The sequence below is a fragment of the Podarcis melisellensis genome (genome assembly GCF_964234715.1).
Source record: "Podarcis melisellensis genome assembly, chromosome: 2".
Taxonomy (NCBI): Eukaryota; Metazoa; Chordata; class Lepidosauria; order Squamata; family Lacertidae; genus Podarcis; species Podarcis melisellensis.
Window position 1 is genome coordinate 109,877,475 of NC_138529.1, and position 70,140 is coordinate 109,947,614.

At 47.2% G+C, this 70,140-nt stretch overlaps 4 protein-coding genes across 6 annotated transcripts in view; 3 read left to right on the forward strand and 1 right to left on the reverse strand.

The window, feature by feature from the left end:
- Nucleotides 1-6,786, reverse strand: part of LOC309364729 (uncharacterized protein) — a 7,934-nt gene extending 1,148 nt beyond the window's left edge. The window contains exons 1-3 of the mRNA XM_081902542.1: nt 6,633-6,786; nt 4,759-4,925; nt 1-220 (exon numbers count right to left, since the gene is read on the reverse strand). The exon at nt 1-220 is cut by the window's left edge and continues 1,148 nt beyond it. Coding sequence (XP_081758668.1) covers nt 1-220; nt 4,759-4,925; nt 6,633-6,783 — 538 coding nt within the window. The 5' untranslated portion in view covers nt 6,784-6,786. The remainder of the gene's footprint in view (nt 221-4,758; nt 4,926-6,632) is intronic.
- A 6,502-nt stretch (nt 6,787-13,288) lies between these two features.
- LOC309364845 (zinc finger protein RFP-like) lies at nt 13,289-27,415 on the forward strand. Its single transcript, XM_081902797.1, has 8 exons — nt 13,289-13,980; nt 14,860-14,955; nt 16,379-16,609; nt 17,563-17,585; nt 19,145-19,260; nt 21,688-21,714; nt 22,774-22,800; nt 25,972-27,415. The coding sequence occupies exons 1-8, from the start codon at nt 13,588-13,590 to the stop codon at nt 26,505-26,507; spliced, it is 1,449 nt and encodes a 482-aa protein (XP_081758923.1). The 5' UTR covers nt 13,289-13,587; the 3' UTR covers nt 26,508-27,415.
- Nucleotides 27,416-30,058: 2,643 nt separating this feature from the next.
- LOC309361113 (uncharacterized protein) lies at nt 30,059-59,156 on the forward strand. The gene is made up of 15 exons (XM_081896065.1): nt 30,059-30,532; nt 35,152-35,247; nt 36,319-36,549; nt 36,718-36,740; nt 37,709-37,824; nt 38,380-38,406; nt 39,395-39,922; nt 46,120-46,565; nt 49,137-49,232; nt 50,323-50,553; nt 51,784-51,806; nt 53,853-53,968; nt 55,255-55,281; nt 56,220-56,246; nt 57,340-59,156. The coding sequence occupies exons 1-15, from the start codon at nt 30,104-30,106 to the stop codon at nt 57,867-57,869; spliced, it is 2,946 nt and encodes a 981-aa protein (XP_081752191.1). The 5' UTR covers nt 30,059-30,103; the 3' UTR covers nt 57,870-59,156.
- Nucleotides 59,157-63,476: 4,320 nt separating this feature from the next.
- The window catches only part of LOC309364749 (zinc finger protein RFP-like), a 12,250-nt gene continuing 5,586 nt past the window's right edge, over nt 63,477-70,140 (forward strand). The window contains exons 1-4 of one of the 3 annotated variants that reach the window (XM_081902606.1): nt 63,479-63,712; nt 65,846-66,265; nt 69,535-69,786; nt 69,966-69,988. In XM_081902606.1, the coding sequence (XP_081758732.1) occupies nt 65,858-66,265; nt 69,535-69,786; nt 69,966-69,988 (683 nt within the window). In that variant the 5' untranslated portion in view covers nt 63,479-63,712; nt 65,846-65,857. Of the gene's footprint in view, nt 63,713-64,259; nt 64,317-65,845; nt 66,266-69,534; nt 69,810-69,965; nt 69,989-70,140 lie in introns of those variants that run through there. The other 2 variants (XM_081902607.1, XM_081902608.1) reach the window with 2 other exon arrangements.

Below are 70,140 nucleotides of genomic sequence, written 5' to 3' on the forward strand. Positions count from 1 at the left end.
AGGCCAAGTGGAGGAGGCACTCTGGAGACAGCCTGCTGCAATCGACGATGTCCAGTTCGAGAAGCTGCCGGCAGTGGGAGCCCACAGCAGCAAGCACCTGGGCGTTGCACTGGGTGTCCGACAGGTTGAGTTGGGCGAGGTTCGGCAAAGCTTTCACCAGGTCGACGAGGGACTCTGCGGGGATCCGGCAGCAGCCTCTGATATCCAGGGAAGACAGGTTCTGCCGTGTCAGGGAAAGAGAAAGGGAAAGGTTTGTTTTTGCTCACGTACAACGGCATTTGCCGACCTCCAGATTCGCCGGACTACAAATCCCATCAGCCGCAGCCAGCGCAGAAGGCGTATGGGGCAGCACCAAGTTGGCAGAAGTCATTGTAAATACAGTGGTACCTCAGGTTACATACGCTTCAGGTTACATACACTTCAGGTTACAGACTCCGCTAACCCAGAAATATTACCTCAGGTTAAGTACTTTCTTCAGGGTGAGAACAGAAATTGTGCTCCGGCCAGCGTGGCGGCAGCGTGAGGCCCCATTAGCTAAAGTGGTACCTCAGTTTAAGAACAGTTTCAGGTTAAGTACGGACCTCCGGAACGAATTCAGTACTTAACCTGAGGTACCACTGTAAATGGCATGCTGTGTATTAATGTGTTGGGTTCCACGGAGCCTGTGTGTGTGTGTGTCCGTGTCCCTTAATGTCTGCCCTACAGGAACACCTACCAAAACATGGCACCCTTTGCCTGTTGTCATATGTGCACAAAATGCACAGAAGACAGAAATTGCTGGTCCAGCGTTCCACTGTTAATGGTCCCCCTCTGCTAACAAAGCATCGTACTAAGAGCACAGTGGCCCATAGTACCAATGCAGTAAGTAAGAAACACATACAAGAAACCTCACCCATTTATTGTCAAATTAGCTTTTGCGAACAGGAAAACAAAGGGCGTCGACTTGAGCACAACTCTCTATGCATCTACACTAGCCCACGAAATGTGCCACCATCAGTTCCATCTGGGGGTTAGGGCCTTAGGGCCACATTCCTCCCTGGGCAATCTTTCCAGGGCCGGATGTCAGTGGTGGTTGTGGCGAGAGGCAAAACTGCCAAGCACAATGCATGCGGAAGTTGTGCTTGTGTGGTAGGCTAGATTCTATGCATGCTCTCTGCAGGACTGGAATGTTTTGCTGCTGGAGGCAAAAAATAAAGTAAAAAATCCACAGCTGCTAGCTGCTATCACTGTAAAGTGGTACTTCTGGATGCAAACGGGATCCATTCCGGAGCCCCGTTCGCATCTTGAGTAGAACGCAACCCGCAACTGCGCATTGCAAATTCGCCGCTTCTGCGCATGACGTCATTTTGAGCGTCTGTGCATGCGCGAGCGGCGAAACCCGGAGGTAACGTGTTCCGTTACTTCTGGGTCGCTGCGGAGCAAAGCCTGAAAACGCTCAACCTGAAGAATATTTAACCTGAGGTATGACTGTTCTTCGTCACTGCTGCCATGCTCCAGCCTTCCTCCGTGAGCACATTATGCTGTGCCCCCTACTGCTACCACAGAGGGAAAGGGCTTAGCGGGGGGGGCAGCGGGGGGAGGCGGGGCGCAGCCACGGAGAGGCTGAACCACGCTATTTTCCCTCTGCACTTTCTAGACACAGGTACACACTTTTCCAGACCGAGTCAAAGCACTCCTTGCCGCCGCCGCACTCCCTGTGAAAACACACACTTCAATGCTTTCTCGAATCAAGGGAGAACCCAAATTGCCATTTGTTCCGATTCAACGTTACAGAGCGGGGTTTCCCCGGGGAAAGCAATTGGAGGTGTTTGGACACGCAAGACCTTTCCCAGAATGCGTGGAGCGAAGGTTAAGTGTGGGAGAGCCCTTTGGTTCACGCAGCAATCATTTTATTAAATGGAGGCTTTCCTTAACTGATCTCCAGTCTCTCTCTCTCCTGTGGATCGTGCGCCCAGACTGTCCTGCGATAATCAGATGGCCCGACATCAATAGCAATAATAATAAATAATAATAATATATTATATATACCCTTGCCCATCTGGCTGGGTTTCCCCAGCCACTCTGGCTGGTCCCAACAGAATATTAAAAACACGATAAAAGATCAAACATAAAAAACTTCCCTAAACAGGGCTGCCTTCAGATGTCTTCTAAAAGTCAGATAGTTGTTTATTTCCTTGACATCTGATGGGAGGGTGTTCCACAGACAGTGGTGGAGGAACATGCTACAGCCCCCGGAGTGGAGAACAAGCGGTGGCGTGGCTGGCACACAGCACAGGGACATGGCACGTCGCCCGTGGGGACGTGGCGCATTGCCGCGGGGACATGGCATGTGGCACCCATCCCGGGAAGGGGTTGTGTACGTATCGGGGGGGCGGCCACTATGGAACCCTTTCCCCAAATGCTACCCGGTGCAGCCCACTCCCTCATTCCCCCTTCATACACAGGTGTCCACAGGGTGGGCGCCACTACCAAGAAGGCCCTCTGCCTGGTCTCCTGTAACCTCACTTCTCGCAGGGAGGGAACGGCCAGAAGGCCCTCAGCACTGGACCTCAACATCCGGGCAGACCGATGGGGGTGGAGACGCTCCTTCAGGTATACTGGACCGAGGCCGTTTAGGGCTTTAAAGGTCAGCGCCAACACTTTGAATTGTGCTCGGAAACGTACTGGAAGCCATGTAGGTCTTTCAAGACTGGTGTAATGTGGTCTTGGCAGCCGCTTCCAGTCACCAGTCTAGCTGCCGCATTCTGGGTTGGTTGTCATTTCTGGGTCACCTTCAAAGGTAGTCCCACATAGAGCGCATTGCAGTATCCAGCATGCACCACTCTGGCGAGACAGTCAGTGGGCAGATAGCGTCTCAGCCTGCGTACCAGAATTGACCTGCGCCTCCATGGACAGCTGCAAGTCCAAAATGACTCCCAGGCTGTGCACCTGGTCCTTCAGAAGCATAGTTGCCCCATTCAGGACCAGAGTCTCCCCCTCACCTACCCGTCCCATCCCCCCCAAAACAGTACAGTGGTACCTCGGGTTACAGACGCTTCAGGTTACAGACTCAGCTAACCCAGAAATATTACCTCAGGTTAAGAATTCTGCTTCAGGATGAGAACAGAAATCGTGCTCCGGCAGCACGACAGCAGCAGAAGGTCCCATTAGCTAAAGTGGTACCTCAGGTTAAGAACAGTGTCAGCTTAAGAACGGACCTCCGGAACGAATTAAGTACTTAACCCAAGGTACCACTGTACTTCTGTCTTGTCTGGATTCACCCTCAATCTGTTAAACCACCACCCATCCTCACACCTCCAAACACTCACACAAAATAGAGAGAACTACCGGTAATTAAATAGTGGAAACCAGGCCGCTTGAAAAGGGTGCTTCATCCTTCGGCAAGAACTTTAACTGAGTCAAATTGCTGTGTTGTTACCTGTTTTGACTTTCTTAAGAAGGAGTGAAGTTGAGACCAGGCCAACCATGGAAACGGGACACCCCCAAATTTCTCATTCACTGCAGAGACCAGTAAGGAACTCTGCACATAAAGCTTCCAAAACCATTGTTTCTTCGAGTGCCATTCCTCCACGCTAAGAGCCATGTGCGGACGGTGTGGGCGAGAGTCTCTCTCCCTCCCTCCCTCGCTCTCAGGCGGGGAAGGGCCGATGGAACTCCTCGCGCCAGGACGACGGCAGCCCCGACGTGCTGCTTAGCATCCCCTCCAACCAGTGCAGCATCTTAATGTCGTGATTTCCCCCTCTGCATCCCTTTCATAACTATTTTTATAAAACATTTGTCCACCCATAGTTCAAATTTTTACTACAAGTTTTCTGTCAATCCTACCAATATATGTAACCCTTTACAATAGCTTTTCAACTAAATTATAAACTTTCCCCATTCTTTATTAAAGAGGTCCTCTTCCTGGTTTCTAATTCTGCCTGTAAGCTTTGCCATCTCAACGTTGTTCATCAGTTTTGTCTGCCACTCTTGCTTGGTGGAAGTTGTAGACCCTTAGGATAATCTAGACCAACCCCCTGCAAAACACAGTCAGTGGCAGCCAAAGCATCATGGCTCCATCAGTGCCGGATTTCTGTATAAGCTAAGCAAAATCCCTTATTTTGGCTGCTGATCCCTTATTTTCGAGGCTGCTGGTCCCTTATTTTCAAATCTGTAAGTTGACAGCTATGGCCAGGAGGCAGCAAGAGTGGAGCCCCCATTTTAGAGGAAGGAGCTCCCCCCAGGAACCAAGTCAGAGCACAGAGTACTGTGTCCAGTTCTGGGCACCACAGTTCAAGAAGGACACTGACAAACTGGAACGTGTCCAGAGGAGGGCAACCAAAATGGTCAAAGGCCTGGAAACGATGCCTTATGAGGAACGGCTAAGGGAGCTGGGCATGTTTAGCCTGGAGAAGAGGAGGCTAAGGGGTGATATGATAGCCATGTTCAAATATATAGAAGGATGTCACATAGAGGAGGGAGAAAGGTTGTTTTCTGCTGCTCCAGAGAAGCGGACACGGAGCAATGGATCCAAACTACAGGAAAGAAGATTCCACCTAAACACTAGGAAGAACTTCCTGACAGTAAGAGCTGTTCGACAGTGGAATTTGCTGCCAAGGAGTGTGGTGGAGTCTCCTTCTTTGGAGGTCTTTAAGCAGAGGCTTGACAACCATATGTCAGGAGTGCTCTGATGGTGTTTCCTGCTTGGCAGGGGGTTGGACTCGATGGCCCTTGTGGTCTCTTCCAACTCTATGATTCTACAAAGCATCTTCTCCTTACCTTGCAACGTACTGCGATGATGTCGGCAACGGCCTTGATGACCAGCCTCGGGCACATGTTCAAGCTCAGCACCGTCAGCTGTGGCACCAGGAGGAAGCGCAGGACCGGTCGGTTCAAGCGATTGCCTTCCTCCATTAACTTGAACAGCTTCTGGACAAGGGAGTCAGCTGGGTGGGGAAGAAATACCCAGATATAAACACAAAGCTATGCACAACAATTAGACACATGCTTTACTCAGGTGATTAGGAGCTAGAAGCAAACCAGAAGGTGCAGAGGGTGACAGCAGGACATTACAGGGAAAGTTCCCCTGGCTACAGGGAAGCAGGCAGAGGGCCTTCTCGGTAGTGGCGCCTGCCCTGTGGAACACCCTCCCGTCAGATGTCAAGGAAACAAACAACTATCTGCTTTTTAGAAGACATCTGAAAGCAGTCCTGTTTAGGGAAGTTTTTAATGACTAATGTTTTAATGTACTTTTAATATTTTGTTGGAAGCCGCCCAGAGTAGCTGGAGAAACCCAGCCAGATGGGCAGGGTATAAATAATTAATAAAAATTATTATTATTATTATTATTATTATTAGCCAGCCAGTCACTGACATGCTCCCTGGCAAAGACTTTGCCAGATTTTGCTTAGCTTTTAAAATCTGGGTAGCCGAGTGATCTACCAGAACAGGAAACTGCATAGGAAAAGTTGCTGCTAAGAGCAGGACAAAAATAATAATAACAACTTATCATTTAAACCCCGCCCATCTGGCTGGGTTTCCCCCGCCACTCTGGGCGGCTTCCAACAAAATGTTAAACTACAATAGTCTGTCAAACATTAAAAGCTTCCCTAAACAGGGCTGCCTTCAGATGTCTTTAAAAAAATAAGATAGCTGCTTATTTCCTTCACATCTGATGGGAGGGCGTTCCACAGGGCGGGTGCCACTACCGAGAAGGCCCTCTGCCTGGTTCCCTGTAACCTCACTTCTCGCAATGAGGGAACCACCAGAAGGCCCTTGGCACTGGACCTCAGTGTCCCGGCAGAACGATGGGGGTGGAGACGATCCTTCAGGTATAATGGGCCAAGGCCATTTAGGGCGTTAAAGGTCAGCACCAACACTTTGAATTGTGCTCGGAAACGTACTGGGAGCCAATGTAGGTCTTTCAAGACTGGTGTTATGTCGTATTGGCAGCCGCTCCCAGTCACCAATCTAACTGCCACATTCTGGATTAGTTGTAGTTTCTGGGTCACCTTCAAAGATAGCCCCACATTGAGTGCATTGCAGTAGTCCAAGCGGGAGATAACTAGAGCATGCACCACTCTGGCGAGACAGTCTGTGGGCAGGTAGGGTCTCAGCCTGCGTACCAGATGGAGCTGGTAGACAGCTGCCCTGGACACAGAATTGACCTGTGCCTCCGTGGACAGCTGCGAGTCCAAAATGACTCCCAGCCTGCGCACCTGGTCCTTCAGGGGCACAGTTACCCCATTCAGGACCAGGAAGTCCTCCACACCTGCCCGTCTCCTGGGGAACTTTGCTCTGGACCACAACTCCCATCATCTCTGACTACAGGCCGTGCTGGCTGGGGCTCATGGGAATTGGAGTCCAACAGCATCTGGACGGCCACCTCCTCCCCAGCTCTGCCTTAAGAGATGGAGCTTTCCTACCTAGGCAGCTTTTCTAGCCAGGTGTGCTTGAGAACCAATTTTTACAGGACCACCTGCATAGGATACTACAAGGCTCAGAGATGCAAATTGCAGGAGGCTACAGGGCCAAGACGCCCCCCCCCCCAATGCTTTGCCAGACTGCCTTTTTGAAATGCAATCTGTGGCTTGGCCATGGGGTCTTTGTGGCCGGTCTCTCCTCTGCCTCCCCATCTGCCGTGCCCCTCTTACGCAGGCAGATGTAGGGCTCTGAAACAGAGCGAACGCGGTGTCCGTCCTGGTGGTTTTCCGCACAAGCTTTGGCCCAGATGCGCTGGATATTTTTAGCCACATTCTCCAGGCACAGCCATTCCAGCGAGCGGACCGTTCTCCTCTTGGGCATGGAGCTGCTGGAGACAGAAGCATGAGAGAAAGGTGAGGGGAAAAACTAGGCCTTTGCAAGGTAGTTTTTCACGTCAAAACTGTAAACACCACAACTGATCTGTTAAGATCCTGCCAAGGACTCTTCACTTTGATTACAGTGGTACCTCGGGTTACATACGCTTCAGGTTACAGACTCCGCTAACCCAGAAATAGTACCTCGGGTTAAGAACTTTACCTCAGGATGAGAACAGAAATCACACGGCAGCGGCGCGGTGGCAGTGGGAAGCCCCATTAGCTAAAGTTCTCAGGTTAAGAACAGTTTCAGGTTAAGAATAATAATATAATAATAATTTATTATTTATACCCCGCCCATCTGGCTGAGTTTCCCCAGCCACTCTGGGCGGCTCCCAATCAGTGTTAAAAACAGTACAGCATTACATATTAAAAACTTCCCCGAACAGGGCTGCCTTAAGATGTCTTCTGAATGTCAGGTAATTCTTTATCTGTTTGACATCTGATGGGAGGGCGTTCCACAGGGCGGGCACCACTACCGAGAAGGCCCTCTGTCTGGTTCCCTGTAGCCTCACTTCTCGCAATGAGGGAACCGCCAGAAGGCCCTCGGCACTGGATCTCAGTGTCCGGGCTGAACAATGGGGGTGGAGACGCTCCTTCAGGTATACAGGACTGAGGCCGTTTAGGGCTTTAAAGGTCAGCACCAACACTTTGAATCGTGCTCGGAAACGTACTGGGAGCCAGTGCAGATCTCTCAGAACTGGTGTTATGTGGTCCCGGCGGCCACTCCCAGTCACCAGTCTAGCTGCCGCATTCTGGATTAATTGCAGTTTCCGGGTCACCTTCAAAGGTAGCCCAACGTAGAGCGCGTTGCAGTAGTCCAAGCATGAGATAACTAGAGCATGCACCACTCTGGCGAGACAGTCCGCGGGGAGGTAGGGTCTCAGCCTGCGTACCAGGTGGAGCTGGTAGACAGCTGCCCTGGACACAGAGTTAACCTGCGCCTCCATGGACAGCTGTGAGTCCAAAATGACTCCCAAGCTGCACACCTGGTCCTTCAGGGGCACAGTTACCCCAGTCAGGACCAGGGAATCCTCCGCACCTGCCCGCCTCCTGTCCCCCAAAAACAGTACTTCTGTCTTGTCAGGATTCAACCGCAACAGACCTCCAGAATGAATTAAGTTCTTAACCTGAGGTACCACTGTATTGTGTCAGGTATGCACACGCTGTTTCCTGGCACCCCACAAATCCCAGGTAGGCCCCCCTGGTACTGATGTCCTTTCAGAGGCAGCTGAACTGGTGTATCTAATTTTAACCGCATGATTTTCAATGAAAACAAAACCAGAAGTTGTTTTCGTTCAGTTTCAGAAAGTTTCCCTGTTAGGAGAAGGTACAAATTTATACAATGATTTCTAACTCAACTTTGTATTTCATATTCTTTGGTGCTGAATCCTCATCAGCCTTGCTAAAATCTGTGTCAGCCAGCCCAAAATTAGCCAAGTATTTCAAAGGTTGGCAAAATCGTTAAGCCTTGACTTGCTGGCTGGTCACTGGGTGTAATGAAGTAGATCAGCTAATGCAAGGGTCAGCAAACCTGTTCAGCAGGGAGCTGGTCCACTGTCCCTCAGACCTTGTGGGGGGGGCAGACTATATTTTGGGGGGGAAATAATGGACAAATTCCTATGCCCCACAAATAACCCAGAGATGCATTTTAAATAAAAGGACACATTCTACTCATGTAAAAACACGCTAATTCCTGGACCATCTGCAGGCCAGATTGAGAAGGCAGTTGGGCTGGATCCGGCCCCCGGGCCTTAGTTTGCCTACCCATTAGCAAATGCTTCTGACTTCCAAATGTTTAAACACTAGCAACTATATATGGCTGCTGAAACAAAACTGTGGGTGGGCAAGAAGCGATTAGGACTAATTCTTTGTGTGAAAAGACACTTTCTAATTTTGTTTTCAAGTGCTTTAAGGCTGTTATGCACCAACTTGGGAGGGCAGTGCCCCCTTATTAGGTACTTCACAACGGTAAAGAGTCCTAGACTGAAGTTATGTTCACCCGTCTTTAATTTCAATCTTGCATGGTTAAGCTTTGTAACCCACTCTTTACCAGGCGGTGCCAGAAACGGGTTCGTCCACACAGAATCAATTTAGCAAGCTATAAGCAATAGGAAAGGGATCTGAGTGGCGCTGTGGGTTAAACCACAGAGCCTAGGACTTGTCGATCAGAAGGTCGGCAGTTCGAATCCCTGCGACGGGTGAGCTCCCATTGCTCGGTCCCTGCTCCTGCCAACCTAGCAGTTTGAAAGCACGTCAAAGTGCAGGTAGATAAATAGGTACTGCTCCGGCGGGAAGGTAAACGGCGTTTCCATGCGCTGCTCTGGTTCGCCAGAAGCGGCTTAGTCATGCTGGCCACATGACCCGGAAGCTGTATGCCGGCTCCCTCAGCCAATAAAGCGAGATGAGCGCTACAACCCCAGAGTCGGTCACGACTGGACCTAATGGTCAGAGGTCCCTTTACCTTTGCCTAAGCAATAGGGCACCATTCTAAACGTATTCCTGAGTTACAGAGCCACTATGGGGAATGCAACACCCGGAGTTGGTGCATATCGGAAGTCTAAGGGGGGGGGGGAGCGAAAAAAGTAATGGGATTTTGCAAGGCTTCCCTGTGCATGCTGGCTACAGACCCGTCGAGAACACACTCCGGAACAGAGACGCGGAGGGCAGGTCGGAAGAAACAGCCCGCGGCTGTTGGGACAGGCCACCTCGCGTTTGCGTTTTGGAAATCAAACAGAATTCCTGGCCCAAACTAAGACGCGCCCCGGGGTCAGGAAACCCACAAGGTGGTCGCGGGGGGCTCACGAGCTGGGGCCAAGACCGGCGGAACAGGGGAAGCCCCCGAGCCCGTGCTGCCTCCCAGGAAGGCACGGCAGGCGCCTCCGCCCCAGAATAACGGCAAAAAGGGCACTTGGGAGAGGCGCCCGAGAGACGCGCCCCGTCCCGGGCCACCTGGTACTCTACTGAAGGGGGGGGAGAAACGGGCGCGGAAGGCACCCGTTCACCCCCCAAAAATGCACCCTGGCCGCCCCCCTTTGACAACCGTCTGGGGGCAGGAGTGGATCTGCCCACCAGAAAGCTCCGATGGTTCCCACATTTCCTCTCCCGTCTCCAGGCTTCGCTTGCAGGCAGCAGACGCCCACCTGAGCAGATACCGCCCACTTCTCCTGCGCTTATTGCAGCGCCCAGGACGCCCACCGCCCTCTCCTCCCCACTGCCTTGGCGGGGTGGGGGGTGGGAAGGCAAAGAAGCCCCGTCCCGCTCCTTTCTTCCCTTCCACCGCGGAGCTCTTGCCTTGCCTCTGCGGACGCGCCGTCGAAAAAACAGGAGCGAAGACGCACGTGGCGAGCAGGAACCAAACTAACACTCGCGGCGGGGGCGGGGCCTCTTCAAGGTTCGGCCCGGGTAAGCCACGCCCCCTCACCGAATTCGACGTTTTCCTAGGCAGGGTTGGGTTCCAGCTGTGTGTTGCACCTGCGCAGTGCCGTCGGAGCCCGGCAGGTGTAAGCGCGCCCTTGATGGGCAAAGGCGGCCTTGGGAGCGTCTGGCAGCTTAGAGACCGGGCTGGTGCCTGGCGGGGCGCGCTGCGATTGGTTGGCTCCGGGAGCGAGGCTTGAGCGTGGGGGAAATTCTGCGGGCAAAGTTGCCTTGAGGGAGACCTTGAAAAGGCTGCAGCCCAAGAGTTGTTACTGTACAGGGTTGTTTTTCATGCCAGGGATGCTTCTAGGATTTTTATTTCTAAATACATCAGTGCTTCCCAGACTTAGCTCTCCAGCTGATTTTGGTGGATGCAGGGACATCCAAAAGGAGTGCCCAGCCAGTACTCTGCTCCCTGCCAGGCTGAGGCATAGCTGTCAACTTTCAGATTTGAAAATAAGGGATCAGCAGCCTTGAAAATAAGGGATCAGCAGCCTCACCTGTCGTGGGGACAGACTACGGGATATCTAACAATCTGGGAAGAAGGGACGTGGGTGCAGAAGGGATGCGGGTGGTGCTGTGGTGTAAACCACTGAGCCTAGGACTTGCTGATCGGAAGGTCGGTGGTTCGAATCCCCACGACGAGGTGAGCTCCTGTTGCTCGGTCCCTGCTCCTGCCCACCTAGCAGTTTGAAAGCACATCAAAGTGCAAGTAGATAAATGGGTACCACTCCAGCGGGAAGGTAAACGATGTTTCTGTGCACTGCTCTGGATCGCCAGAAGCAGCTTAGTCATGCTGGCCACATGACCCGGAAGCGGGACGCCGGCTCCCTCGGCCAGTAAAGCGAGATGAGCGCTGCAACCCCAGAGTCTGGACCTAATGGTCAGGGGTCCCTTTATCTTTACCTTAAGGGCTTCCTCAAGCCTCATTCATTTAGGTTCAAAACTCCATTCATAAAGTGCCTCTCTGCCCAGATCCCTGAGAGCCACGCAACAGCAGCCCGTAGGGTCAAGAGGAAAATGACAGCAACATATCTATCTGCAAAAGCATTGTATCTGTCTAGGGAGGCCAGCTCAGTTTGCAGAAGGAGCCTGCGACTCCAGGACAACACAGGAAATCAATGAATATGGCAAACCTAGTGATTCACTGAATCTACATGTTGGCTCAATGTTATTCTATGAGAAAACTTTAGAAGTGCATAAGAAATCACTCGTTTCAATTTTCTCTGTTCCAATGGCATTTAGGACCCAGGGAAGTGAGGTTTCAGGAGAGGGGTTAGTAAGCCCCACTCCAGTTTTCCATAGTCCCTGAGATGTACAATCAGATCCGCAGAACCTTTCCAAGGAGTCATAACCGGTGATATCCTGCCAGACGGGTAACGATCTCATTCACAATACTTACTCACCCCATAGTGGAATTAAACCCTAACAGGACAACGGGGTGTATCTGACAGGACTCAGGAAGTAAGGAATTGTACTTTCTATTGTACTGTAATGGAGTAAGCAAAAAAACCAAAACACCTTGATTGACAGGGGTGTGCCTGGATCTCAGATTTCTGCCTGACACCACACCTTTTCTGTGACATATCTACGATGTTTTGAGGATGCATCTAGAAATGTATTACGCCAGTGTTTCTCAAACTTGGGCCTCCAGCTGTTTTGGGACTACAACTCCCATCATCCCTAGCTAGTGGGACCAGTGGTCAAGGATGGTGGGAGTTGTAGTCCAAAAACAGATGGGCATAGCCAGGGTTTTTATTGGGGGGGCAGGACTTGATGGGGGGGAAGAACTGACGTGATTGGTCAGTTAGTTCAGTATTTCTATTGTTTTACTTGATCTGGGGAGGGGCAGCTGCCTCCTCCTCCCCCCTTGGCTAAGTTCATGCTGGAGGTCCAAGGCTGAGAAACAGTATACAGTATTATGGGAAACTCTAAAAACTTTCAAAACCTGATGTAACCATTTTTCTGGTTTCTGGCTGCTTCATCTTTGGAGTTGGAAGTCTTATTGCAACAATAAAGATCTGGCCTCCTGGCTGCTGTTTTACTTCTGAAGCCTTTCGCTTGTGAGCCCCAATCAGAACAAAATGAGATTTGGGACTAAAGTGGTACCTCGGGTTACAGACGCTTCAGGTTACAGATGCTTCAGGTTACAGTCTTTGCTAACCCAGAAATAGTACCTCGGGTTAAGAATTTTACCTCAGGATGAGAACAGAAATCATGTGGCGGCAGTGGGAGGCCCCATTAGCTAAAGTGGTACCTCAGGTTAGGAACAGTTTCAGGTTAAGAACGGACCTCCGGAACGATTTAAGTTCTTAACCCGAGGTACCACTGTGATGACAATCATGTTCATTTGCTCTCTGTGGCCAGCCCTCAGTGCCTTCCATGGCCAATGTTCATTTTCCCTCCATAACCAGTTACATCCATAAGCAGTACATCCAGTTTTTTCCCCTTTAATTTTTTTTTGGGCCCCCAAGTGAGTGGGGCCCTATGCCATAGCTTGTTTAGCTTATACAGTGGTACCTCGGGTTACAGATGCTTCAGGTTACAGACTCCGCTAACCCAGAAGCAGTACCTCAGGTTAAGAACTTTACCTCAGGATAAGATCAGAAATCGCAGTGCGGCGGCAGCGGGAGGCCCCACCAGCTCAAGTGGTGCTTCAGGTTAAGAACAGTTTCAGGTTAAGAACGGACCTCCAGAACAAATTAAGTTCTTAACCTGAGGTACCACTGTAGTTGGCTCCAAAGAGGGCCCCTTCCCCACTGGTTCCCTACAACGAAAGGACCTCAAGGCTCATCTCTAGCCCAACCTCCTGCCATGCAAAATCTCAACTAAAGCATCCATGGCAGATGGCCGTCCAACAACGTCTGCTTAAAAACCTCCAAGGAAGGAGAGGCCAAGAACTCCCCCCTACCACTATTGCCCCCACCTATTCTTTATTCAGAGAAAGGGAACGCCACTTCCCTCTTTCTTGAGACAGGGGTCTGACGCTTTTGTTAAGGAAGTAAGAAAGGGATTGTGAGAAACCTTAGTTCACTCTCTCAACTCCTCAGCAGGGGCGGGGAAGGACAGAGTTGTTTGTCCGTTAAAAGGAGGGAGGAGAAGGAACATAACAGAAACCAAAAGGAGCTATTGCCTCTCCCCAATTCATTATTAAAAATAGATGTGGCGAGCACAATAAAGGCAAGGCTTAATCCATTGTTATCCTCAGTGGGGCTCTTGTATGCCCCAGAGCTTGCCCTCCCTTGTAGTAGAAGCAGGAGAGTAAACATCTTGGCAGTAACAGGAATCAGAAAAACGAAACCAAGGCTGTCTTTTCACCCAGGGAGAGGCAGCCATGGCAGCAGGAACCCCTGAGAAGCAGCTTCGCGAAGAAGTGACTTGCTCCATCTGCCTGGACTACTTCGAAAATCCAGTGACTACCAACTGCGGGCACAATTTCTGCCAAGCCTGCCTGAGAGACGGGCGGGAGAAGAACCCTTTTTGCCCTCAGTGCAGAGCAGCCTTGAAGCCACGGCAATTCAAGCCCAACAGGAAATTGGCAAACTTGGTCGAAATAATCAGGAAAATTGAGGAGGGGGGAAAGTCTGAGCTGTGTAAGGGGGACCAGGAACCCTGCAAACTCTTCTGCAAGGATGACCAGGTCCTCATATGCGTGATCTGCAACCTATCCAAAGAGCACCGAGATCATCACGTCGTCCCTGTGCAGGAGGCTGCCCAGGAGTATAAGGTAGGGAATTGCCATTGTTTGGGGGTCCAGATAGATAGAGCAGGAGGAGACACAATAGATGAGTCTGAAATGGCACATGGTGTGGAGAGCATTGCCGTTCTTTTATTTAAGCCAGCGCTAGCAGAAGGTAGGACGCGGGTGGCGCTGTGGGTTAAACCACAGAGCCAAGGACTTGCCGATCAGAAGGTCGGCAGTTCAAATCCCTGCGATGGGGTGAGCTCCCGTTGCTCGGTCCCTGCTCCTGCCAACCTAGCAGTTTGAAAGCACCTCAAAGTGCAAGTAGATAAATAGGTACCACTCTGGCGGGAAGGTAAACGGCGTTTCCGTGTGCTTCTTTGGTTTTGCCTGAAGAGGCTTAGTCATGTTGGCCACATGACCCGGAAAAACTGTCTGCAGATAAACGTCGGCTCCCTCAGCCAGTAAAGCGAGATGAGTGCCGCAACCCCAGAATCGTTTGCGACTGGACTTAACAGTCAGGGGTCCTTTACCTAGGCAGAAGGTAGTTTGGGATCTGCTGGTGGAACTGTAGGTGATTTGCAATAGGTTGGAAAGGCCTCTTGATTTCCCAATGTTTAATAATAATAGCACAATTGTAGTTAAGCGGCATATACAGTGTTTAAGTGTTTAAAGAAATGAAAGACCTACAATCTAAGTATACCAAATAGAGGTGGGGTCATGTAGCGAATCACAAGAGGATTGTGTTGGTGGTGATGTTGTCGTTGTCGTCGCCCCGGCAGCCAACACCAGGAAGCTTTGAAATTAAGAGCTGGGCCTCATCTACAGTCCATCGATACAGACTTTATAAGGCTTTATAAGGAACTCAGTTGGGGGAAACTGGACCGGCTGACTAAGCAAAAGTCTTTTTTTCTGTTTGTGCAGGGGAAAATCGAGGCCCAGCTCCAGGCCCTGGAGAAAAAGAAAGAAAACATTTTACACCGGGAACAGGCTGAAGATGAGAAGAAGCAGAAATATTTAGTAGGTATCTGTTCCTCCAGCTCCAGTACTGGGGATGAATGTTTTGTAAGTCGAATGGATTTCTGGAACAGATTCCGTTCAACTTCCAAGGGACGACTGTACTACAAATTTCACACAAGCTCATTCTTGTCATTGTAGACACATGCAAAGCAGATGCTCCCCCAGACATTTCCAAATGACTGAATTATTCAAAATGCAATTTAAAACAAGCAATTTAAACTATCCTCAATGCACATTTTGAACCGACATAGCCAGTGGCAGAGAACGGGCGGTGCGGTGCAGGCGGTCTGCCCCAGGTGTCATCCCTGAGGGGGGCTGACAAAATCCCCCCTGGGTGGATCACCGCCACGCTAATAGGGATGCCCATAGGGACAGGACAGACATGCAGTGCCAGTAGAAACAAAAAAAAATTCCTTCCAGTAGCACCTTAAAGACCAACTAAGTTAGTTCTTGGTATGAGCTTTCGTGTGCATGCACACTTCTTCAGATACACTAACTTAGTTGGTCTTTAAGCTGCTACTGGAAGGAAAAAATTTTTGTTTTGACTATGGCAGACCAACACGGCTACCTATCTGTAACCAGTGCCAATAGAGACAGGGTGCACCGTGGGGCCTCAGCTGACCTACAGCTGGGGGGAGGCAGTGGGCGGACAGTGGCTGTGCCGTGCAGTCCCATCCTGTCCCCCGTGCGCACCACGTCCCTATGGGCAGTTTGCCTTGCCCCTGTGGGCAGTTTGCCCCGCCCCTTGGCATGGCACCCCAGGTGCCCAAGAGGCTTCCTCCGCCGCTGGACGTGGCAGGCTGTTGAGGTATAAGGTGCCCATAAAACCTTTTAAGAGAATACATGGGTACGGGTCTTGTGGAGACCGTCAGTACTTGCCAGAGGAAGGGAAGCATCATGTGCCAAATTACAGTGGTACCTCGGGTTACATACGCTTCAGGTTACATACGCTTCAGGTTACAGACTCCACTAACCCAGAAATAGTACCTCAGGTTAAGAACTTTGCTTCAGGATGAGAACAGAAATTGTGCTCCGGTGGCGCGGCAGCAGTGGGAGGCCTCATTAGCTAAAGTGTTACCTCAGGTTAAGAACAGTTTCAGGTTAGGAACGGACCTCCAGAACGAATTAAGTACTTAACCCGAGGTACCACTGTAATTCGTTGCTACAGGCACACACTGTTGCTTAATTTGGAGAGGTTGTATGTCCTCCCCACTCATCCCCCTAAAAATCTGCTCTGGAAGTTCCTCTATCCCCCTGGAGCAGATTTGAGGTCGCCTGGGGGCTGTAGAAAAGGAAAGGGGAATTCTGTTGTGTGAACAGAAGTGTGTTGTGCAAGTGGAACAGCATCGTTGGATACAACCCAGCCTCCTATTCCACTGTTTGCCACCTTTCCTTATGTCTCTTTCCCCCCTTGCCGCTCTAGTCGCAGGTGGGAGTGGAGAAACTCAATATCAGGTGTGTTTTCAAGCAAATGCAGAAGTTCCTTAAGGAAAACGAGCGCCGTTGGCTGGCCCAGCTAGGAGATCTGGAGAGAGAGGTTGAGAAGACATGGAAAGAAAATGTTGCCAGCCTCTCCGATGAGTCTTTCCGCCTCAACACACTTATCAGCGACATGGAGAGGAAGAGGCAGCAGCCAGACAGCAAATTCTTGCAGGTGAGACTTGAGACAGAGATGGATCCCACTCCCTTGTTAGGAAAAAAAACGCGCCTAGACATTCCATTGTTGCGCCCATAACCTAGGTTTAAGGAGTCATTTACCTCCTATCTTTCCTATCTCAGCTTCTAACACTGTACAGTGGTACCTCAGGTTACATATGCTTCAGGTTACATACGCTTCAGGTTACAGACTCCGCTAACCCAGAAATAGTACCTTGGGTTAAGAACTTTGCTTCAGGATGTGAACAGAAATTGTGCTCCATCGGCGTGGCAGGAGGCCCCCTTAGCTACAGTGGTGCTTCAGGTTAAGAACAGTTTCAAGTTAAGAACGGACCTCCGGAATGAATTAAGTACTTAACCTGAGGTACCACTGCACAGTCATACCTCGGGTTACAGCCGTGTCAGGTTGCATTTTTTCGGGTTATGGACCACTGAAACCCAGAAGTACCTGAATGAGTTAGTTCCGGGTTTTGGCGGTCACGCATGCGCAGAAGCGCCTAATTCCAACCCGCGCATGTGCAGATGCGCAGGTGCAGGTTAGTAACGCTGTGGGTCGCGAACATGCCTTCCACACGGATCATGTTCGCAACCCGAGTGTCCACTGTATAAGAATTATTAAATAAGTCTGAAGCAAGGCAACTGACACAGCCATCCTTCAAAATTCGCACTTCTCTGAATTTTGCTGCGCACGTCTCCAGCAAAACACTGTGTACAAAAACGCCTGTAATGAGGTAAAAATGTACACATCCATGAAAATAGCATCAAAATGCATTATATTATGGAAGATTGATGTACAAAAATGTGTATATTTGAGGGGGGAATGCATAGAAAAATGCAAATAGTTTTGGAAACGTCGATAACTGCATTTAGGGCTGCAAAAATCAGAAGCTGCAGGAAAGTGGGATTAACAGATGCCCCTGTCCCAACCTGAGACCCATTTCTCTCTTTCAGGACATAAAAAAGACCCTGAGCAGGTATGTGACTCTTACTCTCTCCGCTTGCTGTTCTTTCTGGTTTTGATAGTCTCTTGCAGCAAAAGCAACAAAGGATATTGCGAAACCTTTAAAGACAAATGGATTTATTAGGGCATGTAAGCTTTCATGGATGACTGTTCCCTTGATCGGATACCTGATGTTGTTACCATGAGTTTCAGGAACATAGCTACATAGTTGGAGAGGGAGGGGCAGTATCGTAAACAGTGAGGTCAAAAGGAAATGAAAGGTTTTGAGCAGTGGACTCCTCTCTCTCTCTCTCTCTCTCTCTCTTTCGCTTTCACTTTGTCTCGCCCTCTAACACTCACTCACCAATCACAGTGGTACCTCGGTTTTCGAATGTAATCCATTCTGGAAGACCGTTTGAGTTCTGAAACATTCAAAAACCGAAAACAGTCGACAATTAGGCTTCAGGATCTTACACAGAGCAGAAGCTGCGTGGCATATACAACTTCCGAGGTGTGTTCGGAAACCTAAGCATTTGGTTCCGGGTTTACGGTGTTCATAAACCGAAATGTTCGACAATGGAGACTTTCGAAAACCGAGGTATTGCTGAAGGAACCTTGTCATGAGTCATAGCTGTCAAGTGTCCCTTATTTGGCGGGAAAGTCCTTTATCCCAGCGCTGTGTCCCGCTGCTGTCCCTTATTGATGATGTCCCTTAAATTTCCCGGGTTTCAAAGGAAGCAGCTCCTCTCCCTCCCTGTCTGTCAGCCAGGGAGGAGGGAGGCTCCAACTGTGTTGCTTGGCTGCGTTGCTCACCCAATAAGGAGTCTAAGAACGACTGGGGGGGTGGAGCTTGCATGCCTTGTGCTGATCAAGTTGGCCGTGTTGCCTGAGGACTCGCCTTTGCTCAGCGCTTCCCAGCAGAGATGTGACGGTGGTTTTCCTTGCTGCATCCCCTTTGCCGGGTTGCTGTGCTGTGGGAACCACCACTTGAGGCTTCATTTGGCTGCTGGCTGGGCTTTCTGCCGTTGGCTTGGAGGGGCTCAGAAGTTGAACACACCTGTGTTCGGAAAATCCCTTATTTTGTCTGCTGATCCCTTATTTTCAAGGCTGCTGGTCCCTTATTTTCAAATCTGTAAGTTGACAGCTATGGTTCAGAAACGTTCAAAAACCGAAAACAGTCGACAATTAGGCTTCAGGATCTTGCACACAGCAGAAGCTGCGTGGCATATTCAACTTCCAAGGTGTGTTCGGAAACCGAAGCATTTGCTTCCAGGTTTACGGAGTTCATAAACCGAAATGTTTGACAATGGAGACATTCGAAAACTGAGGTATTGCTGAAGGAGCCTTGTCACGAGTAAATAAAATATCCGGTCTGCCGCTTCATACTACAACAGGATAAGGGAACCTGCGGTTCTTCTGGTGCTGCTGAACTACAGCTCCGATCACGCCTGAACATTGCCCATGCTGGCTGGGGCTGATGGGAGTTGTAGTCTAACAATATCTGTAGGGTCATGGATTCCTTGTGATTCAGGCCTGCAGGAGGAGACAGTGCTTTCAAACCATTCTTTTAACTGGCTCTCGACTTCTTTCCAGGTATCAGGAGGGGCAACTGAGGCAGGTGGTGGAGCTTTCTCCAGGGCCTGAGGAAGGACTCAGAAGTTACTCTCATAAAAGTCTGGTTCTCAAAAAGGTCATGGAAGAAATTGAAGGTATTGGGGGACAACTCTAGGAGGCGGGCGGGTTTTCCAGATTGGGTGCATGCAAAGCTAGGGGCTGGCTTTCTCTGCAATGTCCCAGGTGTCTGACAAGTGAGGCTGTGTCACACCTCTTCCCGTTTCCTAAAATGGGGCTCAGGGGGTCTTTCGTAAAAGGATCCTCCTCATCAAAGGGCACCTCTGCACCATACATTTGAAGCACTGTTATTAGATCACTTTAACAGTCATGGCTTCCGACCCCCCCAGGAATCCTGGGAATGGTACCTTGTCAAAAGTGCAGAGACATCTTCTCATTTCACAAGGCTACAATTTTGGAAGTGGTTTAACAATCAAATCCTTCTGAGAACTGTAGCTCTGTAAGAGGAAGAAGCGTCTCCCAGAGTTTGGAGACCCACAGACTAGACCACATTATACTGGCTTATCAGGGATGCCAACTTGAATAAAATATTGTGGGGCCCAGGTAAGCCCCGCCCCACTGATCACATGACACAGTGCACACGCACCATTTGAATGGGAATGCCCATCAACTTTGTGGAGGCCCAGCCCCCTCAAACTGTGGGGGCTGAAACCCTCACAGCCCCTAGGAGTTAGCTCCTACGTGGCTTATTATTGACTCCATCTAATATATGGTTTCTAAACTTGCATCTGTGCATATTAAACTGCACGGGAGTAGCCAGTTTGGTGCTTTCTAGATACTGGGCTCCAACTGCCACCAGTCTCAACTAACATAGTCAACAATCATAGTCCAAATAGCCCCAGAAGGACCAGAGGTTCCCCATTCCTCCTTGGGAAGAGACTACCCCCAACCAGTCTCAACTCTTTGTGGATGATTACGTGTTGGACTACAGCAGGGGTAGCTAATGCAGTTCCCTCCAGGTCCTGTGGGGAGAATCCTGCTCATGTCAGCCCTAGCCAGGATGGAGTCCAGCATGTTAGAATTCCTGCTCCATGATTGCAGTCATGGGATTTTTGTCTATCACATGACGGTGTATGTTTTGAATCCTCAGAGTGGGAAGTGACAGAGACAGGATGTTCCAGTTACAGATAGGTAGCCGTGTTGGTCTGCCATAGTCAAAACAAAATAAAAAAATTCCTTCCAGTAGCACCTTAAAGACCAACTAAGTTATTTCTTGGTATGAGCTTTCGTGTGCATGCACGAAAGCATGTGTATCTGAAGAAGTGTGCATGCACACGAAAGCTCATACCAAGAACTAACTTAGTTGGTCTTTAAGGTGCTACTGGAAGGAATTTTTTTATTTTGTAGAGACAGGATGTGTGTGTTACTGTGTTCCGTGAAGTGGGACTATTGTCCTTTGTTCTTTTTCTTTTTGCTGCCTGATGCTAGAGAGAGAGGGAGCCATGTTGCAGTGCTCCGTGTGTGTTTATATGTAAATAAAGTAGATTAGCCAAAATGCTGAGTTGCTGAGGTCTGTTACGCAAGTTGTGCAAACTCTGTGGATCCCTAAGTGTGCCGGTGTCGGCTGGGATCAGTCGCTGTGATATTTGGGCTGAAGAAAGCTTCTGAAGCTCCCGAACGAAAGACCGGGGGGGAGAGAACATGCCAATTGGGCATGTGTCTCTGCCAGGGTCCTACTTGAGTGTAGGCTGAACTCCTGACACAGCAACATCTGGAGAACCTCAGCTATCTCTGGACTAGAACATTTCTCCTGGTGGACATGGAAATGGAAGGGACGGAATCTGTTGTCTGGCAACTTCCGTATCCATTAATGAATCCACCCACTTCTTTGGAGTGATATTTGAAAAGCAAAAGCCCAGCTGTACAAGAACATAACGTAAACATCAGAACAACCTGCTGGATCAGGGCATAGGCCAACGTAGTCCAGCATCCTTTTCTCCCAGGTGCCAACCAGATGTTCCTGGCAAGTCCATAAGCAGGAACAGAGTGCAACAGCACTCTCCTGTTCTGCAATTCACTGGTGACTGGTATTCACAGCCATGCTGCCTCTGACAGAAGAGGGAGAACGTAACCATGGAGCCAGTGTGCTGTAGTGGTTAAGAGCGGTGGACTCGTAATCTGGTGAACTGGGTTCGCTTCCCCGCTCTTCCATATGCAGCTGCTGGGTGACTTTGGTCACACTTCTTTGCAGCCCCACTCACCTCACAGAGTGTTTGTTGTGGGGGAGGAAGGGAAAGGAGATTGTTAGCCGCTTTGAGACTCCTTCGAGTAGTGATAAAGCGGGATATCAAATCCAAACTCTTCTCCTCCTCCTCTGATTCTTCCTCTCCATCAAGTTGCCTCCCTTTGCACCTAAAGCAGTTTTCAAATTTAAAAAAGAAGAAGCATAGATTTGTTCACTAGTGTCATTTAAATGCTGGTCGTACTGAGTTATTTTGTGATTGATTCATGTTGCTGTGTAACTCACCTGGAGTAAATTTGTCCTCCTTTCCTTCCCATAACAGAGTCTTTGGAAGAAGCACTGCGCAAAGGTAATTTTGTGGTAGTTTTATGGGAAGCAAAACTCTGGTGAGGGGAGACGATGGGAGGAGTCCCTTTTTTAAATGAGAGATGGGGAGAGGAAGGTGTTTGCATTGCTCCAGGTGAAAGGTGGGGAGGAAATGATGCAGTTTCGGTTTTTGGTGAGGCTGCCTGAGGACTCCTAAGGTGAGAGGAGAGGAGGCTGAGGGAAACCTCCACAAGGGAGGGTGTTCAAAAAAGGGTAAGAGGCTGCCAGCTCTGCAAGCAAGAGGCGAAAAACTGGGCTCTTGAGCCCCACAGGGAAGCTGCAGAAAGAATGTACAGTGGTACCTCGGGTTAAGAACTTACCGTATTTTTTGCTCTATAAGACTCACTTTTCCCCTCCCAAAAAGTAAGGGGAAATGTGTGTGCGTCTTATGGAGTGAATGCAGGCTGCGCAGCTATCCCAGAAGCCAGAACAGCAAGAGGGATTGCTGCTTTCACTGTGCAGCTGTTCTGGCTTCTGAGATTCAGAATATTTTTTTTCTTGTTTTCCTCCTCCAAAAACTAGGTGCGCCTTATGGTCTGGTGCGTCTTATAGAGCAAAAAATACGGTAATTCGTTCTGGAGGTCCGTTCTTAACCTGAAACTGTTCTTAACCTGAGGTACCACTTTAGCTAATGGGGCCTCCCACTGCTGCCGCCACACGATTTCTGTTCTCATCCTGAGGTAAAGTTCTTAACCTGAGGTACTATTTCTTGGTTAGTGGAGTCTGTAACCTGAAGTGTCTGTAACCTGAGGTACCACTGTAGTTGCTCAAGGCAGCCATGGACTCCAAAAGGTCGAAAACCTCTGGTGTAGACAATACTAAATTAGATTGCAGGGGGTTGGACTACATGCCCTTTGGGGTCCCTTCCAATTCTGCGATTCTGTGATTCTCAGCCTTGTTATATGGTTTCCTAGGTTTCTAATTAAAATGCTCATCTCAGTATTCTGTGTTTCTTTCGTCGTTCTTTTTTCCCCCATGAACTGACATACTTGCTATATGTATTATTATCTCACTTTGTCCACATTTTATTCCCAAAAAACAGAGCCGGCAAAGGAAACATTGAGCAAAGGTAACTATCAGCAGGAAAATGTAGGAGATGGGGGAACTCTTGATGGTGATGAAGGCTTAAATATCTATAATGAGGTTGCATCTGGCAGGTGGTTCCACACACCTTTATTTCAAAAATGTCAAAGAACCTGACTGATAGAGGCAGACCAGAGTAATGGCTCACAGAGATTGCAGATGTGGATTGTTTTATTACTGTTATTATTATTATTCTTTTTAAATGCCTATATTGATATTCCTTCCAATGGAACCCAGGAAAGCAAACTCCAAAGTAAAATTAAACACCAACCACCACCACTACCAAATTAAAAATAAAATAAAAACTTTTTTAAAAAAATAATTACATGAAAGAAAAAACATTTTTGATGTTAAGATCAGTTAAAACATTTTTTTAAATTGCCAGCACCCAGTCATTGCTCTTCTGCTTTAAATTGCCAATATAATCGCAGTTCTTCCAGACTTAATAGATTCCAAACAACATTCTGCAACCCTGTGGGCAGAATCTTCTCTTTCCATCTCCGGATGTTGTGAAGAGGGAAGTTTTCAATGGGACCATAATGTGAGGGGAAGTATCAAATTCTCCCTCCCCCTTTACTGCACTCTCAGCTATGATTCATCCTTCTCACCCCAGTTGATGGGGTGGGGAGAAACTGGCTCAACTGAGATGCTATTGAAAAAGGAAGGGTTAAAGTGATAGAGCTGATTTATAGGGAGGAGAGAGAGACCATGGAAGCCCCATAAAAAAGCGCGTTAACTAAGGGCTTATCTACATTTACCTTTTGCCCCATGCTTCCTAGGCACAGGTTCTGCGCTTAAAAGCGTTCGAGTATTTGTTTGTTTTGCCCTAGCGCTTTCCTCGCAAAAACCTGCTCTTTAGCGCTTAATCAGAGCAAACATCAATTCAAGTTTTCCCGCAGATTGCCATTTGCTCCGATTGAGCTTTAAAGAGCAGGTGTTTGTGGGGAAGTCTCTGGGGACGAAGAAAGGGTGCCTGGAAAAAGTGGGGTGAGGAGGCAAGTGTGGACAAGCCCTCAGTGTGACTGTTCTGCTTTAAATTCCCAGTGTGGAAGCTGAGCGAGGGTGATGCATTTTTGTGCTTTTATATTGTGAACCACCCTGTTATCTTCAGACGAAGGGTATAAGAATCAGCGAGAATGCTGACTGCTAAAAATTGGAAGGGAGAGAAAACACCTACGAAGGAAGAATGGCAAATTAAATTATGTGAATACTTAGAAGTAGCAAAAATGACAAAGGTAATCAGGAACCAATCAAACGAAAAAAATTTACAAAGTGTATTTAGAAAAACAGTGTTCCCACCCAAACAAAATCCTTAATATGCTTTGACTACTACGCGGGTGGCACTGTGGTCTAAGCCACAGAGCCTAGGGCTTGCCAATCGGAAGGTTGGCGGTTTGAATCCCCACGACAGGGTGAGCTCCCGTTGCTCAGTCCCTGCTCCTGCCAACCTAGCAGTTCGAAAGCACGTCAAAGTGCAAGTAGATAAATAGGTACCGCTCTGGCAGGAAGGTAAACAGCGTTTCTGCGCGCTGCTCTGGCTTCGCCTGGCATGCTGGCCACATGACCCGGAAGCTGTCTGCAGACGAACGTCGGCTCCCTTGGCCAGTAAAGCGAGATGAGCGCCGCAACCCCAAAGTCGTCTGCGACTGGACCTAACAGTCAGGGGTCCTTTTACCTTTACTTTTCTCAAAATAGATAACAATAGATAATGTATATTATGTATGATCAATGAATTAAAAGAAGAAAAAGGACACAGTTAAAAAGTAAAGAAGTAGTAAGGAGCCACAATGAGGTAGAGGAAAGTCACTCTTAAAGATTTTAATACTTAATGTAGCAGTATTGTTTGATGTTGAATTATTTTGGTTTTTTGTGTGTAGCTTATTATGTCTTGAAGAACGAATGGAATAACTGTACTAATAATCAAAGTCAATAAATAATATATCCAGAATATCCAGAATCTTCAGGCGAAGGGTTTTCCATGGGGAGGGAGTGGGCCAAGCGGAAAACCGCTTGGACCCACACTTTGTAGGTACGGGAACAGCGGAAGTGTGGGCGAGTCCCAAAAGGAGGGGGGGAACGAACAAGTTCAGCAGGAGGCAGAGGAAGAGGAGGAGATGAGAAACAGTTTCTACCCAAATGCAATTTTGGTTTTAAATGCAGTGTAGGGAGTCTCTATGGGAGTATATTGTATTTAAAAATGGGGTATCAGAGTTTTTAGGCAGCTAACCAGGTTGGGATAGCTGGGATAGCAGGCTTGTTGGTTTTGAATGTTTTAGGTACATTTTTCAATTTTGTCGTTCTGTATGGGACAATGACAATAAAGATTATCGTATCATATCGAATAATAATAATAGTAATAGTAATTATTTATTTATTTATTTATACCCCACCCATCTGGCTAGGTCCCCCCAGCCACTCTGGGCGGCTTCCAAGAAAACACTAAAATACAATAGCCTATTAAGCATTAAAAGCTTCCCTAAACAGGGCTGCCTTCAGATGTCTTCTAAAAGTTTGGTAGTTATTTTTCTCTTTGACATCTGGTGGGAAGGCGTTCCACAGGGCGGGTGCCACTACCAAGAAGGCCCTCTGCCTGGTTCCCTGTAACTTGGCTTCTCACAGTGAGGGAACCACCAGAAGACCCTCGGAGCTGGACCTGAGGTTGAATGATGGGGGTGAAGATGCTCCTTCAGGTATACTGGGTTGAGGTCGTTTAGGGCTTTGAGGCTCAGCACCAACACTTTGAATTGTGCTCGGAAACGTACTGGGAGCCAGTGTAGGCTTTTCAAGACCGGTGTTATATGGTCTCAGCAGCCGCTCCCAGTCACCAGTCTAGCTGCCGCATTCTGGATTAGTTGTAGTTTCCAGGTCACCTTCAAAGATAGTCCCACATAGAGCACATTGCAGTAGTCCAAGCGAGAGATAACCAGAGTGTGCACCACTCTGGCGAGACAGTCTGCGGGCAGGTAGGATCTCAGATTGCGTACCAGATGGAGCTGATAAACAGCTGCCCTGGACACAGGGTATTGTATGGTATCGTAGATGGCTCTGGGGAGGCCCTGGTCACTCGGCAGCCATCAAGCTCAACCTTTTCTTTTTTTCTCTCTCTTTTTTTTAACGCCGCTCACCTTCTTTCCTTTCTCTCTCTTTTCCCCTCCAGTGAACGTGATTCTGGATCCCGACACGGCACACCCTTTCCTGGTTCTCTCAGAGGACCTGACCAGCGTGAGATGGGAAGACGGATATCGGGGCCTGCCTGAGAACCCTGGGAGATTTGACCGGGAATTCTGTGTACTGGGCTGTGAGAGATTTGTGTCAGGAAGACACTGGTGGGAGATTGGGGTGGAAGAGGAGGAAGGGGCAATGTGGGCCTTAGGGGTGGCGCAAGTTTCCCTCAGGAGGAAGGGGTGTTTCAGCTTCAGTCCGAAGGAAGGCATCTGGGCTGTGGGGAAGAGACCGCACGGTCCGCCTTGGCCTTGCCAGCTGTTTGCTTTAACTTCCCCTGAGTGGACACCTTTGGCCTTGAGCTGTGAGCCCAGGAAGATCCGGGTGTCCCTGGACTATGAAGGGGGCCAGGTCCACTTTTTTGATGCCGATTCAGGTGGCTTGATCTTTGCTTTCACTTCAGCCTCATTCTCCGGGGAGAGGATCCTGCCCTTTTTCCAGGTGGTCTCAGGGGTCACAATGAATTGCTGAATCTTGAGGGGAATCCTCATTTACACCACACACACCACCATTTATGGAGGCCCTGTCGACTCCAAGCATTGAGGTGGGGAATCTGTCGCCCCTCCAGATGCTCCCATAATCACTCATACTGGCTAGGAGCTGGTGGGAACGATGACCAACATCTGTGGGGCTACAGGTTCCCCACCTCAGATCTTTGCTGAAATATACTCGGAGTCGAGAGTGGATTTCATGCTCTTTATTCAGCTCATAGTGGTGAGGAGGAATGGAAGTTCCCCCAGAATGTCTGCTTTATATACATTATTTACACAATGGGCCCCACGTGATTGGCTAACTCTGGGATTCACCTGTAGGCCAATCAGGTTGCGGATACACTTCCACCTGCAGCTGGATTGGGTAGCTCCTGTGGACCAATCAGACTGCTGCATTCTGAATCCTATTGTTCTAGGACCAATCAGACTGCTGCATTCTGGGTCCTATTCATCTCAGTACATAACATATGCTTTTCTCAGAGCCAAGCAAGAGGCTACAGTCTGGGCCCCTCAGGGCAACACATTTATCGAGCATTTGCCCTCATTTGCTTACATGGAGGTTTGGCTTTATCTAGTCTTTCCCGAATATTCATTCTGCTTTGCTGGTGTGGCAGTTAAACGACAGACAGACGTTTGTTCTGCGTTCATCCACATCCTGGTTGGACGGGGTACAAAACCCCTTCATTGATTATTCGGATAAACACTTTAGTCTTAACCGATTGAATATTTGCTGTATTTTTTGTCTTTAAACCTTTCACAAGTCGCTCTGTGGCTCTTTCGTTTCAAAAGGTGATGGATAAATAAATAAATCTCCTTATTTGCTTTCAGAGTGTATGCGTGCCTCCCTGTTATTAAGTTAGCCCACACTTTTTAATGCATTTCTTAGACACTTTCTGCAGGAAAGTCAGGTTCTTTTTTTCGTTAAGTGGGTTTGTTGAGTTGGAGTGGGTGACTAGCTCCACTTTAAATGCTCAAATCTTTAAATCAGGGGTAGGCAACCTAAGGCCCGGGGGCCAGATCCAGCCCAATGCGTGCTTTTATTTAAAATGCATCTCTGGGTTATTTGTGGGGCATAGGAATTTGTTCATTTTTTCTTCTTCAAAATATAGCCTGGTCTACTACACGAGGAACGGTGGACCGGCCCATGGCAGAAAAAAGTTGCTGACTCCTGCTTTCAATGTTAAAACCTACTGTAAACTTCTGGTGCAAACGTTCCACAAAATACATAGTGTCTGTCTGGAGGCGTTTTTAGCCACTTCTGGGTATTTATTTTATTTATTTCATAAAAATTATACACCATGTGATTCTTGAAAAAGAGATCTTAGAATGGTTTACAAAAAGAATGAAACATAAAATATTGGTAGACCCAGTTAAAAGCAGCAATTTAAAGAAACAAGATAAGGAAACAAGATAGATAAAGAATTGTGTAAACTAATCATGGACAAAGCCATCAAAGTAAGTAACAATTTCCTTCTAACTTCCTCCAGCCCATCTAGTTGTAAAACAATTTGAAAACAAGTTTCCTAACTTGTTAGGAACTTAGCATCCTAATATTTTTAAATACAATGTACACTGTATAAATGTAAATAAATTAAAAATATTCCTCAGCTATCAAGAAGATAGGGACAAAACAAGAGGGCAAGAAGAACATACATTTAAAGAAGATTGGAAAATGTTTATTGAATATATGGAAAATAAAACTGTGTACAGCTGAAAACGCGGGCAGCATTAAGATAAATTCAACAGAGTAAATAATTCTTGATGGATGTAAAAGTAGAAAATTGATTTGAATGGTTATAGTAAAATATGCAGGGATTTGGATATGTAAAATGAACCATGGAAAGAAAAGAAGGGAAGTCACTGGATATTTTGAAGTTTGTAAAATGTTTATTTGAAATTATAAAGCAGAAAATTTAATTAAAGTTATTATATAAAAGAAGAAGAAGATAGGGACAAAATTAGAATTAGAGGGCTGTATGCCCTTCATTGCCTCTGGCTCCACCATGTTACTTGGAACCTTGCGATATTAATTTATAGTGTTTGATTTCGGTATGGAAATTTGTTCTAATATGCTTAGTTCTGGCTTATTCCATTCTACTTTTGTTTTAAGAACATAAGAAGAGGCTCTTGGATCAGGCCAATAGTCCAGTACTACTACTATCCTACAGTAGTAGTAGTAGTAATAATAATAATAATAATAATAATAAAAATTTATTATTATTAATAATAATAAATTTATTATTATTTTAAATTTATTATTTATACCCCGCCCATCTGGCTGGGTTTTCCCAGCCACTCTGGGCGGCTTCCAACAGAATACTAAAATACATTGATTCATCCAGTATTAAAAGCTTCCCTAAACAGGGCTGCCTTCAGTTGTCTTCTAAAAGTCTGATAGTTGTTTATTTCCTTGACATCTGATGGGAGGGCGTTCCACAGGGAGGGTGCCACCACCGAGAAGGCCCTCTGCCTGGTTACTTGTAACTTTGCTTCTCACAGTGGGGGAACCGCCAGAAGGACCTCAGAGCTGGACCTCATTGTCCGGGCTGAACGATGGGGGTGGAGACGCTCCTTCAGATATACTGGACCGAGGCTGGTTAGAGCTTTAATGGTCAACACCAACTTTGAATTGTGCTCGGAAACTTTATAAAGATCTCTCATGCTGCCTCTTGAGTGCTTTTCCTCTAAAAAGTCCCAAACGTTGCAGCCTTTCTTATTTTATTTATTTATGACACCACCTTAGCCTTCAAAGGATCAAAAGGTGGTGTACACAGTTCTCTTCCTCCCCATTTCATCTCCACAACAACCCTGAGAGGTAGGCTAGGCTAAGAGATGGCGACTGACCAGTGATCCCCTTGATCATTTTGACGGTCCTTTTCTGAACTTTCCCCCCCTTTCCTTTGACCTCGGTTATTATACGACGTTTATTATAAATAAATATATGAAAAAACCCTACTATTATATTATATTATATTATATTATTATATTATGTTATATTATATTATATTATATTATATTATATTATATTATATTATATTATATTATATTATATTATATTATTATTATATTATATTATTGTTAAATATTATTTTATATATATATATATACGGAATATGTGCAGCTTGTGGACCTAACACATAGAATAAGAGAAGAACAACATACGTTCAAAGAAGATGGGGAAATGTTTATTGACTATATGGGGGGAATTGTGTACACTTGAAAACGTGGGCAGCATTAAGATAAATTCAACAGTGTAAGTTTTGGTGGATGAAATAATGGAATGCTGGATGGTTTAGTTTAATGTAAAATATGCAGGGATTTAGGTTGTGCAAAATGAAACGTGGAAAGAGAAGAAGGGAAGCCATTGATATTTTAAGGCTCTCTCTATTTTTTTTTAAAGCTGCTTCTGCTCTGAAAGCGGCTCCTCCAGCTTCTACCGCGCGGCTTATTCTCGCAGGATCCTCCTCTGCTTTCCCCAGGGATCAACCCGCAAGGAAACGCCCAGGCAAGTCTCGGAAAGGAGAAACGAAACTTAAAAAGGGGGTGTCTCCCAAGGCTCTCCGGGGAGACGCAGCGATGGCGGCCGTGCAAGGGCTCTGCGATGAAGCGACGTGCTCCGTCTGCCAGGACTACTTCCGAGACCCGGTGACTCTGGACTGCGGGCACAACTTTTGCCGCGCCTGCCTGGCGGGTCTCTGGGAAGGATCCGGCCCCGACTCTCCCTCCTGCTGCCCGGAGTGCAAAGAAGCCGTGCAGCCCAGGAACTTCAAGCCCAACCGGCAACTGGCCAACGTCGCGGAGCTGCTCAGGAAACTCCAGGAGGGAGAAGGGGGAGACAGGCGCGCATCAGGCGCGGGGCAGGGGCGCATGTGCCAAGCGCACCAGGAGCCGCTGAAGCTCTTCTGCAAGGACGACGAAGCGCCCATCTGCGTGGTGTGCGACAGGTCCAAGGAGCACCGAGAGCACCGCGTGTGTCCCATGGAAGAGGCGTCCCAAGAGTACAAGGTAGGGAAGTCAAGGCGGTGGGTGGGTATCTGCCGGGACTGCGCCACGCGCTTTTACGCGCTGCGCAATGAGGCTCACTACTTGCGCGCACTGTTGTCGTTTAGTCGTGTCCGTCTCTTCGTGACCCCATGGACCAGAGCATGCCAGGCCCTCCTGTCTTCCACTGCCTCCCGCAGTTTGGTCAAACTCGTGTTCGTAGCTTCGAGAACACGGTCCAACCATCTCGTCCTCTGTTGTCCCCTTCTCCTTGTGCCCTCAATCTTTCCCAACATCAGGGTCTTTTCCAGGGAGTTTTCTCTTCTCACGAGGTGGCCAAAGAGCTTCAGGATCTGTCCTTCCAGTGAGCACTCAGCGCTGATTTTCTTCAGAATGGATAGGTTTGATGTTCTTGCAGTCCATGGGACTCTCAAGAGTCTCCTCCAGCACCGTAATTCAAAAGGATCCATTCTTCGGCGATCAGCCTTCTTTATGGTCCAGCTCTCACTTCCATACATCACTACTGGGAAAACCATAGCTTTAACTATACGGACCTTTGTCAGCAAGGTGATGTCTCTGCTTTTTAAGATGCTGTCTAGGTTTGTCATTGCTTTTCTCCCAAGAAGCAGGCGTCTTTTAATTTCATGGCTGCTGTCACCATCTGCAGTGATCATGGAGCCCAAGAAAGTAAAATCTCTCACTGTCTCCATTTCTTCTTTGCCAGGAAGTGATGGGACCAGTGGCCATGATCTTCGTTTTTCTGTTGTTGAGCTTCAGACCATATTTTGCGCTCTCCTCTTTCACCCTCATTAAAAGGTTCTTTAATTCCTCCTCACTTTCTGCCATCAAGGTTGTGTCATCCGCATATCTGAGGTTGTTGATATTCCTTAAAGATATAAATTGCAAACTGGCATTGTCAAACACCAACGTCATGGGACAAAGGAAACTATTGTGTGAAAAATCGAATGTGGACAATAAAAAGAAAGCATTGCCAGAAATATGTAAGATGCAACCCAAACAAATCGCTGTCAAACGGCGCGCCTCTGAGCCGTGCGCCTGATATATGGGATCTAGCGCTGGGTTGGGGGACAGTGTGGAAGCTCGGATGGAGGGCACTATATCTTGTTTTCTTTTTTGGGTAGGGTTGCACCCCAGAAAGGTCAAGTCCGTGCTGCAAACACCAGTGTGGTGAGAGCCAGTGTGGTGTAGTGGTTAAGAGCGGTGGACTCGTAATCTGGGGAGCCGGGTTCGCTTCCCCGCTCTTCCACATGCAGCTGCTGGGTGACCTTGGGCCAGTCACACTTCTCTGAAGTCTCTCAGCCCCACTCACCTCACAGAGTGTTTGTTGTGGGGGAGGAAGGGAAAGGAGAATGTTAGCCGCTTTGAGACTCCTTCGGGTAGTGATAAAGCAGGATATCAAATCCAAACTCTTCTTCTTCTTCAGCAAAAACAACGCGGGAGGCAGCGGACAGCTGTGAGTCATTGGTCTCTGTAGCTGCAGCAGGCATTGTGACTGATTCTCCAGGCACGCTCCATTGTCTCTCCAGGCAGACAAATGCCAAGTACAATTGTAGGGGTTCCCTAGGTTGTCTGTTGGCACCCGCGGCCCACAGGGCCCTGTGCCTCCTGATTTTTTTAAAATGTCTTTTTTAAATGGCAGGATGCCCTGTAGCTCTGAGTTCCAGCTGCCAAGCCTTTTAATTCCCCTTCTCCGAAATAACCTGGGCACAGGGGGCCTTTCAAGGAAGAGGGCAGGGCCGTTGGAGATTTGCTTTCTGGCTGCCTGCTAAAACACTCTTTTTCTAAGGGGGGGGTGAGAGAAAGGGGATTCCAGTGATGCTTGGAGGGGTGGGGGGGACAGGGGAAGGGCAACCAGAGAGACCAGTGGTTGTGGCGTGGTTGTGGTGTGCGCCTATGGGTGGGCCAAATGATGTGAATCATTCAAAGGTTCTGCCTTTGAAGACTGGGGTGTGACTATTTTTTGAGTTGGAAATTGGTTTCGAATTGACCTTTTTTTTCCTTTTAGCTATGCAGAATGCCAGAGTAGGAACCCAGCTCCAGTTTAGGATGTTGTTGTTGTTTAGTTTTTTAGTTGTGTCCGACTCTTCATGACCCCATGGACCAGTGCATGCCGGGCCCTCCTGTCCAGTGGCGTAGCATGGGGGTGCAGGGGGGCCCGGCCGCACCGGGCGCAACATCTGGGGGTTAGGGTTAGGGGGTGCAAATCCACGGGTTAGGGGGTGCAAATTACTTGCCTTGCCCCGGTTGCTGACAACCCACGCTACGCCACTGCTCCTGTCTTCCACTGCCTCCCGCAGTCTGGTCAAACTCATGAAGAGAACAGTCCAACCATCTTGTCCTCTGTCGTCCCCTTCTCCTTGTGCCCTCCATCTATCCCAACATCAGGGTCTTTCCCAGGGAGTCTTCTCTTCTCATGAGGTGGCCAAAGTATTGGAGCCTCAGCTTCAGGATCTGTCCTTCCAGTGAGCACTCAGGGCTGATTTCCTTCAGAATTGAGAGGTTTGATCTTCTTGCAGTCCATGGGACTCTCAGGGAGCAAAGACAAAAAAAAATCCTCTGCACCCCATTCTATGGTCCTGATTTGAGCCAAGATCCCTGGGCTGCCAATTTGTGGGTCAAACTAGCATTCATGAAGATGGTGAGGGGATTCCCCAAAAACCTTAAGAGCGCTTTTGGGAGGAATGGGGAGGACATACATGGGAAGGTGAGGATGGGTGAAAATGGGGAACAAAGGTTTGCAGAAGAAATTGTAGTTTCCAGAAAGGCAGAACCACCTGTGTAGTGTAGTGGTTTAGAGTGTTGGAGCAGGGCCTGGGTTCAAATTCCCACTCGCTTGTGAAACTCACTGGGTAACCTTGGTCCGGTCACTGCCTCTTAGCCTGGCCTACCTCACAGGGCTGTTGTGGGGATTAAATGAGGAGGATGGGGAGAACCACGTATGCCAGCTAGAGCTTCTTTGGAAAAGAAGGTGGAATATAAATGCAATAAATAATAAATACATTAACCATTATTATTAATAATAATTAATTACATTTATATACCGACCTTCACCCAAAGATCTCGGGGCAGTTCACAATATAAAAAATACAGAAAAAAGCACAAAATAAATAGCTGGAAGCAAAACAAAAAAAACCCTCCCCCACAAACACATTTAAATGGCTATAAATAAAAAAGCCATAAACTCATAAATCATAAAAGGCCAGGGTTAGCTAATGTGATATCTTCCAGACGTTGTCAGACTCCCAAGGCTGTGTGTACAGACCATAGGTTTAAATCACGCCATGTCACCCAAAGAATCCTGGGAACCGTGCGAACTACAAGTCCCAGCACCCTTCACAAACTACAGTTCCCAAAATCCTTTTGGAAGGGAAATGTGCCTTGAAATTTTGTGTCTGTGTGTACATGGCCCTACTCTTGCCAGTCCCAGCCAGCATGGCCAAATGAGTTTAGCCACTCTGGAGGGCAAAAAGTTAGTTACCTTGAAGATAGCTCAGTTGGCCTGAGACACTTAATCTCAGGGTGATGTGTCTGAGCCCCATGTTGAGCAAAAGATTCCTGCATTGCAGGGGGTTGGCCTAGGTCAGGGGTCTGCAACCCGCGGCTCCGGAGCCGCATGTGGCTCTTTTACACCTCTGGGGCGGATACTAGCGAGGGGAGGAGGCGCATTGTGCGCCCCGACACTCCCCACTGTGGCGGGCGCTGTACTGGCTGTGACGTCGCCTGGGGGCGGTGCGTGCATTAGTCACGCACCGTCTCGACGTCACCTTCCACCCACCCGCTACATTGTAAGGGGCATGTACGCTGGTCACTGCATTGAAAGGGGGCATGTACGCTGGTCACTGTTTTGAAGAGGAGTGAAGAACACACACACAAAAAAAAGGTAACTTGTTAATTTAACGTTTATTTCTATGAGGAGGAGTAATTCTGAGGGGTCAAAAAAGAAATAAAAAAGTGACAAAAAAGTTATTTTTATAATGACGAGTTTTGCGGCTCCCAGTTTTTTTCCCCTTCGGAAACGGGTCCAAGTGGCTCTTTTTGTCTTAAAGGTTGCAGACCCCTGGCCTAGGTGATCCTCATGGTCCCTCCCAGCTCTACAATTCTATGATGCTATGATTCTACCCTAGCCTGTCATTCTCTGATCAGACGTGTATTCCCCCCCCCCCCCAGGCATCAGGTGGACTGACCTCTGAATAATTGAAATTGAAATACTTTATTGTCACTTGTACAACTTGTATACAGTGAGATTACACGAGCACCCCAACTCAGCTCTCTTAGTCAAAATTAATTCCCCTCGTTTACTGACGCACACCCACCAAACCCGAAAGTCAGCTGCCCTGTTGTTATCTTTTCATTCAGCAGCCTAACAGCCCACGGATAGAAGCTGTTCTTTGCCCTGTTGGTGCGACTAATCATGCTTCTATATCTTCTGCCTGAGGGCAGGAGATCAAGAAAGTGCAGGCCAGGGTGTGAATCATCCCTGAGAATTTTCCTCACTCTCCTGAGGCAACGCTCTTCCGCTGTTTCATCCAGTGGATTCACGGGACAGCCCGTAATATCTTGTGCTCTATTCACCACCCTCTGTAGGAGGGTGAATGTCGCAAAACTCTTTTATATTTTTTAAGGAACAAATCAAGGCCCGCCTAGAGTCTCTGAAGGATGAGAGAGAGAAACTTGTGGAGCAGAAATCAGCCGAAGAGTTGAGGAGGCAGGAGTGTGTGGTAGGTATTTTTTCTTGCAGATCATGCGTTAGGACTCCTCAGGCCACCCTGTCACTAAAGAGAAATAGCCTCCTGTGTGTTGGCCTGTATAGGTGTTGTTCTGTGGTGGCTATGGACTCCTTAGACTAGGATGTACAGGGTGGAGCCGTTCAGTTGCTTTCCAGAATGCCCAGCTGAGCTGATTCTTGTCACTTTTCAAGAACACGGACAGGAAACAGATTTGTCACACACACATTCAAATCACCTGTGTGTTTGCTCCCCAAAGTGGCAGCTTGTTGGTCGCCCAGAACACAGTTGCCGTTGGAGGACTGATGAATGGAATGAACTGGAGGATGAGTAATAAATTTCCACAGGCGATGGCACCTGTTTATACCTGTTAGAATGTGTTTATAAATCTGGGTGGGACGCGGGTGGCGCTGTGGTCTAAACCACTGAGCTTCTTGGGCTTGCCGATCAGAAGGTCGGCAGTTCAAATCCCCGTGACGGGGTAAGCTCCCGTTGCTCTGTCCCAGCTTCTGCCAACCTGGCAGTTTGAAAGCACACCAGTGCAAGTAGATAAATGGGTACCGCTGTGGCGGGAAGGTACGTGGCCTTTCCGTGTGCTCTGGCTTCCGTCACGGTGTTCCGTTGCGCCAGAAGTGGTTTAGTCACGCTGGCCACATGCTGTCTGTGGACAAACTCTGGCTCCCTCAGCCTGCAAGCAAGATGAGTGCCGCAACCCCATAGTCGCCTTTGACTGGACTTAACCGTCCAGGGCTCCTTTACCTTTTTACCTTAGATTAGTTGGGCAAAATGCCCCATTTCCTTAATCTATAGCAGTGTTTCCCAGACTGGGATCTCCAGCTGTTTTCAGACTACAATTCCCATCACCTTGACCACTGGTCTTGCTAGTGAGGGATGATGGGAGTCGTAGTCTGAAAACAGCTGGAGACCCAAGTTTGGGAAACACTGATCTACAGCTTACGAAAGAGCTTTATTATGAACAGTCAGGATCCTTTGACTGAAGCTCCTCATCTCCCTTTGCCCCTTTCCAAATGTATTTCCCCCACTCTGCCCACTTCCCTCCGGTAGGTGGGGTTAGAAATGGAGAAGCAGAAGATCAGAATTGCCTTTGAGAAGATGCAGGTGTTCCTTGAGGAGAAACTGAACCTGTGGCTCAGCCAGCTGGAAGACGTGGAGAAAGAGATGGGGAGGTGGCAGGAAGAGAACCTCTCCAGACTCTCCGAGGAGATTTCGCAACTCAGTGAGCTGATTGCGGAGATGGAGGACAGGAGCCTGCAGCCTGCGAGTGAATTCTTGCAGGTGAGACTCAGCACAACGGTGCCAGGTGGGCAGAAAGAAGGCACAAGCCTTTTGTTTTACGCAGTCAAGGAATAGAAAGGGCAAAGGAATTTCCTTGCTATGAAAAGGGGCCCAATGCTTGTTTTGTCTTGTGCAACTGACACCTCTTCCCCCCCCCCTCTATTTCAGGACATCAGAAGTGCTTTGAGCAGGTATGTGGCTATGGCGATCACACAGGGTCCCCAGACGTTCAACGGTCTATTGATCCCTGTGCCACCACTGTGCTCGATTCCCCGCTGTCACCAACCAGTTACTCTCTGGTAAAACACTGAGTCCAGTCAGTTGTTAAAAGTGAACCAAAAAACCAAGTTCGTTTTACGAACATTAACAAGTTTATGGTTCCTCAGATAATATTCCTGTCAGTATCTTAACTTTTGTTTCTTTACCAGCCTATACCTTCCTAATACCTTCTGACTGTTCATTAAATAGATCTATATCCCGTGCTTTTTTTCTGGGGGTAACAGGGGGCCGCATGCCCCTAAACATTTTGTGAATCTAAGTTTGGCCTCATTGACAGGTAGTATTTCAATAGGAGTAGGAAAATGAGAGTACAGTGGACCCTCGGGTTGCAAACGTGATCCGTACGGGAGGCACGTTCGCAACCCGCAGCGCCATGTCTGCGCACGTGCGAGTCACGATTCTGTGCTTCTGCGCATGTGCAAAGCACAATTTCGGCGCGCGCCGAAACCCGGAAGTAACCCGTTCCGGTACTTCTGGGTTCAGTGCGGTGCGCAACCCGAAAATGCATAACTTGAAGCGTCTGTAACCCGAGGTACCACTGTACCCCTAAACATTTTTTGGGGGGGAAAGCACTGTATATATCTATACAGTGGTACCTCGGGTTACATACGCTTCAGGTTACAGACTCCGCTAACCCAGAAATAGTACCTCAGGTTAAGAACTTTGCTTCAGGATGAGAACAGAAATCGGGCTCTGGCGGCGCGGCGGCAGTGGGAGGCCCCATTAGTTAAAGTGGTGCTTCAGATTAAGAACAGTTTCAGGTTAAGAACAGACCTCCAAAACGAATTAAGTTCTTAACCCGAGGTACCACTGTATATCTCTTCCTTATTCCCTACATCTATATAACTCTCCCTTATTCCCTGACCATATTCCCTTCCAGGCATGAGAAGAACTCAGTAGGGCACATGGCGGACCTTTCTCCGAAGATGGAAGAGGCGCTCAGGTTTGCGTCGCAGAAAAACTCTGCTTTAGAAAAGGCTTTGGAGAGCTCTCAAGGTAATTTGGGTACCTTAAGGAGGGAAATGGAGGTCTCACAGTATGCACCAGTTCCAGGCTGGGTTCAAGGAAAGTAAGAAACCTTATCCTCTCCCTTCCCTATTGGTGGTTCTTGGTGGTACTTTTAAGATGCAGGAATGCTGTATCAAAAAGAAAAAGAAAACAGTCTGCTGCTGTGCTTTGCTTCTCCATGGCTTAATTTTCTCTATCAATACGGATTTTTTACTCCCCTTCAGTCTGAACAAGGGTAGTGTTGAAGGGGGTGGTGCTTGACTGAAGCAGTTTAGAAAGTGGTAGTTGCAGAATGAGTGACTGATGAATGGGAAGGCTTCTATACACCCCAAAAGCCATGAAAGACAGATGTTCATTGCCATTCACAGTAAAAACTAGGGGTAGTCTAACAACTGCATAAGCTTTCTGCAAGCAAAACAGGACAATTGATGAATAAATAGTTACTCTGAGGGGAAACCCCCAAAGATCCACTTGGTTTGAGAGGGTTGTGTTTTTTCCCCAATGGTGATATTTAAATTTGTTACTCTTTCCTCTATTTAATAGATTCTCTGACACAAGCCCTGAACAAAGGTAAATTATCTTTAAAGCATGTGCCCCACATTGATATGGGAAACTTTTGAGGGGATTGAGTTATTATTATTATTATTATTATCATCATCATCATTATCAACAACAACAATAACAACATTTATTGAATTCATAGACCACCCTATACCCAGAGGTCTCAGGGTCGTACACAGAATAAAAAATCAAAATATAAAACCACAAAACACATCATCAAAATAAGAAGGACAACATGGGACGTGGACAAAAGCCCCTTGTTCACATCATTGATGTGATGATCAGATGACATTTTGCAACTGACTGGGCCAACCTTTTGGGAAATTCAATCAGAAGTATCTAGGCTGGGGGCTGATTAGGGTTGATCTGGGGGGAGTGTAGAAGGGTTGGCATGTTCATGAAGACAGGAGTGGGGTAGAGCCTAAGATTGTGAGGTGTGAACTCAACTCTGCTGCCACTTCAAATCAGCAGACCGGCTCTTAACCTTACTGAAATATACTCGGAGTCGAGAGTGGATTTCATGCTCTTTATTCAGCTCATAGTGGTGAGGAGGGAAGGAAGTTCCCCCAGAATGTCTGCTTTATATACATTATTTACACAATGGGCCCCACGTGATTGGCTAATTCCGGGATTCTCCTGTAGGCCAATCAGGTTGCGGATTCACTTCCACCTGGAGCTGGATTGGGTGGCTCCTGTGGACCAATCAGACTGCTGCGTTCTGGATCCTATTGTTCTAGGACCAATCAGACTGCTGCATTCTGGGTCCTGTTGTTCTAAGACCAATCAGACTGCTGCATTTTGGATCCTATTCAACTCAGTACATAACCCCTTACCTGTTTATTCACCTGTGAAACATCTTGAGGTAAAAGAAAATAACCTCAACAATCAAAACGATTCCACATGTAAAATAAATCAGATTCAATGCAGATCAGACTGGAATGGGGTCTACCATCATCCATCCTCTCTCTGTCTCTCTTTCTGTCTGTCTGTCATGCAGTGAGTGTGACCCTGGATCCGGAAACTGCGTCCCCAAAGCTCCTCATCTCTGAGGACCTGAAGAGTGTGAGAAGGGCAGCAAAGAAGCAGGATCTGCCCGACAACCGGGAGAGATTTGACTGGATGCCCTTTGTGCTGGGCCGCGAGGGATTCACCTCAGGAAGGCCTTGCTGGGAGGTGGAGATTGAGACGGTAGACCAAGCCATGTGGGGTCTGGGTGTTGCCAAAGACTCAGTCAGGAGGAAGGGTCCGTTTAGGCTCAATCCGAATGAGGGTGTTTGGGCTCTGAAGAAGCAGTTTGGCGAGTCCTCGCCTTTTCAGCTCATGGCTTTGAGCTGCCCCGAGCCGGTCTCCGTGACCGTAAGGCAACTGCCCAGGAAGATCCGGGTTTCCCTGGATTACGAAGGGGGTCTGGTGGAATTTTTTGATGCCGACGCCAACGAATGTCTCTTCACTTTCTTTGCAGGGTCATTCTTGGGGGAGAAGATCCGCCCCTTCTTCCTCTTGGGTTTGGGAGTCACTCTAAAGTGTTGAATTTTTTTGTGGGATGTGTGTGATGAGCAGGGAAAACCCCCCAACAAGACCCACCACCCTAAGTAGACAGCATTCTGGAACCTTCTCAGTGGCTTTTAAGGCGCCTCAAAAATAGAATAAATACTCATAAATGCACACATATCTAAATATATGAACCATGTGTTTGAAATAGTACAGGAGAGCAATCCTGAAGCCATTTTGACTCTCCCAATGGCGTCAAATATTCCTCTGCAGTAAGGGGGAAGCCTTCCCTTTGTGTTTTTGCTTACAAATCCTGTCTTAAAGGGCATATTTGTGTGTGAATAGGGTGAGCCTGTGAGCTGGACTTGGGAACTAAAGTATTAACCATCACAAAAGAATGGCCAGGCTGCCCAGGTAATGCAATCAGTGACCATTATCAGGTATCCTGGCAGGCAGGATTTCTGCTGCAGACAGCCTCCATCTGTGATGTATGTATGATGATTTGGGGGTGGTCTTGGGCTACAGGGGAGGCAATTTCAAAAGGCTATATAGGGGTTTGCACACCATTGTTCGGGGTTCTCCTCCCTCCTGCATGTGGTGACTCTGTTGCAATAGTTTAATAAAGATCAGACTTACTAAGATCAGACTTACTAGCTGCTTTGCTTCTCAATATACTCTGGTTGGCCTCTGTTTTCTCCTACGAACAGGGAACCTTAGAAAGACTCTATATGGGCTCCTCGATACCACATAAAGGAAAGAGGAGCAGTTTTTCTTGTAACACTGTGTAACAACTAGGCAAAGGGGCTAAACAGCTTTCAGGCACGACTTCCAGTTCCCAAGGTTTTAGGACCCTTCATTGGCAAAAGCAAACAAACAAACAAAAAAATTGCAGATTTCAAGGATTCCTTTGGTGGCTGTGCTTTGAAATAAATTATTGTTGTTGTTAATAATAATAATAATAATAATTTTTTATTTATATCCCGCCCTCCCCAGCCGAAGCCGGGCTCAGAGCTGCTAACAACAGTAAAATAATACAGCATTCTAAAATCAATTCATTATAAAACCAGTTCAAATCAAATTACTGGCAACCATTGGGCTAGAGTTCTGTGAGGATTACCAAAGGAGGGGGTCAGATTGTGCCCTGGCCAAAGGTCTGGTGGAACAGCTCTGTCTTGCAGACCCTGCGGAAAGATGTCAAGTCCCGCAGGGCCCTAGTCTCTTGTGGCAGAGCGTTCCACCAGAAAGGAGCCACAGCCAAAAAAGCCCTGGCTCTGGTTGAGGCCAGCCTAACCTCCCTGTGGCCCGGGACCTCCAAGGTGTTTTGATTTGAAGACCGTAAGGTCCTCCGTGGGACATACCAGAAGAGGCAGTCCCGTAGGTACGAGGGTCCTAGCCCGTATAGGGCTTTAAAGGTTAAAACCAGCACCTTAAACCTGATCCTCCACTCCACCGGGAGCCAGTGCAGCTGGTATAGCACTGGGTGAATGTGATCCCGCAGCGAGGACCCAGTAAGGAGTCTCGCTGCGACATTCTGCACCCGCTGGAGTTTCTGGGTCAGTCCCAAACCAGTGGATTCAAGTTACAGGAAAGGTGACTGGCAGTTCCCCAAAATATTAAAAAGAATCTATAATACATTGATGCAGTGGCAGAGGAGAGAGGAGAGAAAATCAAGGGGTCTAAACATTGTCACTACTTCATCTCAATCGTTTGACCCTAAACAGAGGAAAGCCACCCTTATCTTGCTTCTTTGTTTATAAGTTTTTGAGGGAAGACAGAATTATGTTGAAGCGAAAAGAAGCATCTAGTACAGTTTGAGTTTCCTTGCACTGGTTATGATATGTAGGAAGGAATCTGTTGCTCCCTTCACCCGGTAGACCCAGACCCAGCACTGAACGACTGCCCTCTCTTAGTAGTTGCAAAAGTACAACTGCAGGCTGCTCACAGGTGGAAAGGCATTCCAAGAAATAGGGACCACTGTGCAACTGAGGTTGGTCCTATTTGCACAGAGTGCCTATGGGTGAATAGATGCTCTCACGCTGACATCCCTCTGCAGATGTCCAGGGATCTTGTGACGCAACCCCCACTTGCCCTTTCTACTCATGGGAGACCTTTCACGCAGGCAGCGTGAAAATGAAGCTTAGGTCTGTATCCGTGTGGTACTGTCTCCCTTGCAAGTGTATGTTTTGGGACCTGTAGCTTTCTAGGTCTGGTGTTTTGTGAGTTTGATCAGGTTTGCAATCACACTGCCTAGTCAGTGCCAGACTTACGTATAAGCTAAACAAGCTATAGCTTAGGGCCCCAGTCCCCCCAAAAAATTAAAGGGTGAAAAACTGGATGTACATTTCCAAAATATAAGATTTTTTAAAAAATGGAACCTACATACAGCAACAGTGTTTTGTGTTGTGTAGGCTCCTATGATGTACATATTTTGTTATGTGCAGATGGCTTTAGATACCTGTTAGGTCCATAAATTACCATATAGCATATAATCAACACAGAAAACAGTGACAATTTCTTGTTGACGAAGGACAGCTGGAGATACAAAGGGCCCCATTACCTTCAGTAGCTTAGGGCCTCATCAAACCTAAATCCAGCCCTGGTCCTAGTTCACACTTCCCAAGATTAGCACATACAATGATGCAATATATGTGGAGACATTTGAAAGCTATTTCCATGTTCATCTTTAAAGAAATCTTCAATTCAGAAACACACGGAGACCTTCCCCTTTGTGAAGATGCTTGCTCCTTCTGCTGATGTGTGAAATCCTGAATGTTATTTGCTTGCTTTTTGACAGCCATGAAGAAAATAAAGTTTGTTTTCTGATTTGTTGCCTTCTGCACTTTCTTGGTATGGAGAGAAGGGCCACCTCTATGAATATCCTCTTTTCAGGATTGCGCTCTGATGGGGGAGAAAGTTTATTTATTTACATAAGGGTGGTTTTTTCCTCCCCTCTCCCTGCCGCCTCATTCTGCCTCTTAAAAGAATCCAGTGCTGGTTTCTCAAGATCACTCACAAATCAGGGAGTTGTACTATGAAGCTCATGCTGCGGGGGGCGGGGGAGGAGATAGAAATTGAATTCCATTTGCTTTTAAAGGCAGGGTTACATAATTCACACTTTCTGATAAAAAACGCAAGTAACCATGCTCGGAAACAGGCATTTCTCCAGATTTTGTGACGCTGTTCTCCAACCAAGTTATGTGTACAGAACATGCCTCTACTAGGGCAAAGTGTGCAGAGGGAGATTTATTACAATAGGAATGGAAGTCAAGAACTGGGGTTTTGAAATACTGGTTTATAATAAAACAATTAGAGAACGGGCAGCTGAAGCAGCAGCTCAGGCCTTCACAGCAAAACTGCGCCTGCATGAAATATGTGCAGTAGCACCGCCTAGTGGTTAAAGGTAAAGGGACATTAGGTCCAGTCGTGACCGACTCTGGGGTTGTGGCGCTCATCTCACTTTATTGGCCGAGGGAGCCGGCGTACAGCTTCCAGATCGTGTGGCCACCATGACTAAGCCGCTTCTGGCGAACCAGAGCAGTGTACAGAAACACCATTCACCTTCCTGTCAGAGTGGTATCTATTTATCTACTTGCACTTTTTGGCGTGCTTTCGAACTGCTAGGTTGGCAGGAGCAGGGACCGAGCAACGGGAGCTCACCCCATCGTGCCCTTGGGGTACGCCCATGGCCTCATACGGCTTCCTCAGTCAGCATTGTCTCTCCTTTAAGAGAACGACTTTGAGCCAAAGCAGACGGGATGTATTTTTTAAACACTTGCTTGCTAATCTGCCTATAAAGGAAGTGAATTTGAGCCAGCCAGATTAACCCACCCACCCATGTGTTCTGTTGTTTTAAGGCTGCTTTCCGCAGCAGGCTTCACTTCTGCCCTCAGAGCTGGGGGGAGTGGGGGTGGGAGAGAGAGACATAAAACAGTTGTTTAGTCGTGTCCGCCTCTTCATGACCCCATGGACCAGAGCACGCCAGGCACTTCTGTCTTCCACCGCCTCCCACAGTTTGGTGAAACTCATGTTCGTAACTTTAAGAACACTGTCCAACCATCTCGTCCTCTGTCGTCCCCTTCTCCTTGTGCCCTCCATCTTTCCCAACATCAGGGTCTTTTCCAGGGAGTCTTCTCTTCTCATGAGGTGGCCAAAGTATTGGAGCCTCAGCTTCAGGATCTGTCCTTCCAGTGAGCACTCAGGGCTGATTTCCTTCAGAATGGAGAGGTTTGATCTTCTTGCAGTCCATGGGACTCTCAAGAGTCTCCTCCAGTACCATAATTCAAAAGCATCAATTCTTTGGCAATCAGCCTTCTTTATGGTCCAGCTCTCACTTCCATACATCACTACTGAGAAAACCATGGCTTTAACTATACGGACCTTTGTTGGCAAGGTGATGTTTCTGCTTTTCAAGATGCTGTCTAGGTTTGTCATTGCTTTTCTCCCAAGAAGCAGGCGTCTCTTAATTTCGTGACTGCTGTCACCATCTGCAGTGATCATGGAGCCCAAGAAAGTAAAATCTCTCACTGCCTCCATTTCTTCCCCTTCTATTTGCAGTGGCCATGATCTTAGTTTTTTTGATGTTGAGCTTCAGACCATGTTTTGTGCTCTCCTCTTTCACCCTCATTAAAAGGTTCTTTCATTCCTCCTCACTTTCTGCCATCAAGGTTGTTTCCCAATCTTAAAGACACCTAAAATCCCCAGGCTTTGTTTTGGGGGACACACACACCAAAGATGGCATTCAAACCACCCCCACCCCACAAGCTGCACATGAAAACCTTTTTATATAAGGCATGGGACTTCAGGTTTAACACAGGGAAATGGCTGGACCAAAATCGCCTGGATGGAGGAGAGGAAAGTAGCAAAGCACTGGAAGACGCAAGATCTACCCACCTTGGAAGAATGGCAGATGCAAGTAATAGACTATATGGAACTGGCAGAAATGACCGGCAGAATCCGAGATCAAGGAGAAGAACAGGTGGAAGAGGATTGGAAGAAGTTCAGAGTTTACCTACAAACACATTGTAAAATTTATGAATGCTAAGGGCATTGTAAATGAAATGAAGGGGTTCTGGTGATTAAGATCAACAAGAGTATAAATGGGAGGGATAAAGGATGAATTAGAGTAATAATTGATTTTGCTGAATTAATTTTTAAAGTGGAATACAAGAAAGGAAAGCGGGTGGAAGTAAGGAAAATAAGATCTGGAAGGGTATTAATTTGAAAGAGAGGTTTTTTTATGCTAAATTTTCTTTTTTATGTTTTTCTTTTTTCTGTTTGTATTTTTGATGTGTATTGTTTGTTGTTGTTTTTGTGATTTTAGTTAATTCTTTATTGGTTGTTGACTTTTGTAAAACCTAATAAAATATGATTATTATTTTTTAAAAAAAGGAAAGCAGAAGGAAGCTGCCGTGAATGATGCCGCTCAGCTGTCCGATTCATAGGCAGACAAAGGCAGAGATGCAACTTGCCACTTGGGATCCAAGACTCATAGAACTGTAGAGCCGGAAGGGACCCGAGGGTCATCTAGCCCACCCCGCTGCAATCCACTTGGGCTACAGGAAATCGGCTGGGATGTGCGTGCGTGACAGAAGATCACTTTCCAAGATAAATTGAGGGGGGAGGGGGAGCGGGCAACTAGACGCGCCATTTTGTAAAATCGGCGACAATGATATTATCCTTGCAGAAATGAATGGTGCTTGTGTATGATAAAAAAATGGAATAAATATTTCAGAGAATTATGTAGAAAAAGCTACATAACAAACTGTGCGCTAGAATTAAGACAACCGAAAAAGTACAATGAGGATGATTGGAAGTTTCTTACAGAAAATGTTTTTGGATAAGATATGTTATAACTGATATTCTTTACTTACTGTTAATTTTATTATTATTATTATTATTATTATTATTATTATTATTATTATTATTATTTTCTTTATCGTTTTTCTTTTTCATTTCCATGTTTAGCTCCGTTGTAAGCATTTGTAATATATTTGTAAGATGGTGTTTTAAATCAATAAAGACGATTCAAAAATAAATAAATTAAAAAATCGGCGACAAGTTTCTGAGTCACTTCTTCGCTTGCAAAATACTTGGGGACTGGACTAATAACTTTGACATGCATCCAGTTCTCTCCCCACATTCCAGCTCTTGCAGCTGAGCTCAGCTGGATCCGCCCCTGCCCGGAGGCATTTCCAGGAAAGGAAACACCCTTTCCCCCAAAGTCCTAAAATTGTTCAAAGGCTGGAAGGGAGGAGGAGGCGGCAGTAACAGCAGCAGCAGCCATGGCGTCCGGAGATCCCTTGCAAGGGCTCCGCGAGGAAGCGACTTGCTCCATCTGCCTGGATTACTTCGCGAGCCCGGCGACCATCGACTGCGGCCACAGCTTCTGCCGAGCCTGCCTCGTCCAGTACTGGGCAGAATCCGGCGCGGGCCCTTCCTGCCCTCAGTGCAGGGAAGCCACCCAGCAGAGGATCCTCCGTCCCAACTTGCAGCTGGCCAATTTAGTGCAGCTGGTCAGGCAGCTCAGGGCGGACGCGGGAGAGGACTCGGGAGAAGCCAGCCCGGCCTCCTGCAAGGACGACCCAGCCCTGCTCTTGGGGGCGGAGTGCGACCCACCCAAGGGGGATCCTGCCCCCCACGACTCCTCTCCCGCAGAAGAGGCTTCCCTGCAGTATAAGGTTGGAAACTTCAAGGGAAAGAGATTTGCTTGTTTGTTTGTTGCATTCCTGCAATGCAACTCCTGCATGGCGTTCCTGCATGGCAGGGGGTGGGCCTCGATGACCTTTGGGGTCCCCTCCATCGCTGCAATTCTGTGATTTCCTATTCTAGGGTCATCTAGTCCATAGGTAGGCAAACTAAGGCCCGGGGGCCGGATCTGGCCCAATCGTCTTATCAATCTGGCCCGCTGATGGTCCGGGAATCAGCGTGTTTTACATGAGTAGAATGAGTCCTTTTTATTTAAAATGCATCTCTGGGATATTTGTGGGGCATAGGAATGAGTTCATTTCCCCCCAAAAAATAGAGTCCGGCCCACCACAAGGTCTGAGGGACAGTGGACCAGCTCCCTGCTGAAAAAGTTTGCTGACCCCTGATCTAGTCCAACCCCCCTGCTCAGCTAAAGCATCCAATTTTGGCTTAAAAACTTGCAAGGAAGGAGAATACACTACCTCCTGAGGGAGACCATCTCACTGTTGAACAGCTCTTACTGTTTCATATACAGTGGTACCTCGGGTTAAGTACTTAATTCGTTCCGGAGGTCCGTACTTAACCTGAAACTGTTCTTAACCTGAAGCACCACTTTAGCTAATGGGGCCTCCTGCTGCAGCCGCGCCACCGGAACACTGTACCTCGGATTACATACGCTTCAGGTTACAGACGCTTCAGGTTACAGACTCCGCTAACCCAGAAATAGTACCTCAGATTAAGAACTTTGCTTCAGGATGAGAACAGATATTGTGCAGTGGCAGTGGGAGGCCCCATTAGCTAGTGGTGCTTCAGGTTAAGAACAGTTTCAGGTTAAGAACAGACCTCCAGAACGAATTAAGTTCTTAACCTGAGGTACCACTGTACATACCATTTACTGATTTCTATACCAACTTTCTTTTCCAGGCAGTAGTATTCTTCATATCTTTTGCCGCTTTATATTTCAAAGGGGGGGGAAAACCTCAAAGCAATTTGCAACAGAGTTTTACAGAGCAAAACACATTCAGGCTTCAAGGGAAATACTTTTAGATCCTTCTCTAAGTGACACTTCACTTTCTGCATATATTGTTTGCCTACTTGATGTAAACAGAAGAAGGGTGGGAAGCCAGTTTGGTGTTGTCTTTAGAGTGTGTCGGACTGGGACCTAAGAGATCAGGGTTCATGTCCCCATTCGGTCAGGAAGCTCACGGGGTGAGTCACTTGCCTCTTAACCTACCTCACAGGCTTGTCGTAGGGATAAAATGAACCATGTACTCCTTGGTGAAATGCAACAAGTAAGCTCTTCTGCTTAAGAAAGCTGGGGAGGCCACCCAGAGGGAGATGCCAGATGACAACCAGGCATCCCAAGATCTTCATGTGGTCACAATTGGAGTTGCAAAACACTTCCAAGGAGCTCAAGTTGGTGTTTCTGGTTCTCCTCTCACCCCCCTCCTCCAATTTCACTCTCACAACAACCCTGTGAGGTAGGTTAGTCTAAGACAGGCATAGGCAAACTCGGCCCTCCAGATGTTTTGGGACTACAACTCCCACCATCCCTAGCTAACAGGACCAGTGGTCCAGGATGATGGGAGTTGTAGTCCCAAAACATCTGGAGGGCCGAGTTTGCCTATGCCTGGTCTAAGAGATGGAGACTGGCCCAAGGTCACCAAGCAAGCTTCATGGCTCAGCATGGATTCGAACCCTGCTCTCCCAGTTTCCTGGCTTTCTCCCCATCCCTCCTTCCACAGAAGCAGTGACATTTTAATGTTGTATTTTAATTTTGTTTTTAAGTTGTATTCATTCAACTTGTTTTTATTATTGCTTGTTAGCCGCCCTGAGCCCAGCCTTGGCTGGGGAGGGCGGGGTATAAATAAAAATTATTATTATTATTATTATTACAAAAAACAAAACACAAACAGAAAAAATAACAGATATAGAAAACTACAAAACTAAAAACAATTTAAAAAACAAGTAAAATTTCATTCACTTATTTTCTTATAACTTACTTCCCAGACCTCCTCATACCTCCCCTTTTTGTATTCCAGTTCTAATTATTAATTCAGCAAATCCTCACCATTGATTTTCATTTAATTTTCAACCTTTCTTTTCTTTTTTTCCCTCCAATTTACTTAATCATTACAGCTGAGAACCACTTAATTTCTAAACCAACATCATTCTAACCATTATTATTATTATTCTCACTGCAATTTTATAAATACCATTTTTGGTCAAGAGCATAACTGAGAGGTGACTTTCAATCTGCCGTTCTGCACATACTGACTTTGGAGTAAGTCCCACTGAACTCACTGGGGCCTACTTCCAAGTAGAGACACGCAAGTCTGGCTTTAACACATATTTGTTGCTTTGGTGTCTCTGTTTTTAATTATCTTCTGTGTCAGTCGCCTCGAGGCAGTTGTTTAGAAGGGGATAAATACTTCGGTGATGATGATGGCATAATGGAAGGCAACTAAAAATAGATGCATTAGAAAGAAACCACCAGTCAGTGTGTGCGATCCGACATGAATTGAACTCCTGACAGAGGAAAAAATGTTTTCCTGATTCTGCAGAGGAAAATCAAGTCCCACCTGACATATCTGAAAAAGGAGAGAGAAAAGCTGGTGAACCTAAAACTTGCTGAAGAGATGGGGAGGCAGGAGTGTCTGGTAAGTTTGTGTTTATTATGGGTCCTGTTATTGGGCTGTGTGTGGGACGCGGGTGGCGCTGTGGGTTAAACCACAGAGCCTAGGACTTGCCAATCACAAGGTCGGCGGTTCGAATCCCCGTGACGGGGTGAGCTCTTGTTGCTCAGTCCCCAGCTCCTGCCAACCAAGCAGTTCGAAAGCACATCAGAGTGCAAGTAGATAAATAGGTACCACTCCGGCGGGAAGGTAAACGGCGTTTCCGTGCGCTGCCCTGGTTTGCTAGAAGTGGCTTAGTCATGCTGGCCACATGACCCGGAAGCTGTACGCCGGCTCCCTTGGCCAATAAAGCGAGATGAGTGCCGCAACCCCAGAATCGGCCACGACTGGACCTAACGGTCAGGGGTCCCTTCACCTCTACCTATTGGGCTGTGTGTTGTCAGGTGGAATCCCCATGGCCTTCTGGAAATTTAACATTTCTGGGAATTTTGAAGCTATGGCGGGGGGGGGTAACGTTCCCCCCTTGCCTGGGGAATGGAGTCACAATTTACCGTATTTTTGGCTCTATAAGACTCACTTTTTCCCTCCTAAAAAGTAAGGGGAAATGTGTGTGTGTCTTATGGAGCGAATGCAGGCTGCGCGGCGATCCCAGAAGCCAGAACAGCTTCTGGCTTCTGAGATTCAGAATATTTTTTTTTCTTGTTTTCCTCCTCCAAAAACCAGGTGCGTCTTATCGTCTGGTGCGTCTTATACGGTAATATTATGGTAAAAAAATAGACAATATTTATGTTTTTAAAAGGAACTTTTACAGATCACAAGCCACTTTGTTACTTTAGAAGCATAAAACATACACTAGTGGCCAAAATTGTGGAAACCTTTTGGGGAAAGTGTATTTCTGAGGTTTGATGCCCCATAATATCATTTTGGGGTGGAGTAATACCATAAAACTATGTACCAATAGAAAGATAATTTAATGAAGAATGTGATGCAGCAAAGGGGCGAAAGTGGCCCCTTTTCTGTACCCGCAAGTTTTGTGAACAACCATGCCAAAGAACCTCATCATTGCACCTCTGTCCCCTCGCCCAATTTCTTTGCGTTCTCCCTCCCTGCCCAGATGTTATTTGAAACGGAGAAGAAGAAAGCCCAGTCTTCCTTTGAGCGAATGCACCAGTTCCTTGTGGAGAAACAGCACCTCTGGCTAGGCCAGCTGGAAGATCTGGAGAAAGCGATGGAGAGGAAGCAGGAGGAAAACCTCGCCAAACTCTCCGAGGAGATTTCCCGACTCAACGAGCTGATCGCGGAGATGAAATGGAAGTACCTGCAGCCCGCGAGCGAATTGTTGCAGGTGAGTATACAATACCCTGTGAGGAGCTGAAGAGGCCTAAGGGATGAAAGAAGGCACCGACTCAAGTCTGGTCTCCTTGATTTCGGGCATGTTGCTTCCACTCACGTCCTGGATGACTTTCACCAATAAGCAAAGTCCTTGCCTCATAGGGGCTGCCACGCTCCTGTGTTGCTGACCTTGACTGGCTGAGGTCCATAACTCCAATGCCTCCCTGTGAAGGGAGGGAACTAGGTACAGCTTGGGGGGGGGGGAGTATTTGATCCCCTGCTAAATTTGCTCGTTTGCCCTCTGATGAAGAAATGACCAGTCCATAATTTTAATGGTAGGTTTATTGTAGCTGTGAGAGTCAGAATAGTAACAGGAAAACCCCCCAGAAACCCAGGAGAGATTGATGTGCATTATAATGAGTGAAATAAGTACAGTGGTACCTCGGGATGCGAACGGGATCCGTCTGGAGCGGCTAACAACAATAAAAGTAACACAACATTCTAAAATCAATTCGTTTTAAAATCAATTCAAAATCAAATTAATGGCAACCATTGGGCTAGAGTTCTGTGAGGATTACTGAAGGAGGGGTTCAGGCTGTGCCCTGGCCAAAGGCCTGGTGGATCAGCTCTGTCTTGCAGGCCCTGCGGAAAGATGTCAAGTCCCACAGGGCCCTAGTCTCTTGTGACAGAGCGTTCCACCAGATTGGGGCCACGACCAAAAAAGCCCTGGCTCTGGTTGAGGCCAGCCTAACCTCCCTGTGGCCCAGGACCTCCAAGATGTTTTTGTTTGAAGACCGTAAGGTCCTCCGTGGGACATACCAGGAGAGGCGGTCCCGTAGGTACGAGGGTCCTAGGCCGTATCGGGCTTTAAAGGTTAAAACCAGCACCTTAAACCTGATCCTGTACTCCACCGGGAGCCAGTGCAGCTGGTATAGCAATGGGTGAATGTGATCTTGCAGTGAGGACCCTGTAAGGAGTCTTGCCGCGACATTCTGCACCCGCTGGAGTTTCTGGGTCAGTCTCAAGGGCAGCCCCACGTAGAGCGAGTTACAATAATCAAGCCTGGAGGCGACCGTTGCGTGGATCACAGTGGCTAGGTCAGGGCGAGAGAGGTAATGGCAATTTGTTTTTCACAGACAAGGAAGGGGGCAGAGGAGTCCCCATTGAACAAGTAGTAGCCCTGTGTGTGATCTGCCTGTGCTGCTGGCACCCATTTCTGTCTCTCTCTCTCTTTATCTTTCAGGACACCAGAAGTTCCTTAAGCAGGTATGTGGCTCTTTCTCCCCATCCCATTTCATAGAAACATAGAATTGTAGGGTTGGAAGAGACCGCAAGGGTTATCAAGTCCAACCCCCTCTTTGCATCAGGAAGTTTAGCTCCCATGGAGTTATTTGGAAGAGAAAATATATTATTTCCCTCCATCTCGTTTATTTTTTACTCCCCTCCTTTCCCCCCTGCTCCTTCTCCTTCCTTTTCCGATTTCATTTGCCATCAAACAGCTTAAATCCCGTTTAAAAACAAACGAAACAAAACCCAGATTTCTGCATACGGCTTCCTCCGAAAATCCTGGGAACCGCAACTTGCCCCTCCCTGAGTTACAGTTCCCAGCGATTTTAATAAACCACAGCTTCTAAGAATCTTTGGGGAGTCGCCATGTGCTATAAATGTATTTTGTGTCTGCAGATTTAGGGGTTTTTTTTGTCGGAAAGATCACAAGAGGATTTAGGGGCATAAGGTGGGGTCCCCTAAGTGCTGTGGACTCCAGCTGAAAGCCGTTCTCCCAGCTGCTTATAGCATCTAGATCAAGGGAAGTAATAGTGCCACTGTATTCTGCTCTGGTCAGACCTCACCTGGAGTACTGTGTCCAGTTCTGGGCACCACAGTTCAAGAAGGACACTGACAAACTGGAACGTGTCCAGAGGAGGGCAACCAAAATGGTCAAAGGCCTGGAAACGATGCCTTATGAGGAACGGCTAAGGGAGCTGGGCATGTTTAGCCTGGAGAAGAGGAGGTTAAGGGGTGATATGATAGCCATGTTCAAATATATAAAAGGATGTCACATAGAGGAGGGAGAAAGGTTGTTTTCTGCTGCTCCAGAGAAGCGGACACGGAGCAATGGATCCAAACTACAAGAAAGAAGATTCCACCTAAACATTAGGAAGAACTTCCTGACAGTAAGAGCTGTTCGACAGTGGAATTTGCTGCCAAGGAGTGTGGTGGAGTCTCCTTCTTTGGAGGTCTTTAAGCAGAGGCTTGACAACCATATGTCAGGAGTGCTCTGATGGTGTTTCCTGCTTGGCAGGGGGTTGGACTCCATGGCCCTTGTGGTCTCTTCCAACTCTATGATTCTATGATGCTATCAAGGTCTTCCCCCAGTCTCTGCTACATGAGACTATTTTGAACGTGAAGCATGTACTGTACCACTGAGTGGTGCTTTGTATCTGCACCGGAGCTCCTCATCTCTCTTCCGTTTGGCCTTCCTGATCCTCCCCAAAAACAGCAGCAATGGAATTTCATTGAGACAGGTTTGTATAATTAAGCTGGATTAAAGCATTCTGGTGCATCAAACTCCCTTTAAAAAAAGAATCAGCCTTTTTGCAGGAAGGAAAGTGATGGAGAAATGTGGAATAATAACCTCCACGCAAACAAATCAGAATGAATGCTCCCTAGACAGTGGACGGTGCATCACCTCCATGCAAGGTTTGTGCAAGCAGCTCAGGATGAATGCTAAGTAAATTGGTCATCTAGAAGCACTTCGATGCTTACAGAAAAAATATGTTTTCTTACTTTTAAAAAAAGTTATTTATGATTTTCAATTTTATGCATTTCAATAATTTTTTACAAACATTTTAACATTTCAAAACTCAACTCCCCCCTTTTTTGCAGTTCCTTAAATTTATTTATTTTATTTTCTGCATATTCCAAATTAACTTAATCATTTTTTCATCTACTTTAAATGTATACTCTTATAAGCCTGAAGGTTATTACCATAATCCCGCCACTGTTCTTAACTTTTTACAGTTGGTTTGTAAATATTGAATAAACCATTTCCATTCTTTTATGAAAAAGTTTATCTTGATTTCTCATTTTTCCAGTAAGTTTCACCATTTCTACATATTCCCTAAGTTTTTGTATCCATTCTTCTTTCGCCTGCACTTCTTTCCATTTTGGGCCAAATAACATTCTTGCCGCCGTAGTCGCATACATGAATAAGTTTCTGTAGGGTTTGGGTAGTTTTGCCCCTATAATTCCCCAAAGGGGAGCTAGTATGTTTTACTAATGCTCCATAAACACGACTGTATTCCCTTCTAGATACGAGAAGAATTTGGGAGGGCCTGCAGTGGTCCTTTCTCCCAGGCTGGAAGAGAAGCTCAGAGTTTTCTCGCAGAAAAATGCTGCCTTGGAGAAGTCTATGGAGAACTATAAAGGTACTGAAGGAGGACGGGAGAGGACAGTAGCTGGCACAGGGTTAGACAGGCAAACTACTGTTCAGCTGTCTTCCCACTGCCAAGAGCTGCAATAATAATAATAATAATAATAATAATAATAATAATAATAATAATAATAATTTCATTTATTTATACCCCACCCATCTCTCTTGGTTTCCCCAGCCGCTCTGTGGCTCCCAACAGAATCTTATTAATAATAATACAATTAATAATAATAATAATAATAAAGCGATAAAACATCAAACAATAAAAACTTCCCTAAACAGGGCTGCCTTCAGATGTCTTCTAAAAGTCAGACAGTTGTTTATTTCCTTGGCATCAGATGGGAGGGCATTCCACAGGGCGGGCGCCACTACCGAGAAGGCCCTCTGCCTGGTTCCCTGTAACCTCACTTCTCGCAGTGAGGGAACCACCAGAAGGCCCTCGGTGCTGGAACTCAGTGTCCAGGCTGAACGATGGGGGTGGAGACGCTCCTTCAGGTATACTGGGCCGAGGCTGTTTATGGCTTTAAAGCTCAGCACCAACACTTTGAATTGTGCTTGGAAACATACTGGGAGCCAATGTAGGTCTTTCAGGACCGGTGTTATATGGTCTTGGTGGCCACTCCCAGTCACCAGTCTAGCTGCCGCATTCTGGATTGGTTGCAATTTCTGGGTCACCTTCAAAGGTAGCCCCACGTAGAGCGCATTGCAGTAGTCCAAGCAGGAGATAACCAGAGCATGTGCCACTCTGGCGAGACAGTCCATGGGCAGGTAGGGTCTCAGCCAGCATACCAGGTGGAACTGGTTCCTGGGAGGGCATAGGAGCTCAGCTAGGTGCAGTGGGGCAGCAGCACCAATCTGATGACCCTGCTGCCTCACCTTCACCGCGCTGGCCTCCACACGCCTTTCCCTTTCAGTAACCACGAATGACGCTCAGCACTGAGAAAGCAAGTGAGCCATGCCATGCTGTCTGTGGCAAACGCTTCTGGCCATGGATGCAGCTATCAGCTCCCATTCCAGGCTGTTCGCAAGGAAAGCCAAATCCTTTTAGATGGGGACCTGTCTTCTCTGGAGACTCCTGGAAATGTCTGAAAGGGCATCTGAAGAACCGTTGCTGCTGCTCCACCCCACAGGAGTGGCTTGTGCTGATCGAAATGTGGAGTTTCCTGCCCACAAGGGTCTTGAGATTGATTATTATTATTATTATTATTATTCACGAAACAAACTGCCGCTCAACGTATGATGGTCTGAATAACTTTGTTCACCTTTTCTTCTCCATCACAGAATCTCTGGAGCAAGTTCTGCAACCAGGTACCGTATTTTTTGCTCCATAAGACGCACCTAGTTTTTAGAGGAGGGAAGAGGGAAAGCCCCCTTTTTGGAGGGATCAACTCACAGTTCTGCAGCTTCTTTAGGAAAGGAAAGGGAGCCTGTAATGGTTATATGGGGTTGCTCGTGCGTAGGTTGCCGCCACTCCTGGCTAGGTAGCCTAGTTAAACCTTTCCTGGCTAGACAGCCCTTCACTTCGTGGCTGTTCAGTCACTAGCAGAATCCGTCAGTGGGCGTTTCTTGAATTTCTTCCAGCAAAGAAATTCTTTGACACCAAGTCTACGCCTACTTTCCCTGCGGGAAAGTCTTCTGCACAGGGTGGGTGTGGGTAGCGGAGGACCTGTGCTCTCCCCGCTGGTCTCCAGCGAAGAGTCCTGGAGCCCCCTCTCCGATTCCCCCATCCACCCCCCTTTATCCCTGGTTTTACGCTGAATTCCTTCCCCAGCTGCTGAGTCCCCTCTCTCCCTGCTTGGCCCTTCTCCGGCATCGCTTGGGAGCGCTGCCTCCACTCCTGTCTCCGATGTCAGTTCCCTGACAGAGCCATTTCTACAGTTTCCAGACAGATAATCTAATCAGCCAGTCACATGTCACTGCGGAAACAAACAGCCTCCGTCTGCAGAACATTCAACCATGGAGGCCTGGGCAAGCGGGCAGGCCAGAAAGGGAGCCAGCAATCGACCACACATTCGCTCCATAAGACGCACAGACATTTCACCTTACTTTTTAGGAGGGGAAAAAGTGTGTCTTATGGAGCGAAAAATAGGGTAATTTTCTAGGAATAAAAGGAAATGTTGGTGCCCAGTGGCGCACAACCACAAATTGTCATGAATGCATAATGAACAGGACATTTCGGGGGGGGGTGTCTCTGTGTTTACCGAGAATCAGCTTTTAAACTTGTCACCCTTTCCTTCCCGTAACAGATTATTTGAAGCAAACCTTGCAGAAAGGTAAATAACTCAATGGAATGGGAAGTGCTGGGTGGGAAGTTGGAGACTTAGCTGCTTAATCGGGTGGCAATAATAATACAGTGGTAGCTCAGGTTAAGAACTTAATTCATTCTGGAGGTCTGTTCTTAACTGAAACTGTTCTTAACCTGAAGCACCACTTTAGCTGATGGGGCCTCCTGCTGCTGCCGCGCCGCCAGAGCACGATTTCTGTTCTCATCCTGAAGCAAAGTTCTTAACCTGAGGTACTATTTCTGAGTTAGCGGAGTCTGTAACCTGAAGCATATGTAACCTGAGGTACCACTGTAATAATAAAATAAAATTTTATTTATATCCTGCCCTCTCCAGCCGAAGCCAGGCTCACAGTGGCTAACAACAAGAGCAGAATGTCCCTGCCCTCGCCCCTGCCCCTTACCCCAATCCTTTCGCCGACATCATCCCTCCTCCAATTTCCTTCTCCGCCCCTCTCTTTTGTGGGAATGTTCTGGGGTGCAGGAGAGGATATATTGTGAGATTATATCCTAATCCAACTTGTGCTAACAACTTCCCAAAATATCAGCAGAGTTTATAAACATTCCCCTTTTTGGTTTTGCAACGGTAACGTTTGCACAGGTTCGCTAGAACCTCTATAATAATTACTCTGTTAATTTCGCCTTTGTTCCCTCTTAAAATACAAGACACGACACAGTCTGTATAAAAGTATCAAAGAGTTTACTCGCGTTCTGTTCACAATATAATCCCAGAAGGTAGACAGGCTTAAAAAGGTAAAATACATTTAGAATCTATCTTGTAGCAAGATAGTCCTTATCTCCTCTCTTGGCTGGGAGCCAAGAGAGCATCCTTAGATGTTTCCTCATCAAAGGAAGATGGCAGAGAGAGAGGCAAGAGAGAGAGAGATGGCTGCCTGCCCTGTGCTTTTATCATTTACCTGCACAGGTGAGGCCATACCCACCTCTGGTCACATGCGGAGGAAGTCCGTCCCCAGGAAGTTTACCTGCTTGCTAGACAGACATCCCTCCCCATGTTCTAACATGTACACTCTAGGAATGTTGTCATTGACTGCTCCTGTGTTTACATCCCACATCTTTTCCCACAGCGAACGTGACTCTGGATCCGGACACGGCCCACCCCTTCCTCATTCTGTCCCAGGACCTGAAGGCCGTGCGGAGAGTTCAGAGGGAGCAGGACCTGCCTTTCAACCCCGAGAGATTTGACACCATGCCCTACGTGCTGGGCTGCGACAGATTCACTTCCGGAAAGCACTGGTGGGAGGTGGAGGTGTGGGGCAAGGCGACGTGGGCCGTGGGGGTGGCCACGGAGTCGGTCAGGAGGAAGGGGGGCGTCGACATCAGCCCCCACCAGGGGATTTGGGCCATGGGGAAGCCGCCCTGCTACTCCCCTTCCCCCTGCCAGTTCCTGGCTTTTACTTCCCCTCAGCCGACTGACCTGACCTTGAGGAGAGAGCCCAGGAAGATCCGCGTGGCCCTGGATTGCGAGGCGGGCTGCGTGGAGTTTTCCGACGCCGACACGGAGGAATTCATCTTCGCTTTCCCTCCGAGATCGTTCTTCGGGGAGAAAATCCGGCCCTTTCTGCAGGTGTGCTGCGATGTCAGCCTGAAATGCTGAAACGCAAACTCTGCAGGACCACCGCCCTGAGAGGAGCAAATCCTCTCCAAAACTTCTCTGTTCTAGATGGTAAGATTCTTCCATCTCCAGAAAAGAAAAGGCAGCAAATAAAAACAGTCTGGGTTCGATGGGCCCTTTCGTTACCACTCTTTGAAATGATCGTTGTAAACAAAATAGGAAAAAGCTCCAAATGCAGCGGTACCTCTGGTTGCGAACGGGATCCGTTCTGGAGGCCCCTTCACAACATGAAAAGAACGCAACCTGCAGTTTTGGGGTTGAGGGCTTGATTATTTCAAAACACTGCAGGGGAAGGAAGCTTCTGACCTTGACTGATTTGAGTTTTTTTCACTGATTGCTGCTTATTTCCAGCACTTTCCCCCTGCATAGGAGTGAATATCTAGCCCCCCCCTTGGAATAATTCCAGCGACATCCCTCACGTGTAATGTGCCTATTCATTCCCTCCTCTAATTTTATGACACTGCAAGATAAAAAGGATGACTACAGGAAGCTTCACAGCAACACTGCCATCTTTAAATTATTTTTATTCCATTTTCTTGCATAAGATTTCTTACCTGTCCTTCACCACAGGGTCTCAGGGTGGGTTATGGCAATGTAATATACAGCTATAAAAGGCAAAGCCATTGCAGCTATCAAAAAAGAAATAATTCAGGTAAAACCGTTCTGTGGAACGGAACAGAGTAATATAAATTCAGCCAAAGATGTGGGTCTTAAAAAACACAATACTTTAATTGTCAAACTGTTAAGTGGTGCATTTAGCATTTTGGGGTAACAGTCACATCTTATCCAGGGTGCTTTTGGGTTATGCAATATTTGTATTCATAAATAGCTGACAAAAGGGTTCAAGACATGTAATCATAAGACACACCATATTACAGCTAAAAGCAGAAGTTTATCGAGGGACATGCAAAACGCTTGGCGAAGGTTTCACATACAGAAACTGCTTTCAGATGATAGATAATATCTGAAAGGACAGCAGAGCAAGGCCAGATAGATGTGTATTTATGGTACAGGATAACGTCAGGGTTCTTGTTTGGAAAAAGAGATTGAAGGACAGGATGAAAGGCTATCTCTGAAGGACAGTTGGCAGCCTGGGGAGTGAATCGGCAGGAGGTGAGGTAGACTGAGGGAGAAGTGATGAGCAAGCTGGCAAGGAAGACCTGGACCTAGAGTCGCAATAGTTTTTTGTGTGTGTTTGCCTTCTGTTATTTTTCCTCTTGCACTTTATTTTCTCGTTAAATTATGTTACAATAAAGCTTTTTAAAATCATCCAAACTTATTTCTCAGCGCTTGTGTGCTTCAGAAGGCGAGGAGATCTCAGGTTTGTGTATTCAAACTGAGTGGCATAAGATCTCATTATAAATCAAAACCACCATAATGCCTATATCATGCAATCCACTTGAAAAAACACGTAAACGTAATAGGCTGTATAACAACAATTGTAAAGTTATTTACTAGAAACTACTTCACAAAATTAAATACAGCTTCTCATAATGTCAAGATCAACATCGTGACATAACATATTAAAATATAGCTTGTTCAGTTAACCACCAAGTCCAGTGTGTACAAAATGTGATTCCTATTTTGTCAGTCCTGTGCCAGCATCTACCAGTGCCAGTTTCTTATGTCTACCAACCTTATCATCTTCATTAAACACTTGCAAGACTATTTCATGGTACTCTTCTAAGGAATACGCCAGACAGAAAAATACAAGAGAAGATGAAGAAATTGGAAATGAATGTACTACGGGACTGACAAAATAGGAATCGCATTTTGTACATACTGGACTTGGTGGTTAACTGAATAAGCTATATTTTAATATGTTGTGTCACAATGTTGATTTTGACATTATGAGAAGCTGTATCTCATTTTGAGAAGTAAGGTAAAGGTAAAGGGACCCCTGACCATTAGGTCCAGTTGTGGCCGACTCTGGAGTTGCGGCGCTCATCTCGCTTTATTGGCCAAGGGAGCCGGTGTACAGCTTCCGGGTCATGTAGCCAGCATGACTAAGCCGCTTCTGGCGAACCAGAGCAGCACACGGAAACGCTGTTTACCTTCCCGCCAGAGTAGTACCTATTTATCTACTTACACTTTGATGTGCTTTCGAACTGCTAGGTTGGCAGGAGCAGGGACCGAGCAACGGGAGCTCACCCCGTCGTGGGGATTCAAAATGCTGACCTGACCGGCAAGTCCTAGGCTCTGTGGTTTAACCCACAGCGCCACCCACGTCCCATTTTGAGAAGTAGTTTCTAGGAAATAACTTTACAATTGTTATTTTGAGAAGCAGTTTCCAGTAAATAACTTTACAATTGTTATTATACACCTATGACGTTTACGTGTTTTTTCAAGGGGTCTCATTATAAACACAAAACAAAAATCCTACAGAGGGAAAAACAGACAAGTATAGATCAAGTGAACAAATTTGCTGTGCACCAACACCCCAGCACTTGTTTGTTTATGGGGCAGCACCCAGCTGTTAATACATAACAGAATACTTCCTTTGCATGAGGGTGGAGAAAGGATTTTGCGTGGCGGGATGTCACATGCATTGATAAAATGCTTTTACAAGAGCAGCTGACGTACATTACTATTATTAATAATAAAATGTGTACACTGCCCTTCACCCAAAATACAAAAACACAAAATGGATAATAAAAACCAGAACAAGAGAAGCCAGTAACACCCCCCCTCCCAACTGTTAACGGAGAAATCTGAGGGCTCCCTTGGACAAAAAAACCAAGGACACCAGCCAGGAATACCAGAGCAAAAGAGCAGCCAGTAGGCTTGGTCTTTATTGAAGACTATCGCGACAGGACTCCCACCTGCCACCAGGTGGAGCAAGATGGAAGCCCTGAACACTGTCCTTTGTTTCAGTCCGTGCTGAATCCACTCCCATATGCAGGTCCTTTGTGAGTGTAATGATCTTCTGTCTAGGACCATCAAGGTCGTCATGCCAACTGGGTAGGGCTTGGCTGCCTTGAGTCAAGTCTCCCCCCCTTTGATAGTCCTTCCTTCATGGTGTGAAATAAAAGTGGAACAGTGCAGATCCGATGTACGGGTGATTTTCTATTAATTTATAACAAGTGTCGCGTATGTCCTGTGTGAGTGTCGTGTTTGTACAAACTGAATAATAATAATAATAATAATAATAATAATAATAATAATAATAATAATAATAATTATTATTATTATTATTATTATTTATTATTTATACCCCGCCCATCTGGCTGAGTTTCCCCAGCCACTCTGGGCGGCTCCCAATCAAGTATTAAAAACAATACAGCGTTAAATATTAAAAACTTCCCTGAACAGGGCTGCCTTCAGATGACTTTTAAAGATAGGATAGCTACTTATTTCCTTCACATCTGAAGGGAGGGTATTCCACAGGGCGGGTGCCACTACTGAGAAGGCCCTCTGTCTGGTTCCCTGTAACCTCACTTCTCGCAATGAGGGAACCGCCAGAAGGCCCTCAGCGCTGGAGCTCAGTGTCCGGGCTGAACGATAGGGGTGGAGACGCTCCTTCATGATTGGGGGGGGTGTTTCCTACAACACTCCCCACACAAACACATGCTCAGTTGGTTTGAGCATGGTGCTGATAACACCAAGGTTGCAGGTTCGATTCCTGTATGAGAGGGCTGCATATTCCTGCATTGCGGGGGGAGGGCGGGTTGACTAGATGATCCTTGGGGTCTCTTCCGACTCTGAAAAGAGCATAAAATGTTACTCAGATAAATGCCTGGCATAAAAGGAATGTACATGATATAGTGCAGTCAGTAGTGTATGAGACTCAATCTCACGGTTGTGGGTTCGAGTCCAACTTGAGCAAAAGAAAAATTCCTGCAGGGGGTTGGACTAGATGACCCTAGTGACCCTTTCCAACTCTACAATTCAATGATGGAAGGAAGGTGGGATTTAAGGAAATAAATGATAGCCTTGCTGGGCGCCCCTCCCCTCCAGAAAAAAACTTCTGCAAACATCACTAAAAGTAGCGCACGCGGCACGGGAAGAGTTAACGTTTGCTCTGCCCCGCCCCCGCCGTCCCTAATTGGGCGACGGAGTTCGAATTCCCCAGGCTGAGCCCTTTCCGACCAATAGGAAGAGGCAGGCAGCCTCGAATTTCCAGAGCAGCAAGTTTACTCGCCATCCGAACTAACATTGAGCGCAAAGGTTTGGCTTTGCTCGTCTGTATAAAAGCGGAGCGGGAAAAGCGTAGCTTTTAAAAATCACCATTCTTTGTGCGCTCTCTTTTGTCCTATGCAAATAAGGCAGCGTGCAAGTTGCTGAATAATAATAATAATAATAATTTGTACCCCGCCCATCTGGCTGGGTTTCCTCAGCCACTCTGGGCAGCTTCCACTGCCAAAAATACAAAAAATACACTAAAATGTCACACATTAAAAACTTCCCTGAACAGGGCTGCCTTAAGATGTCTTCTGAATGTCAGGTAGTTGTTTATCTCTTTGACATCTGATGGGAGGGCGTTCCACAGGGCAGGCGCCACTACCGAGAAGTCCCTTTGCCTGGTTCACTGTAACTTCGCTTCTCGCAGTGAGGGAACCACAAGAAGGCCCTTGGCGCTAGATCTCAGTATCTGGGCTGAACGATGGGGGTGGAGACGCTCCTTCAGGTATACTGGGCCGAGGCCGTTTATGGCTTTAAAGCTCAGCACCAACACTTTGAATTGTGCTTGGAAACATACTGGGAGCCAATGTAGGTTTTTCAGGACCGGTGTTATGTGGTCCTGGCGGCCACTCCCAGTCACCAGTCCAGCTGCCGCATTCTGGATTAATTGCAGTTTCCGGGTCACCTTCGAAGGTAGCGCCACGTAGAGCACATTGCAGTAGTCCAAGCGGGAGATAACCAGAGCATGTACCACTCTGGCGAGACAGTCCGCAGGCAGATAGGGTCTCAGCCTGTGTACAAGATGGAGCTGGTAGACAGCCGCCCTGGACACAGAATTGACCTGTGCCTCCATGGACAGCTGCGAGTCCAGAATGACTCCCAGGCTGTGCACCTGGTCCTTATAAAAGGCACCCCCTTTTTATTTATTAAATATTTATTAAATAAACAAATATTTATTTTTATTTTCTCCCTGACTCATTATGGGATGGAGAAGCAGTAAATTAGGCAAGGAGGTTGGGTGCAAAGCTTCTAAATCATTTTAATTTCCCCACCCCCCACATGGCGTCTCGAGTTAGCGGGAAAATAGGGGGCAAAAAAACACAGCCATGCGGATCCGCCTTGCAGCCAGGAGACCGGCTCAGTTAAAAGCGAGTTTGTGCAAAAAAAACAAAACCCAAACCCTGCTATTTTATTGAGCTTCCATGTGCCAGTAAGCCTCCCCGACTCTCTCCAAATCTGCGCTCGGTATTAGCCCTGAGCCCCTATGTGGATCCCTAGGGGAAAGCACTAGCGCCCTTGAGCATGTGCAAAGCGCCTCCGCCCTTTGGGAATCGGGTTATATGCTTAAGCGAAATACAGTGTGCGGAATCGTTGCAGCTCGTAAAGCGGAGGCTTCCGTTTCTCGTGCATATACAGCCCTGCCCCATCCCAGCCAGCCAGCCTCCTGCGAAACCAGCGCCCGGGGCCGAAGCGGAAAGCTGCTCCGCTGCTGCTGCTGCTGCCGCCCACGTGCTTTCGCCCGGGACCACCCAGCGCGCCGCGCCTCCCACTCTCTCACCTGATTGGGCGAGGGGTCGCTTGGAACGTCGGGAGAGCTCGGCTGCCCTGACCAATCGCAGGCGGAGGGAACGTCCGAACTTTCGGAGCGGATCCCGGATTCTTTGTGCGCTCCCACGAGACTCCAGCTGCAGCGCGCAGGACAGGTGAGAGGCGGCGTTGCATGCTCGCGGAAGAGAATTTTTTATTAATATTTATTTCATTTATATCCTTCATTCCTGCCTGGGCGGTTTGCAACTTTAAAATACTGGAACAGAAAGGTGGTCTAAAATGCAAAGGGGGAGGTGGGTTTGTTCCTTGGCCTTGAGTTTTTTCTCCTCGCCCCCCACCCACGTCAGGAGATTTGTGGGACTGACTTTTTATATATTTTTTTATATATATAAAAAATATATTTTTATATATTTTTATATATTTATATATATATTATATATTTCTAATATTAAAAAAACTAAAGATAAAGAGCATAAAGAAATACCATTGCAGCAGGTAGAAAGCAGTTCTGGGGTTCCAGAGCTGAATAGATCATATGGTCCTTCCACCTAAAGATCTGCTCCTGATTCTGGCAGCTCCCCCTCCCCCCCCCAGTTCATTAGTTTAAATTGGGGTGGGTCATCATTAAACAGTTTGGATCTTGAAATATTTGCCCATCTACTTCAAATCAACTAGTAGATCCTGCTCTGCACATGTCCTAATTTGAGAATCGGCTTTTTCGCTCTTTGATTCAGAGGCAGGCAAAGGCTAAGAGCATGGGTAGGCCCCGGGGCCAAATCTGGTCCAATCGCCTTCTCAATCCGGCCCGGATTGAAAATATAGACCGGCCTCTCACAAGGTCTTATGGACAGTGGACCGACCCTCTGCTGAAAAAGTTTGCTGACCCCTGGCTAAGACGAACCTGCGGGTTAGGATCGGGGAAATCTCCAGGTGTCTCACAAAATGGGGAGGAGGGGTTGGAGGTGTCACCTGTATGTTTGGGGGCTAGATGTGTTGCCCACATTATTTTGGAGGATCCTGGTTTAACTAGCAACAGGTTTCCTTGCCAATCCCAAATAGTTTGGGACTGGAATGAGCTAACAAATAAATCTTGTGTTTTGCCAACTGTTGTACTAAAACAGGCCCCATAGGTGAAGGGACCCCTGACCATTAGGTCCTATCGCGGATGACTCTGGGGTTGTGGTGCTCATCTCGCTTTAGTGGCCGAGGCAGCCAGCCAACTTATGGGTCATAATAATAATAATAAATTTTATTTATACCCCGCCCTCCCCAGCCAAGACCGGGCTCAGGGCAGCTAACAACCAATAATAAAAACAAGTTGATTAAAATACAATTCAAAAAAGATTAAAATACAACATTAAAACATTAGGATGCAGCCTCTTCACAGGAGGAGAAAGGAAAAAGAGGGGGAGAGAATCAAACTGATTCTAAGCCAAAGGCCAGGCGGAACAACTCTTTCTTACAGGCCCTGCGGAAAGAAATCAGATCCTGCAGGGCCCTGGTCTCATGAGACAGAGTGTTCCACCAGGCAGGAGCCAGTGTTGAAAAGGCCCTGGCTCTGGTTGAAGCTAATCTAACTTCCTTAGGGCCCGGGACCTCTAGGGTGTTGCTATTTATGGACCTTAAGGTTCTCCATGGGCCATACCGGGAGAGGCGGACCCGTAGGTACGAGGGTCCTAGGCCGTGAAGGGCTTTAAAGGTCAAAAGCAGCACCTCGAACCTGACCCTGTACTCCACCGGGAGCCAGTGCAGCTGGAAAAGCACTGGGTGAATATGCTCCCATGGCAGAGACCCTGTGAGGAGCCTCGCTGCAGCATTCTGCACCCACTGGAGCTTCTGGGACAGCTTCAAGGGCAGCCCCACGTAGAGCGAATTACAGTAGTCAAGCAAAACTAGTGGCCAGCATGACTAAGCTGCTTCTGGCGAACCAGAGCAGTGCATGGAAACACCGTTTACCTTCCCGCCGGAGTGGTACCTATTTATCTGCTTGCACTTTGACGTGCTTTCGAACTGCTAGGTTGGCAGGAGCTGGGACCGCCGACCTTTTGATCGGCAAGCCTTAGGCTCTGTGGTTTAACCCACAGCGCCACCCGCATCCCTAAAACAGGCCCCATAGGCAGTTACTAATCCTATTATTAAAAACAAAACAAAGCACTGATTGATTATGGGGATCCTGTAGTCTAGTTCCATCCAGCTAACACAACTCCCCTGGCTGTTCTAGAGAAGGAAACACGCAGTCTGCATTGGAGATCTCAAATGAAACTGATAATTTTGTCCTTATGCTTCAGGGGGAGGTAGCCATGGAAGCCGAGGGTGCTATTGAGGGGCTCCTCGAGGAGGCGACATGTTCCATCTGCCTGGAGTACTTCGTAGACCCAGTTACAATCGCTTGCGGGCACAACTTCTGCCAAGCCTGCTTTGACCAACTTTGGGAGGACCCCAATGTAGACTCCTGCTGCCCTCAGTGTCGAGAGAGGATCAAGCAAAGGAACTTCAGGCCAAACCGTCAGCTGGCAAATATGGTCGAGATCGTCAAGAACTTCCAGGAAAGGAAAGGGTTGAAGAGAAAGTGGGAAGAGCCCCAGAGGCAGCAGGAGCCCACGAAATGGAGGGATGGTCAGGCACCAATGGGTGTGGTTTGGGATCGGTTGCATGCTGACCAGGGCCACACTGCGTCTTCTATAAGCAAGATCTCCGTAAAATACAAGGTAAGAAATTGATATGGCAGGTGGTCCTAGGAAATCGCCCTGGCTCTTTTTCGGAGGGTTCTGTGCAGCCCTATGAGTTTCCCCTGGAGTAAAAGGTCATGCAAAGATTACGCAGGAGATGGATTAAGGATTAAATTTGTAGATTAAAACGCAAACCTCTTATCCCATACGTGTGGGAGAAATACAAAAAGTAAACACGCTGTGGCGGTTTTTTTAGCATAGTAAAACACCTTTTTGCCAGTTATTTTTATTGACTTATGGAATTTATAACAAATTGTCTCCATTTTTTTTAAATAAAAATAAAAACTGACTCTCCCCGCCATGTCCCCTCTATTTTTCTCCCTTCTTTGCTGCTCCCAATACAATAACCTTTCCAACTATCATTTCAAAATACATTCCTCCCATCGCCCTACACATCACCTGTTCAATTACCTATTTGTGGTATGGATTTTATACCTTGTTATAACCTGTCCTCAAAATAACAATTGAGTAAAATCCTCTTTTATCTATCTATAACAACCATTAATCAATTTTGAAACACTTCCCTCTGATAATAGCTTTCCCTGCCTCTCACACCGCCAATCTGCCAGCGTCACCCACCCCTCACATTTCGCCAGATTTAATCCTCAGTTTTACATACAACCAGCTCATTAATAATCCGTATCTCTTCTCTGTCAGAAAATCTCAGAAGGTGCTATGTTGTTATACGCTGTGGCCCATCCTGTCCCTTTCACTGTTCTTATTTCTAACCTCAGGGAAGGAGGCTGATGTAATCTCAACAAAATCCAGACCTCCTTTTTATACCTTATATTTGTGGTCTGCTAACCTCCCCCTCTTCACCCCCATTGCAGTGAATGAGCCACACGTTTTTCGTAAGATAAACAAGAAAATGTTTGCTTGCCTTTCAAAGCAGACAGCAAATACAAGTAAGAAAAATTATCAGGTACAGCATACAAAAGTTGGCTTCAAAATAAGCTGTATGTGTTGGAAGCATGGTAGATAGAGAGTTTCCTAAGAGGCAGGAGCAAGTATAAAATAGTTTTCATTTGAATTCCCACCCAGAAGAGACCAGGGAATGAGCGCACATAATGTCCTCTCTAGGAAGTTTTAGAACCCTCTGGCCCTTTGCACACCTAGCAAAACATGAATTTGTGATTTGGCTGCAAACCCCACAAAGATGGCACCGCTCTTCCAATTCCAAAGCAATGTTCCGTTTTCACAGAAATATCCTGCTGCTGTGTGCATCTCTCCCCCACGCAATTGAATATCTGGTTCTGTTTTAAGTTCAAGGGAGCAATACGGCTTGGCCAGAAGGGACCAGGCGATTGCTTCACAGAATAAAACCACAACCGGTCAGATTTACAGCACAGTGAGAGCTGCAAGACTTCTGTAGTCACCTTAACCCAGGCATAGGCAAACTCGGCCCTTCAGATGTTTTGGGACTACAATTCCCATCATCCCTGACCACTGGTCCTGTTAGCTAGGGATGATGGGAGTTGTAGTCCCAAAACATCTGGAGGGCTGAGTTTGCCTAGGCCTGCCTTAACCAAATGCTCAAGTCAGTCGCTACAAGATGCCTAAAACCCATCAGGGTTGGCATCAACTGGATCTCTGAGGTCATTCCAGAATTTGGGAGGTTCTGCATAGGACCCACTCATGTATTTTATCCTTTGCAAATGCTGGCACTGGTAAGAGAGACTCCACTTGGTCTGAAACACAAGGTTGGTGTATACAGTGGGAGTAGACAGTCCAGCAAATAGTCAGGTCCTAAACTGTAGGATTTTATATGTCAATGCAAACATGATATGTAAGAAATTTCGGAGAACTAGAAAATGCACTAGCTTAAGTTTTAGGCAAGGCAATCTAAGAAAACATGACATGCGCAGGTGGCATAATTTGGTGATTGAATGAAAAGTACAGTCATACCTCGGGTTACAGACGCTTCAGGTTGCGTTGTTTTTGGGTTACGGACGCGCTGAAACCCGGAAGTACCGGAACGGGTTACTTCCGGGTTTCAGCGGTCACGCATGCGCAGCAGCGCTAAATCACGCTTTGTGCAGAAGCACCGAATTGCAACCCGCACAGACGTGCTGCTGCGGATTGCAAACGTGCCTCCCGCACGGATCACGTTCGCAACCTGAGTGTCCACTGTAATGTAGAATAGGCCGTGATTGCAGGAAAAGTTAAAAATGTGAATGTGTTGCGTTGTGTTAAAACAATGTGACACAGCCGTTGCATGCAAAGATTGCAGCGTTCGGGATTGAAATTCAGCTGCAATTTAAGTTATGCTGCCTCTTCTTTCCGAGATGCCTTCGAAAGAACTGGCAATGGATGCTCAACCCCACCTGAACTCTTTCACAAGGCCAACTAATTCTATGCAACGTGGATCAAGTTTCCCAGTTGTATGGCAGTTCAGATTAAACTTAAGGCTGGGGAAAACCAACCCCAAAATCAAATCAATCCAAGAGGTAAAGTCCAAGATGTAGGGTCCAGGTAAACAGTAAGACAAAATATGTTTTTAAGTAAAACTCTGAAGTCTTGAGCTCAACAGAGGCAAAGTAATTGGAAAAATAAAATGGGAAACTCCTATCTTGCCCAAGCAGGCTAGCTCAAGAATAACTATGAGCAGCATTGATCATGAAGAAGGCGGAAAATTCAGATACGTATTTACTAAAGGTAAAGGGACCCCTGACCATTAGGTCCAGTCATGGCCGACTGGGGTTCTGGCGCTCATCTCGCTTTATTGGCCGAGGGAGCCGGTGTTTGTCCGCAAACCCGGAGGTCATGTGGCCAGCATGACTAAGCCGCTTCTGGCGAACCAGAACAGCGCACAGAAACGCCATTTACCTGCCCGCCAGAGTGGTACTTGCACTTTGATGTGCTTTTGAACTGCTAGGTTGGCAGGAGCAGGGACCGAGCAACGGGAGCTCACCCCGTTTCGGGGATTTGAACCACTGACCTTCTGATCGGCAAGTCCTAGGCTCTGTGGTTTAACCCAGAGTACCACCCGTGTCCCCACGTATTTACTAGTATACCAGTAAAATATGTATTGCTTTCCAGTCTGGGGCCAGAAACCAACCAGGACATTTTCCCATTAAGTGTCTAACATAACCCACATAAGCTTTTTCAGAATACAGGGCCACAAAGGGAGTGTGGATGAGCCTCCACCTGTTGATGAGATGCATAGTTAAAGTCACTGGTCCTAAACTGACCCTCGGCTGACTCTCATTTTCCACCTCTGCACTTCCTTTGAAATCTTTCCTCCCCAGGCGCAGTTAGAAGCAGAGAAGCAGAAAATCAGATCCGCCTTCCAGAGAATGCAGGTATTTCTCCGGACGAAACAGCGTCTCTGGCTAGGTGAGCTGGGAGATCTGGAGAAAAAGATTTGGAGGAGGGGTGAAGGAAACTTTGCCGAACTCTCTGGGGAGCTTTCCCGACTCAGAAACCTGATCGTGGCGACGGAGGCAAGAAACGTGCAGCCATCATACCACGTCTTCCAGCCCCCGAAGGAATCCCTCCAGGTGAGGCTTAATGCAAAGGTGACGTCCAGGTCTCTTGAACGAAAAAGAAAATGGTCCTGTGTCCATCCATTTGTTTTCCACAGGCCGGTGGGGGTGGGGAATTCTCACTAGGACGAAAAACAGCCCAGTGTTTTTTCCTGCCTGTGTAATTGACACCCACTTTTATTTTTATTTTTCAGGACATCAAAAGAGCCTTAACGAGGTATGTGGCTCACACACCCCCTTTCTGCTTTCATGTGGAAGAAATTTGCTCCCTTTGGTGTGTTTCTGGAAAGCAAACAATACTGTTTCCCTCAGCGTTGCGTGAGGTTCATTTCTTTGCTCTTTTAATTTGGTCTTTCTCTCCCCAATCCC

Bases quoted from the DNA above. Each gene is read 5' to 3' on its own strand.
- LOC309361113 (XM_081896065.1), top strand. From the start codon at position 30,104: ATGGCGGCCGTGCAAGGGCTCTGCGATGAAGCGACGTGCTCCGTCTGC. The intron at 37,825-38,379 runs GTAATTTGGGTA...TCTATTTAATAG, and splicing joins GGCTTTGGAGAGCTCTCAAG to ATTCTCTGACACAAGCCCTG. The intron at 38,407-39,394 runs GTAAATTATCTT...TCTGTCATGCAG, and splicing joins GACACAAGCCCTGAACAAAG to TGAGTGTGACCCTGGATCCG.
- LOC309364845 (XM_081902797.1), top strand. From the start codon at position 13,588: ATGGCAGCAGGAACCCCTGAGAAGCAGCTTCGCGAAGAAGTGACTTGC. The intron at 17,586-19,144 runs GTATGTGACTCT...ACTTCTTTCCAG, and splicing joins ATAAAAAAGACCCTGAGCAG to GTATCAGGAGGGGCAACTGA. The intron at 21,715-22,773 runs GTAATTTTGTGG...CCCAAAAAACAG, and splicing joins GGAAGAAGCACTGCGCAAAG to AGCCGGCAAAGGAAACATTG.